This window comes from Spinacia oleracea, chromosome 2, assembly GCF_020520425.1.
Source record: "Spinacia oleracea cultivar Varoflay chromosome 2, BTI_SOV_V1, whole genome shotgun sequence".
NCBI lineage: Eukaryota > Viridiplantae > Streptophyta > Magnoliopsida > Caryophyllales > Amaranthaceae > Spinacia > Spinacia oleracea.
This window is the reverse complement of record NC_079488.1, coordinates 104,418,025-104,488,518: the sequence shown is the minus strand read 5'-3', so window position 1 is coordinate 104,488,518 and position 70,494 is coordinate 104,418,025. Positions and strand designations below refer to the sequence as shown.

Sequence of the window (70,494 nt, the reverse complement as noted above, 5' to 3'; positions counted from 1 at the left end):
TCCTTGCTTTTCTTCTTTCTCTCGGCTTTCTCCTTTTGTTTTGCATCTCTCTCCTTGTCGTACACACCCTGCCAGATGATCTCGCCTGTTTTAGGCCATAACCATCGCCTTTTCTTTTCTTCAGAGTCTGCTTCCTCTGCTAACTCCTCATCCATGCTTTTAAGTGTGCGGAAAGAAAAGAACTTGAGCCACATGTGACCTCTCCTATTCTGTAATCCATGCTGTACTTGCATCTTGCCATTTTCTGGGTTGATATATACTATGTGCCTCGCGCTGTGGTATGCCCAAACGTTTACGAGCAGCTCAAGAACCCGTGAGTAACAATTCTTGTCCTGCATTTCATTGTTTTTGTTGCATTTTAATAAAGATACTCATGAAGACACAACTACTTTCACATTAAAAGAACACTAGTTACATAATTTCGAAATGTGTAAACATACTTATAGAACATGAAACAAGGAAACGTGCAAGAGAAAGGAAAGAGACGAGATGGCAGCATCATTAAAAGTATAGTTTCAGGAATATTAGTTCAGATAAGGGCCAATGCTAAGGGAATAAAAGATCAGTTAAGTTTTTTTCAGGTGAAAGACCGAAAGTCTAAAGCCTTACTGTGGATAAGCTAAAATAACAGTGCCCACTTCGATGGTGTTCTTCATACATTTGAGCATCCAATGCATCAACAAACATTCTGCAACAATGAAAAGTGCAATGATGATTTACAACAGGAAAATAATGTAGGTAAGTAAATCAAATGAGAAAGACTAAAAATCCTGAACAATAGCATATTATGTCGAATACCTTGCAAACATGGTAAACTCTAGAAATGACCTAGTTGGTAGGGCCCAGCTGTGCATTACAGACCATGTATCTCCATCCATAGGCATGGGTGGAAGAGAATCCCAATCTTGCTTAATGCCGTACATCCTTTTAAAAGAATCCGAAAATGCAGACCTTCAAACACAATTTTAGTGTCATTAAAAAAAAGGCGTTGACTCAGCACTGGCACCATTTGGTCTGGGGAATTCAAGAGGTCTTACCTACAATTACCAGCATTTACAGCATCACAAAATGACCAAAAATCTAGGTTTCGGGGGTTTCTAGGATCCAAATCCATCCGAACCCAAAAGTAGAATGTGTCCCCGTGTTCTCGTGCTTCAATAGCTTCAACCAGTGCTTTCTCCGCAGTCTTAGACAATACTCCCTGTTAAGCTCACAATTAAATATCTACTGTGCATTTTGTCGTCTTCAATTGAAAATGAAGCAGAAAACTTTATATTATAAAGAAGTTAAAAAAATAAGCACCTTTCTAGCTGTTGCTCTCCAAGATTGGAACCCTATCCAGGCATTTTTGTGGACACGATCAACTCGATTAGCAATCGCAAAGAAGGCTCCAAATTCTCCAAGCAAATCTCGGTAATAAGGATTGCTGAGAACAGAAAGACGAGAGGATGCATCCACATCATCTGTTCCGTGTCTACGCCCTTTTGAAGCCTACAGTTATCATTCAATGAATTATACACATGTAACTAAAACAACCAAAATACAGACGATACATACAACCTCATAGACGGTAGAAAAACATACCAGACCGATTCCTCGATAAAGTGGTTTGTGATGCAAAAAAAGCCAGGTTCCCTCCCCAAAGTACGGTTCATATATACACAATGGTTGACCTGTCCTTTCAAGCTCTCCATCACCCCTTTCATGCAGATCATTCTTCAAGTGATCTGCCCTTCTGGAATTTCTATATACATCCTCCCACGTTCCCCGAGGCTGATCAGATCTATCCTTTAGCTATATAAAAATACCACAGAAACTTTTAGAGGAAATATAAGGGCAATTTCATTAAACTCCCAAAAAAACTTGAAAGAAAAACAACACTGATCTGCATAAAGGTTTCTCACCTCTGCATCTTCTCTTCTTTTTCTAGCATTAGCAATATCTAATTGTCTCTGTTCCTCCCAAATGCTATATAAAAAATCCTCATCCTTAGCAGAGGTGGAATCTGTAGGCTCTGTCTTATTACGACTCCACAGCTCTTCGATCTTGTCCAAGTAAACACTAACATTTCTGGTTCTATAGGTCGCATCAGGAATCATATTTAAGAGGTTCCACCGCCATTCATTTTTGTATTTGGAAGGGATTTCAGCAGCAGACTTTGGGGCAGCAACTTCCGATGGTAGTTTAAGGATATTTTCTAGTAGTGATGCATAACCTTCAACAGCTTCCATTGACTTGAGGTTTTTAGCAGTTCCTTTCCCAATTGAAGCGACATTGTGAGCTAGAGGTGTCAGTCTTCCCCTTGAAACAACTTTGGATATAATGGAAGTTAAGACTGTAACATCCTCCTTTGGGAAAACATAGCCATTCACCCTGTCATCAACCTAAATGTTATTGAAAATACAGTCAGACGTTTGTCTCCTGAAAAATTAACTTAGTGCAAACAAGCAACAAGAAAAATTAGGACGTGGAACTATATCATGCAATATGAAAAATTAGTATTCAGCAACTGAATCGTGGATATTTATTAATTATTTAATTCTACACGGTCCAGTACAGAATTATAGGCTGAAACATGAGCGTGCTCAAGTCAGTGAAGAAATAGAAAAACTAACAAGATACATATCAGAATAAAAACAGGAGTAGGGAACTCTGTTTTGATCTCATGTGTGCTAGAGTGAAGAAGAATACCCAGAAATACCAATTTTTTCTACAAAGAGAGAAAATTGGTTTTCCATAATTTCCAAAACAAATAATTAGCTACGAGTTGTAAATGGTGAATACAATTACATTTTTTTAAGTTATGCATACCTCCGGAACACTAATTATAGCATCTTAAGTGATCAACCATTACTACAATCTACATTTAGATAAACAAAGTTTGAAGAAAGGTCACGTACATATTTCTGTATCATGGACAGATTAGGGGCAATTATGAGCTTCTCATAGCACATGGCTTTAATTAAGACATCTGGAAATGACTGCTCTTCAAGGAATGATCCATAAATGACAAGGTCGGCAATCCTGAGAACATCATCTGCACTTGCATCACGGTCAGCAACCTTCACTATACCCTTTGGATAATTCAGACTCGCAGAAATGGCCTTCATATGAACATTCAATATTGATCAAATTATATATCGACAAAGGAGTATTAATCAAAACCCAAAGATGTAGTAGCCATGTATATACCTCTACGGCCTTGGTGTAGTTACCAGTTGAATCTCCACTTAAAACAAAGATTTTGAAACCAGAATTGGAACTGTTGTCAGTTGGAAATTCTGTTAGAAGTGGTTTTAAAGCCTGCAAAATAAGGGCCTGCTCCAGCCATAAACCTTTGTACATAAACTGACTTCCCACAATAACAGCAACAAAATCGTCAGCATCAACACCCATCTTGGCATGGAGCTGCTCTTGATTGAGGGCTGTTAAACTATCTGCCTGCCATGCTTCTGTCGGAGAACCCGGAATGACGAAGTAGTTTCCCGTATCAAATTTTGAATAAATCATCTAAAATTGGAATTCGACAACATTAGGCACAAAGTTAAAGATTGTTCTTTGATAGCATTAGGTACAGAAGGCCCCACAAAAAAGAGAGAAACATGCAAAATCCTCCACCACCTAGGCCTATAGCGAGGTAAGGAGTGAGATAAGAAAAAGGTTTTGTGCAATAAGGAGATACTGTTTAAACCTAAAGAAGAACATTATTATGTAAAACACATATAACTCACGGTCATGTTATCCTAGAGAACAGTGTACATTCTTTTGACCGAGATTACACCTAGAAGATAATTCAAATGGACACTCCACCCCTTTCAAAAGAGAAAGATAACACAGTGCTTTTAAATCACTATTTTCTAGATGGAAGCACAATACAAATTAAGATGACCAACAACTATAGACTAGATAACCACAGTGCCATGTACAACTGTACAAGTGTTAAATAAAAGATTTTCATACCGGAAGCGCATAATTTGGAAATACAACCACACTAGCACGGCTGAAGCTCTTCTTCCAATCCTTTAATATTTCAATTGTTCCATTCACGGTGTACTGGTTCAAACGAGTTGCAAGTAGGTCTTCATGGATTGTCCAAACAAGGGGTAATGACTTGAAAGGTTCCTGCATAAAACTGTAACAAGTATGATCATTCATTGCAAATGATATGCATAAGCTCAATGAAGTGACTGTTAACTAGTAAAAGGAAACAACACAATTGCAGCAAGTCCATTGTACTCCAGTTATTTATATTCATATTTAAGTGTATTCGTACTTTAGGTTTTAGGTATTCAGATCGATAGAATTTGAGTAAATATTTTTGGGAACGTTATTGTAGACATTATCGTAATGGAACCCTCGGTAATTAGATTTCCTATTGTACTACATACACAACTCCCTCTCCTTAGGAAGTTACATTATCTTACACAGATATCTTAATGAACCTCAAGAACAGAAAAAAATCGTATTCTTCAGAAATCCTAAACCTCTCTTAAATTTTGACAATTAATCCTCCTTGTTATCCAGTTTATGACATTCTTCCTTGTAGCCGTTATCAGATTTGAATTCTTTTTTCCTGTGTATAACTCAATCCCAGGTTTTTTTCAAAACAGTAAATAAGAAACTTACAGAAGGCATATTGGCAAAAGAAAAATGATGACTAAGAATCCAATCACTAAACAAAAGGCTGCAGATTTGAAGCATGATACAAAAATCATTAGATGGCCTCAAGAAGTCTGTCACTGTGTCACCTGATGCCATAACTTGACAACACTTGAAAACAGAAAGTACGAACCAGAATAATAGCCGAAATTGAAGAAATATAGTAACATACTACTTAAATTAAGAAGCATACCAAGAAAGGATTTCTTTCCCCTCGAGTGAATTAAGTAGTATACCATCATAGCTGCAAAAGCAACAATGCTAGTCAGAAAGCAGAATATGTGACATTATGCTTTGTTTTGACCACCCCAATCCCTCACCCCCTATTCACCCGAGAAACGCAAGGATCTACAATCAAACTTTCTGATAGAGAATGCTCTTACACCATCTACACCTACGGAATGAACAGTTAAAACTTGGCTTGTTTTCATGTTAACAGACTATGTCGTGTTCACACTTCATACTAAAAGATCTCCCCCACCCCCCTATATCCACGCATGAAACGCAAGGATATATATGCGGACTTTCTGAGGTCAAGATAACATACTTTAGCCAATCCACATTACTTCTACAGCGGTCTTTGGTTTCAATAGTGGTTACTGGAACTCCAATATGTTGCCACAAAGCGTGCGCAAGACCATCTTCACTTGTAAATACCTGAATAATTTCAAGGCACTCATCAGGAGTCATCATAACAAATTATGGGATGAAAGAATCTTTTTCATCACTAAAAACCAAATACAATATTATCACCATCAGTAGAGGAATAAACATCTATATATTACGGAATTCTAAGTAATGTGTCATATATGACAATTGATTTACCTCAGAGAACATAGAAGCATAACTTTTGTCTATAAAGCAAATTTAGATTTTAATGCTAGCAACATACTCATGTGTATAAGTAATTAAAACGTTGTTGTGCCAACTGCTTATAAGATAATTATCAAATGATCTCATAGTCTAGATGCGATTTCAGAACGAATTGAGGAATAAGATCACAAATGACTCGTGAATTATCATTAGTAATGTCAAGGTTCGTATCAAATCACTGTTACAGGAAAATGAAAGCTATCAGACCCTGTATAGTTCAACCACCTTATACTCAACAATTCAGCATGCATTGTGGTCTAGTTAAAATAGCTAACTGATGTTATAGCGGACTCATGCGCCTTCTTAACAATTCAAACCAATGACCAACCCACATAACCAATTTGTTAATAGTGAATAGTGTTGTAGGTCCATACAGTTGTAACGCCTGAAAGAGCATTTCCAGCAATTCCAAATCCATTTTGTGGAATATACAAGCCTTCCTTAGCATGACACGGCCTTGACAATGTACTGCCATTCAGGTGACTGATGATAGACACTCCAAATAGTCATACTCAAGATATACTATGAAATCAATGCCCAAAACAGCAATAACAAGTCTGCAGCATGAAAAACCCTACCCTCACTCTCAAACCCAAAGTAAAAGGGACAATATATCGTGACATAGCCTCGCATGCATTCCTTTGATCTTAATGCATGTAAAGAAAACCTTCTTTTTTCTTCAAAATTCTCCGCCAATTTTCTTCAATAAAATCTACGCTTGTATCAGATATCCTGAAGATTAATACTCCACTTTGCACAAGGCGAAACAGCTCTTAAAGACAACTCCCTCCCTCCTTTTAATTTTTTTTTTGGCCTCTAAACAGTGTTAAAATGAAATATTTGAGCTGGATATTTAGCAGATGATACAATAATCTAACTCGTTATTTATGCTTCAGCAGACAACAAAATATTCCTTTGTTTCTACCAATATGAAACACTACCTGACTAACATTGCTAAACTTTTTCTTTAGATACAGTACTCTTTGATAAACAAGTACCCATCTGTGAGTTAACCATCTCTTCTCTTAATTATTGCTTCCTCGAGCTTTGAGTTGTCAGCGGACAGGGTTAATTCCCAGACATTAAAACATCAATCTCGCTTCAACTAAAAGTTCATTATAACTTCTACAGCTCCTCTTAACAAACTCAACAGCATAATAACTTGCTCCTTTGCACACTTAGCATAAAATAATTTATGAAAAACTCAATATCTAACAAATTACATTCTGAAACTCTCTCCTCCAAGAAAATCTCATGATATTAATATTCTGTCCCTGAGGTGATATCTATTAATACTTCTATCATACAGTCATGTCAAATGGATGATGAGGAATTGTTCTGTAACACATAAATTAACACAATTATTCCCTTCGAGTACGAGGTTAAGCACTCCACTAATCAATCCAAAACTTGAGTCCCACTCAAATTCAGTACATTACCTCAATTGTGTAACCAATCTCTTGAAGTGCAGTCCCCACAGTCGTCATTAGTATCTGATATGGATCTACACCCAGATCCGCAAAAACCTTCAATAGCACACAAAAATTAAACACATTGATGTATGTATACTTCAGACAACAAACCAACATACTCATAAGCTGGATATGAGTACAGTACAACTATTTTGCTTAAATTCCACTCAAAATTCAGTAACAAACTAAATTGCACATGGTACAAAATATTTGAATCCAAAACATTTAAATTACTTAAAATCCACTTAAAATTGGGTTAAAAGCATTAGCACCATTAAAGTAGCAAGACCCAAAAAAGCAGCAATTAGAGTACTAACCAAAGCAAGCTTGGGCTTCCTATAACCAAATCTAATCCCTCTTTTAAACCCAGAAGACAAATTAAACTCGGCAGCTTCCTTCTGGAACTTAGCCGACAACCTTGTTGGCTCAAACTTAACATCTTCACCAAAATCAAGCTCCTTAATAATCCCTTTCAAGTACATCAAATCATCACCAAGTAAATCCAAATCTTTTCGTAAATTCCCAGGTCTCTCCACCACTGAACCAGGTAAGAAAGCTTGGAAGAAAACCAAGAAGATGGAGAAAACAACAATGGTGGAAATCCATTGCAAGTAGCCTAATCTTTTAGACAGCAAAAACCTTGAAAATCTCGATCTGGGTTTTTGCTGTTTTGAGAAAGAAGACACTCTCCCAATCCCAATCCCAATACTATGATGTTGATCTTTCTTCAACAAAACCCCATTTTCAAGAGAACCCATTTACAGCAGCACCATCCAAACAAAAACTTCAACAAATTGGTACTAACCCAGATTGAAATAACAGGTTTTCTGAATTTATCTCTTACATCTAAAGATGGGTACTAAGTAGAATTGGGGTTCTTACTATATCTGAAGTAGGAATCAATAAAAACCTTGAAAAAGGCTGAGAACTTTAACAAATTGGAATAAACCCAGATTGAAAAACCAAGTTTTCTGAAATATCTCAAAAATCTAAAATGGATGTTAAGTAATACTGAAGTTTTCCAATAAAGGAGAGCAAAGATTCCTGTCTGAAGCAGAAATTATTGGGTTTTTAAAAAGAAATTTGAGTGATGGGGGTTTTAGGTTGCTGCTGGTGAGTTTAAGTGGAAGAAACAGAGCTTTATTATTAACAGGACAAATTTAAGGAAAGAAGGTAATGAGATCGGGAGAATTATAGAAAAAATATTCAAAGAAAAATAGTGGAAAATAAGATTGGGTATACAGAAGAAACAGCTAAGCAGCAGTAAAAACTCAATAGTCGAGACTCGAGACTCGAGACTCGGAAGGAACAAAGAGAAGAAGATGATAAAAGTCAATAAAATATTACTGACGTGGCGTAATTAGTCATCCTTGAACCTTATAATGTCAAGGATTTTTCTTTCTTTTTTATTTTATTTTCTTGTAGATTCTCCATTAGACCATTATTTAAGGAATTAGGGCCCATTAACATGAACATCAACTCTCCCCCATGCGGATTATTTCTGTAAAAGATTTCTATACGAAGTTTTTTTTTTTTTTTTTTTTGGTTATGTTTGGATTTTTACACGTTTATTAATGTATAATAATTTTTTTTTTAAATGGTTTAGATTCCATCATTTATATTAAAAAAATAAACCCAAGTAAAACCTCAATCCACTAATCATTACAACAACCAATAAGATTGTTTTATTTATCAAAATAAACCAATAATATAAAAGCACACAAATTGCTAACTTAACATACTTGGGAAATTGTAAAGAAATTTAACAAGTTGAAAAAATTGGACCAATTAAAATTAAAAGTTGGCACAAAAAATGACATTATAATAAGTTTATAAAAGGAAAGATTCTACCACGTAACAAACATTATGAAACGCCATAAAAAGAATACGTAACAAATAAAAGAAACAGAGGGAGTATATTTTTTTTATACGGAGTATTCCGTATTCTATATAGTATAGTGAGTAGGGGAAAATATTTGTATAGTTACTCGACGTTCTCCATTCCAAAAAACGTCCTCGTATTTATGGTGAAATGATGATTTTACCTTTTTAAAGAAAATTACCCCCTCCCCCTTCACATTTTTAAACTTTTTTTGAATTGAAATTAATATATGAACAAATAATTTTTTCCTATAAATAAACATTTATACCGTATTTATAAAACAATTGCAAAAACATTATTGAAAATAAGTTCTGTATCAATTATCAAATAAATTAGGAGTACTGAGTATACTTCCTCCGTTCCACAATGATGTTCCAATTGAGGTTTTGACACTATTTACAATAGAAGAGATCTTCTATATTATTTACAATATATAAGAAAAAACATATTCATGTGGGATCTTGTTTGATTCGTCTCCATGAACACTTTAAGAATATCAAAAAAATTATAATTTGTAATATTGTGTAACTATATATAAATACGATACAAAACGTGCGTTGGCAAACGTGAAAAAAGAAATTGGAACATTATTGTAGAACGGAGGGAGTATATTGGTACACCTATGAGGCTATGATAATATGATATACTCATGTGAACGATAAGTTACAGGGACAAATTATCCCGCTCCCATTTGTAATTTATATTGCTCTTAGCTCATTTGCACCAAAAATAAGAATAATAATAATAATAATTGGGCTCCTTCCTTTAAAATGAAATTGAAAAGGCAAAATACCCAAATTCCGTATAAAAGAAATAAAATATTTTCCTATAATGTTTTTTTTAATTATAGGTGTGTTATTAATAGAAGTTATTTTTGCTAATTTAAATCCTTTTTCTTAATTTGTTCAAATCTTGTATTCTACAACTTTTACTCCGGTGTACAATATTTATTGTACACCACTTGTAAATAAGAATTTGCGTTGTAGTTTTTCTAATCTATGCACCTAGGGCATAGGTTAAGTACGTAATCATTGCATCAATATATTAAGCAATTAAATATATTATCCGTAGCTAATTAAGGTTATATTTTCAGCCTTCTTATTTTATTAACTAGATTTTAGTTGTGCGATGCACGTATTCTACTAAATTGTTATGTTTAAATAAAACTCCTATGCATATACCAATTTTATATACTTCATATTAGATTAGAATAGTTTTTGATTTTGCATTGAATTTCATTTTAGATTTATTTTTTTTTAATTATGAGAGTGTTTGTTTTTCGATGAAATTATATATGCGTAATATTAATAATTAATTAATAAAAATATCTACTGGACTTAATTATTTATCTATACTATGTGACACTCGACTTTTCCAATTCAAAATTAATTTTAAAATCTTATTTTTCATTGGCCCAAACCATTAGATTTCCTAGGTGGCGCTTTAATATTGGATTAATGTTTGATTTTAAATTGAATTTTATTTATTTTATTTTATATTAGTGTTTGATTTTGGATTAATTTTATTTTAGATTTATTTTTAAATGATTATAGTGTTTGATTTTAGATGCATGGAGTTGTATATATTAGTAATTAATTAATTAAAATATCTACGTGGCACCTAATTAATTATCTACGTGGCAATCGATTTTTTAATTCAAAAAATTAGAAATCTTATTTTTTATTGGCCGAAACCATTAGTAATCTTATGTGGCGCTCTAATAATTCAGCAAATATGCCTCCTTTATATACATACTAGATTTTAGCCCGTGCAATGCACGGATTCTATTAAATTGTTAAGTTTAAATAAATCTCCTATGTACGTATATATCAATTTTATATATACTTCGTATTAGATTAGTTTTTGATTTTGCATTGAATTATATTTTAGATTTATTTTTTTTAATTATGAGAGTGTTGGTTTGGATGAAATTGTATATGCGTAATATTAATAATTAATTAATAAAAATATCTACGTGGCACTTAATTATTTATCTACGTGGAACTCGACTTTTTTTAATTCAAAATTAATTTTGAAATTTTATTTTTCATTGGCCGAAACCATTAGATTTCCTACGTGGTGCTCTAATATTGGATTAATATTTGATTTTAAATTGATTTTTATTTTTTTTATTTCAGATTAGTGTTTGATTTTGGATGAATTTTATTTTAGATTTATTTTTTAATTATTAGAGTGTTTGATTTTAGATGGAGTTGTATATATTAGTAATTAATTTATTAAAATATATATGTGGCACCTAATTAATTATATATGTGGCAATCGATTTTTTTTAATTCAAAAATAAATTATAGGGATCTTATTTTTCATTGGCCGAAACCATTAGTAATCCTACGTGGCGCTCTAACAATTCAGCAAATATGCCTATTGGATTAATGTTTAATTTTAAATTGAATTTCATTTATTTTATTTTAGATTAGTGTTTGATTTTGGATAAATTTTATTTTAGATTTATTTGTTTAATTATTATAGTGTTTGATTTTTGATGGAGTTGTATATATTAGTAATTAATTAATTAAAATATCTACGTGGCACCTAATTAATTATCTACGTGGCAATCGATTTTTTTAATTCAAAAATAAATAAGAAATCTTATTTTTCATTGGCCGAAACCATTAGTAATCCTATGTGGCGCTCTAATAATTCAGAAAATATGCCTCCTTTATATATATATATAATATATATTAGATATTAGATTTGATCCCTAATTATATTACTCCTTTTTTTTCTTCCTTTTTTTTCTTTGCATACATTGTACTATTACGTGATTCTTTTACCCATTATAGTCCTTTCCTTAAAGGCCTTGTTTTGTTCGGCTTATTTTGACTTATTTTAGACAAAATAAGTTCAGATAAGTTAAGTTAAGTTTAGATAAGTTTAGATAAGTTCAGTTAAGTTCGGATATTATAAATTCAACAAAATAAGTTTTTTTCAGAGATTTTCACACACAAATAAGTTTATTTCAGACAAAGTAAGTTTTTTTCCAGATAAAATAAGTTCAGATAAGTCCAGTTAATTTCAGATAAGTTCAGATAGTATAAGTTCAGTTAAAATAAGTCCAATAAAACAGAGTCTAAATGCCCACCAAAATGTGCGCTGCTTTGTGAAAAACTTAATTATTTTTTTTTTGAAAAAATTGGTTTTATCTTTTCCCTCCAAACCCTTATTTTCTTTTTGTTTTCATTCCCACCAATAAATTACCATATAAGAATGAAACATCAAATCATTCAATTATTAGAGATCAATGGAATTTGTTTCAAATCAACGATTTTCACTAGGTGCGTAGTCACTAGGTGCGTAGGTGATGGAAATGAGTTAAGTCCGAACTTTTGACTTCACTTCAAAAGTTTCCTAATAGAAATTAGAGAATCATTTCCTAAAAAAAATAAGTAGAGAATCCATTAGAAGTAGATTAGAAAAGCAAGGGGTAGAAAAACTCATAAAATACGTTGAGGATGCAAAGCTCACCAACGGGATTAAGAAAATTAAGTATGTCTACTCAAATTTTTGTCATTCTTTTTCCTAATGAATTACGGAGCCCTAATGAAATCAAACTTCTAGCAATAAGTAAACAGTGGCATATAATATCAGATGCACATGTTATCGAACCTATGATGTCTTGGCCTAGTGGTTAAGACTTAGGTCATGTGTACAATAGGTCCCAGGTTCGAATTCCCCTGTCCCCATTTATAATTTATATTGTGCATTACACAAAATTGCTGAGAATTTCAAATTTCGTAAAAAAATCTATGGTCTACTAGATTGAGAGGAAAGAGAATGTGAGGTTGGTGATGCCCAATGTAAGGATATTTATTTAAGATGACCACTTATCCGTTAGAGTGTTCTACTGTTTGTTTTTCTGAGAGAAGGGTGTGCAATCATTTAACGTGCAGGAATCTAATTTATGTTATGTTTACTAAAACTTATGTGTTATTTTTTTACTTAGGTGGAATACTTATGGATTTTTGCTACGTTGCTAAGTATTGACACAAATATGCCCATTTGGTATGAGTCGTTGACAAGCGATTTTCGCGTCGTTATACGAATATCACCTAATCAAACAAAATTTATAGAAACACCTAACTAACCAACTATGTTGATTATAGCGGTAAGTTCGGGATCGTCCCAAGAGAACGGTGAGAGCGAGTTTAACAAAACCAAGCTAGCTTAGAAAAGGAGAGTAAATTGGATTATACTATCTAGCAATCCTACGCTAATTAACAAGTTGATCAATAGGGAAAGAGCTAGGGGAATTGGGGTTCTGCTTGGGTTCATTAGGGGAGGACAAAGATTCAATCACTAAGATGTTGCAAAGACATGATAATTAGGGGGAAAACTGGAAATGTTGCATTCACCACCTCTCGGATAGAAAGCATTGAGTTGCTTAATCCGAGGGAGAGCTTTCGAATGACCCTTAGACTAGGTGACTACCAATTAGAACTAGTTCATCCACATGCTCACACTAATTCACAATTTCTTGCCAAACTAACATGAAGCATTCCAATCAACCAACTAGAAATAGCATTCGCGACTACTAATCTAACTAGACATGGAAATCCTTATCATCAAATCACAATTTAATCGCAACATCAACATGAATTCTCTTCTAAAGTCCCCTAATTCATTCCCAAGCTTCCCCCCTAACCCTAGCAAGTAACTACTCACAAGCCATAAAAAGGGTCAACAAGCTAAATTTGAAATTCAAACTAAGAACCATCACAATTGAGCAAAATTCAAAGAAATTACCAAAATCAAACAAGCATGAAGTGGGAATTATGGGTATGAAAAAGAAAACATCAATAAAAATAACAAAGAGAAACAAGTTGAAGAACGAAATTCAAAGGACAAGAGTAAAGAGGAAAGAAATTACTTGAAGCTTCAAAGAATTCTACAAATTGAAGTTGGATACCAAAGCAATAAGATTATCTAAGTGTTTCTCTCTCTAAAAACCCTAAAAACTGAAAAACTAAGAGCAATCAATGAATTTTTCTAAAGGTGGGGAAGAGGGGGTATTTATACCCTTTCCCGAAAAAGAACAAAAGAAAAGTAAATACTTCGAATCCGGACAGGGGTGCGGGCGCGCCAAAAAGGTGCGGGCGCACAAACGAGGGTCTTCAAGGGCGCACCCTCATTGGGTGTGGACGCACCGATGAGTGAGAGAATTGGGCAAAAAACCAGATCTGACTTGGGTGCGGGCGCACCACATTTTGCGCGGGGGCGCGCCTCTGAGGCGTTTGAGGCGAAGGGAGGCTCAACATGAAGTTGGTTATGCAAATTTGGTGAAGGTGCGGGCGCAGCCCTTTCTGGTGCGGGCGCACCTTCACAGAAACGTCATTTCACACCTTAGGCAGAATGTCTTGAAAATCTGCTTAAATAGAGCTTCCCTTCAGGTGCGGGCGCGACTGTTTTTACGCGGGCGCACCACTCTGTGCGGGCGCGTCTTCATTTGGCGCGGGCGCACCTTTCTGCATTCGTGCTCAACTTGCTTTTTTCCATTCTCTAACTCCATCAAATCCTAGAAAAATCAAACAAAAACGAAATAAAACCAAAGAAAAGTGAACAAAACTAATATACACTACAAATTCAATTAAAACTAAAAAGTAAGCGAAATCATGAAAAAAAAGGGAAAATAAGAACGGAAATTATAAGAAAATAATAAGAAAATAAAGGTTTAGAGCGACATAAATGTCGCTCATCAGTCGTGTGCAACACTTCACAAGAGCTATAAGTGTTTGAAATGTCGATTCTCCTGTAGCACCATTGTGCCAAGGTACTTAATTATATAGGTTACTAAAAGTAAAAAATGTAAAAAATAACAAATTAACAACTTCTTAATGTTTCAGATTCAAAGTTCCTATGAAAATTGGTGAAAACACTACTACAATGTTTGTTACACTATTTGATATGATGTTGGGATAATCATTGGTTGTCAAGCTTCACGTATTAAAGAATTTGCAACACATGTAAAAATACACTTTGTTGAGCTAAATAATATAGATTTGAACACGTCTAACCATGATATTTAATTTTATTTGTAATCAGGAATTCAGAGACAATATTTTGAGGAAGTAGAACGTCTAATGAATTCGTTCACTTATATCTTACGAGCTCCGCAAAGAGAACAAGAAAAAATAAGGATCGTCTCGTAATTTTTCAAGTGAAATCGGAAGAGGAATTTCGTTATTTACAAGAGGATATCAACAAAATTAAAGTGTCCACATAGTCAATTTTGCTATTTCAAATGTTTTCAGACCATAATGGATTTAGAACTTAATTTTGGATTTTTTTTTTATTCTTACTTCGGATTTTATGTTTTTCTTAAGACACATACAATATTTAAATACATTTTGGTATTGCCACACAAATGCATTGAGGTTAACAACGTCGTTTAAGAGGTTTATACTTTTAATATGTACCCGTGCAATAGCACAAGCACATACTGGTTTTAAATTAATTGGTAATAATGCTTCACGGACGAACTTATTTTACAACTAATTTATATTACCTCTGTTATTTAAAGTTCTTTACGTTTACTATTTGTACGGACTCCCATATAATATTTAATCACTAATATATTCAATTTCGTGTATACAAAAATTATAAAAAGTTATATTCTAAAAATACTAACGGGACCCATCTAACAAAATCTTACATGTAATGTTTTGATGTACGTAATAATACAACAGTGAAAATTACAGTCAAACTTTTCATACTTTTGACACATATTCCAACGCGTAAAGGAATTTTAGGAACAAAGGTAATACATTTTTAAAATGTACGGAGTAATATTATACTACTTCCTCCCATTATTTTTAATTACAACACTTTGTTTTTCACGTTTGCCAATACATATCTTGAACAATTAATATATATAATTACTGATAAGTAAAAATTATAAAATGGTTTTTGCAAAATACACATTAACACTAATCTAACAAGATCCCTCATAAATATGTTTTTTCTAAAGTGTAGATCATCAAAAATAAACAAAATAAATTATGTAAATAGTGCAACAAACATAATGTCGCAACTATTTTAAAAGGGGAAAAGTATTATTGAGTACTCTCTAGTAGACTACAGTAGTACACAATATACTACGAGGTAGGTACTAGAGTCGTACTTTAGTGTAGTAGGGTGAAATTGTTCTTCAAAAAAATGGTAAAATAATTATCAGTTACACCAAATACACAAACGCATGCAGAGACAACAAGCAACATCCTAGTTAAAGATGATGTAATGGCTTCAACAGCCTTGTACTCATCAATGTCCAAAACTCCATTTGTTTAATTTTTACTCTTATATATAGAAACTGGTCCACCGACAAATTTTTGTGGACATAAATAACACTACTTCTTGTATTTTCTTTACTTTTCTATATTAAAATCAATTCATTAATTAAAAAATTATAATGATATTAGGCCATGCTCTTCTGTTTTTATTTTTGAATTAAAAAAGTCGAGTGTCGCGTAAATAAATAATTAGGTGCTACATTGATATTTATAAGCGTTTAAAATAGCTTTCAACAATGGAAGAGAGAAAATTAGTAAATAAGGGTACGTTCTGTTCACCTTAAAAAAATAAGTTTCAGTTCCAATAAGTTCAGATAAGTTCGGATAAGTTTCAATAAGTTCCAATAAGATTCAATAATAATAATAATAATAATAATAATAAAAAATAAATAAATAATATTAATATTAATAATAATAATAATATTATTAATAATAATAGTAATAATAAATAATAATAACAATAATAATAATAATAATAATAATAAATAATAATAATAATAATAATAATAAAAATAATAATTAATAATTAAATAATTATTCTTATATTATTATTCTCCTTCTTCTTAATATTATTCTTATTATTGTCATTATTATTATTATTATTATTTTATTTTATTTTATTTTTTATTTTTTTTATTTTTTTTATTGTTATTAATAATAATCATTATTATTATTTTTATTTTTTTTAATTTTTTTTTATTATTATAATAATAATAATTATTAATATTATTATAATATTTATTATTATTATTATTATTATTATTATTATTATTTATTAATTTTTATTTATTAATTTTTTATTATTATTATTATTATTATTATTATTATTATTATTACTACTACTATTAAAAGTTTCAATAAGTTCCAATAAGTTCAAATAAGTTCAGGTCAAATAAGTTGAACAGAACGCACCCTAAGCGTTTAAAAGAATTCTAAATTAATTCCCTTGAAGTATTTATATGCTCTTAAATTCTAAAATAAATAAATAAATAATAGAAGTCGCCAATGATTGGTCGATGGACGATGACATGGCGATGAAGTTCGAGCACGACCGGGCCATCCAAGAGATGCACATGGGCGTGTGTGGGAGGATCAACGAAGCGGAAAGCAAGATCCCTCGCTGCATCGAGGGATCGCTCGCTGGGAGAGTGCGCGACGAGGGGCTGTAGCATTCGTGCATAGGCGAGGCATCGAGTAGCAAGACATGGTGCATAGGCGAATGATCCCTCGCTGGTCCAAATGATCCCTCGCTGGGCGAGAGATCCCTCGCTGGCCCGAGAAGCATCCCTCGCTGGGATTTGTGCGCAACGAAGCATGGTGCGCGAGGCAGAGGCTTTGCGTGCAAGGGATGGCGAGAGATCTCTCGCTGGCTGTCGAGCCATCCCTCGCTGGATGTTTGAGCGTTTTGTTTATGTCATAACTCTCGTTCTACAATGTTCCTAGGGACGTGTGACCTATCGTTGGAAAGATCTTTAAGCCTACTTTCTAGCCCAATCAAAATCGTCTCATTCCGATATGTAGAACTTGAGATATCATCAAAAGAGTGAACGCTTGTCCGTTTTGATGCTTAGAAAAATAATGTTTAGCTTCGTTGTTGACTCAAAAGCTATCCCATGAGACATGTAATGATCCTTGAGTCAACATCTCATTCGTTCTTCATCCAAATCAACTTTGAACACTTCGAAAGCATCCAAATGACCGTAAAATCACCTGAAATATTAAAGAAAACACGAGCGGGGCATAATAGAGTATAATAACGACAACTTATGCAAATGCGACTCTAAATGCAACTAAAATGAGAAGAATGCCTAGAAATGCAACCTAAATGCGCCTAAAATACCCTATACAAATATGATGCATAAAGTTCCTGTGAGGAACTAAGGATAGCTGCTGGAGTTACTGAGTTGGAAGTTGCAATGCAAAGCTAGAGCATCCAAGCTAATACAAACCAGAGGAACAACTTATACAATCAGATGATTTCCATAATACGCAAAAGAAGGGTGAATTTGCTAGTTCTGATTTCCTCTATTCTAAATGAGGAACTCATCTATTCCGGAGTAGGAACAACTGAAGTTTCTGAGTTGCAAGTTCCAGTAAAGGGAAGACACGAAGACTACGTAGTTTACTGTACTTAGAAATTGTGTAAAATATCAATACTGCTAATGATATATTTAGGAACTAGAGGAACTTAGATTTATTAAAATATTTAATAAAATATCTGGTAGCAAATTTTATGGAAAATATTTACATAAATATTGTTTTTACGTATTAAATAAAAATTAGATTTTCCTAAAATCTTATTCTCCAAGTAAAAACTGTTTTAAAGTTTCCTAAAATTTCTCCTAAGAGTTTGATAAAATAACAAACTGTTTTAGGTAGTTGACTTGGTCCAAACCACTATCAGCATTATCACCTTGTTCCTCAAGACAAGGAACGTGAAGACCAAAGCTACTGGTAGTGGCAGTTGAGATTTGAGGGGAACAAACCCTAATGATAAATCTATATATAAGCGCTAATCGTTTTCTGGAAAAATTACACAAACACACACTGAGTATTTTATTTCCTAAAAGCGTTTAAAAGAGATTTCTTAAAACATTTTGTGTCCTAGTTAAATTCAAGTTCCTAATGTATCTAAGTGTTATTAATACTAAGTGTTTTCGTATAAGAAGAATTATATTTTGGGTTTCCAAGGGTAGAGTGATCCTTGTAAGGCTTAGAGGTTAATTCTGGGAGAAAGAAAGGAAGAGAAGCACAGTAATCGAAGGGGGATTGTTGTGAGGAACTCGAGTTTGAAAGGAACTCGAGTTATAGAGTTTAATGTAATCAATGTATTGCATTAATATAAGGAAAATTTGTAATTATTAATCCAACCTTTGCCCGATTTTCTTTAATTAAGCCTACCTATGCGATATTTCTAAATAATCCAACCTTTATGACCCAACTACTATTATTAAGCCTAACAAGTTACTAACCTGCTATAGGCGGTATTCACCCTTACGTGGCATATAACAATTATAATTTTTTATATTTTTTCCTCCTTATTTTCTTTAATTGCTATTTTAATTTTCGTTCCTCTCTCCTCTGCGATTTTCTGCTTCATCTCTGCACTCCTCTCCATTATTTTTCTTCTACCTCTTCTCCACCATTGTCGATCCCTCATACGGTCATACCTCTCCATTCGAAGTTCATCAAAAATAATCAGCAATTGCTATGGCTGGGGTAAAGCAATTGCCTGTTGGCCGGATCTGAATCTTCTTCAAATTCAAGGTTTTTTTTTCTTTCTAAATTTTCAACAAGACCACAATAACCAACATCCCATAACATAAAAAAAAACTATATTATTGCAACAGCTCGGGTTTTTACGAACTGACCATCAAGGAAGCCCAAAATTCAAAATTTACCAAAAAAGGAACAAAAACGCTAAGGTTCGTAAGTTCACCTTCAATTGTACGATTTTGGAGACGAAATTTGAATGCGCGTGGATGAAGTCACCTATTTCCACAAGACGCGTGGATGAAGTCACCTATTTCCACAAGAAAATTGCTGATGATGTCATGAACCAGTACAATTGTGGTTGAAGCAGCAGTAACGGAGGAGAGAGGAATTGAAACACGGTACAGAGAAGAGAAGGGTTAAGGATTTTTTGAAAAAAAAAATGAAATCCTTGTTTAGGTGGCAAGTGATGATGACGTGTCCAATATTTTAGGAGGGAAACCAACTTTAGGTTGTCAACGTTTTTAACGTTGACTTTGTAGCAGGTAACCGGTCATCTAGGCTTAATAATAGTAGTTGGGTCATAAAGGTTGGATTATTTAGAAATATCGCATAGGTAGGCTTAATTAAAGAAAATCAGGCAAAGATTGGATTAATAATTACAAATTTTCCTTGACTTTGTAGCAGGTAACCGGTCATCCAGGATTAATAATAGTAGTTGGGTCATAAAGGTTGAATTATTTAGAAATATCGCATAGCTAGGCTTAATTAAAGAAAACCGGGCAAAGGTTGGATTAATAATTACAAATTTTCCTTAATATAAAGTGTTTGAGGTTTTTCCTTCTTGGTTAGTGTCAAGAAGTTTCCTCAATTGTTTATCTTCCGTCTCTTCAAACTCACAATTCCCTTTCTATTTCTAATTTCTGCAAAAAACTTCACAAGTTCGAATTACAATTCACCCACTCTTGTACGTGTTCCTACTGGAATGTCAGTTGGTATCAGAGCCCAAGGTTCAGGAGCAAGATTCATTGTAGCGGGTTAACTTGCGGTGTGAGGAGAAGCCCCTTATGTGTGCCCTCGCGATTGAAGATCATGTGTCAAAATTCTTTCTAACAAATGTGGTGGTTAAGATGGTTTCATTTGAGGGGAGGCCACAGGTTAGTGGTCCTTGGTTCGAGGGAAGGATTGTTGGGATATTAACCCAAGTCCCACATCGGAAGAGGAGGCAAAAATTGTCTAGCATATAACTGTTCACCTTCTCCTATTAGTATGAGGCCTTTTGGGAAGGGGCCCAAAACCAAATCCGTGCGGGCTAGGCCCAAAGTGGACAATATCATACTAATGTGGAGTAATGGTGGTGTGTGGCCCGACAAGGTGGGTGATCGGAGCTCAACAAAAGGGATGTAAAAAAGTGATAGTATTTGTGAAACCGATCGACAGCCGAACCGAATATATCGGGGAAGTAAAAGCTTTTGAAACCGATCCGACATTGATCTGAAATCCGATTTGACCCATGAATCAAAGACCTGAACCCGATCCGTTAACAACCCGAGGACAACCGTAACCCAATTAGTATCCGACAAGTTTTAACCGAACCGAACCTGCATCCGACCCGATAGCAATCTGAAATCCGATTTTACTCGATAACAACTGCAATCAACCCAACCTGATACAACCGATATCTGGTTTAACCCGCATAGTTGTTGACCCGACCCGAATGAACCTGAAATCGACTTTCAATTGAATTATCACCAATATATCCGACCCATATCTATCCGGCATCCGAAAATAACCCATACTCGATTTAACCCGATACCCGTTCCAATTTATATTTTACACTTTCCGTGTTCGATCATCTGTCCCAAATTGATTTTTACACTTCTATTTTAGGAAAAATCTCACAATTATTTTAATAACTATCTCTTTCCTATGGCCGCACAAGTCACACCCTCTCACATTGAATTATAAAACACTCCATTATCTTCTATCAAATTTACTTTTCAATAAATAATACGGAGTATCCCACGATCTCATTTTACGTCTACTTTTCCAATAAATTAATATTTGATATAAAACATAAACTTATCTCCTACTACTTAAAATTTTGTGTCAATGTGTATTGATAAGTGTAAAGATTTGGACGGAGGGAGTAGAATTCTAAAAAACCATTATTTGGCATGAAATATTAGAATAATAAAGTGATTCGGATTTGATAGTGAACTCGAGAGTTACTCGAACCATAAAACGTAAGAATACAAGCCAACCCGATCTTAGCTCGAACCGCAAACTCAATCCGTACTTGACCCGGATCTGAGGTACTACTGATCCGAACTTGACTCGAACCCTAGACTCACACTCCAAACTTGACCCGAACCCGAGACTTATCTGATCCAGACATGACCACTTCCCGCAGTAAACCGGTTAAAATAGTTATTGAATCTGATATACACCCGATTCCGAGACTTATCCGATCTGAAAATGAGCCTTGTCCACAGTAAACCGGTCAAAATAGCAATCGTATCCGACATACACCCGAACAAAACTAAATTGTTTTAAAATCGGACTAGTTCAAACCGAAATTACCCGATTGGAGCCGGCTCGAACCCGAAAAGATATATCACCCGATTTTATCCAAATCGATCCAAATTGACCGGACATTATCCGATTTCGACAAAACCCAAACTGTTTAACGATTTGACACTCCCTATGTCACATGATTGTTCTCAAAAATGAGATTTCTATTTTCTTCATTTTCCGAATTCGCAACAATGTTAATACGGAAAAGATTATCATTTATTTTTATCTCGCTCATTCCGCATCAAAGCGTCTGTAGTCCAACGGTTAGGATAATTGCCTTCCAAGCAATAGACCCGGGTTCGACTCCCGGCAGACGCATTTTTATGTCTAATTCTTTTAAATCCAAATTACTCATTTTTATGTCTAATTCTTTTGAATCCAAATTACTCATTTTTATGTCTAATTCTTTTAAATCCAAATTACTCATTTTTATGTCTAATTCTTTTAAATCCAAATTACTCCATATTATACATAGTTAGTTTTTACTCCATATTATACATAGTTAGTTTTACTCCATATTATACATAGTTTTTGTATTACAAATTTCTGTTACATCAAATACGAATCCTGAGTAGTATCCAGAATGGAGAAAACGATACAATAATCAAATATTTTCACATTATAATAAATTAATAATAGATAAATATTTCGTACAATACAATTTTCTACTTCGTATATACTCCGTAGTTACAGTCCACTCTCATTCAGTATTCTTTGGTATAAAATTTGATTCCGTAATCACTGAAATCAATAACAAAATAATCAACCTAATCTGAAGACTACCTATGGCCTATGGGTGTACTACAATTCTACATCGGCACATACTTTAGTGGCTGTAGGCATTACAGCACAAGCAAGGGCAGCAGGAGCCAGAAAAACACCAGACCCTTGCCTGATATGATGAGCTTGCTTGACTGAGCGTATGCCATCATAGCTAGTAGCTGAAGTAAGCTGATTGCTTAAGCTCAGCCAAATCACAATTGCAAATGTGGTTCAAGACCCTTTGATATCTTCTATAGCTTGCCAAGTGGAGACTCTGAGGCATAATCATCCACTAGCCAAAGGCCATAATCACGGAAACGCTTAATCTTCTTCTCAAATCCTAAGATGTAATTGTTGTGGATTATAGCGTGTGAGCCTTTGGTTTCACGGACCCATGTCTTGTTCTTAAAGTACAAACCTCCGGTTGGGAATGCAGATTGGGGGAGCAAATACATATCCACCTGTTGTCATCTCATTACAAAATTGCACAATAAGTACCTTTTCAGAGTACCTTAGACGAATTTTAATCTGCTTAATTGCACAACAAACTAACCTGTTTTTCTATTTTCATCAACGCCCAGTTAAAGGCAGGCTGGTCATTAGCTTTCTTTGCTCTGGTCCACGGCTGTTCTTCAAGCTCATCAAGCCACTTTTTCATAGCCAACTTGGCACCACTCGTGGGCCGCAGATAAATCATGCAGCTACAAACATAAGGCCGTCCCTTTTTCCCTGGTGGTGGTAAGGCGTGGGAATGGTTCAAAGGCTTCACCTAGATGTAAGAAGCAGAAGCCAGGATTAAAATTTAAAATTACTAGAAGACAAAAAGTAGTATTCATGACTGTCACTAACATATGCATGTTGCTTTTAGTCAGTAAATCTGTAAAAACAATCCCATCCTAACAGTCGGGAAGGATCAATGAACAGAATCATGCAAACTTAAACATCAACAGAGCGCGTCCATGCATAAGTCTCTACATTTTTTTTCCCTGAGGGGTGTGCAGAAGTCGCGTCAAAAGAAAATAAGTGACATAATTCAATGTATGCTGCAAATTGTACAAAGAATTTAATGTTTGGAAATATCCTCAGTATTTAGCATTAGGACGTATGTGTATATAAATGGGAAAAAGTAAAAGAGCATGAAGTTTCACTCTACATACCGCAGCTACATCATCCATAAAGTAGATGTCATGATTTCCCTCTAAATAAGCAAATGGGTCTTTCAACCAAACCATATCAACGTCATTGTACATAACATTATACCCAAGCTCCAATATGTTCAGAAGGTGGCGAGGCCTCCTAGCTGTAAAATTGAAGAACCCCTGCACAAATGAATGAATAGAAATCTAAGTATTACTTAAACAATATAAACACCCAAAATTATTATTGGTGAGATCCAGATACTAAAAGGACAACTGTTTGATATCTGAGCAGGGGAAAAAGGAAAAAGTTCAAGCAGAGTGCTTATGTTCCGTGTATGAATTATAAGATGGAGACCTGGGTCCTAATAAGATTAATTACTAAAAATGCATGCCAATGATTTGACCAGTAGACCAATCAACTTAACAGTAGAATGATGTACACAACTGATTCAGAATCACAGTCATCACCAAAAATGATGTACGCGCATGTTCTCAATAGCTTAAAGCAGAAACAAAATCCCCTGTGATCCAGCTTATGCACAGTGATCTGTTTAACTCTACGCATCCCCCTAACCCCACCCACCCTAATGAATAGATAACAAATACTCGCCTTTCATGTCAAAGCTAAGCTAGCTTCAGAATTATCTCACTAGTAAAGGATAAAGAATCACAATCTTAGTCATCCAGACTTCCTACTATTCGAAGAGTAGTTGGGATAAAAGAATTTGTTTGTTGTTATAACTTATAAGACTAGTATAGTAATATAATATTCCTTAAAGAGCTTCATCAAGCTAAAAGTAAATATGGTAGACCTGGTAGGTCACAGACTGCTGAGATTTGTGTGTCTAACTCCACAAACAAATAAACTAAGGCCATGCTTGGATTAAGGGAAATCATTTAAGAGGCACCAGCGATTGTGGAAGTCACTATTGAAGGCAAACTATAATGTAAAATAGTCAGAAAGGGCAATAGATGACTGCCATGAGGGATTACCATCTCTCATTCTGGAGTAATAATATACTCCTAAACAGGGGATAACCAATAAAATCTTCCACCATTTTCAAATAATCATCACCACCTATCCACCATTCTCTTATGTTAGCCGTTAATTGAATCCTGTGACCCTCTAATCCATCCATAAAGTCCAATCATGGCCTAAAGAACCCCTCAAAAAGTCAATTCTATATGGAGAGAGAAACTGACTGGTGCCAATCTTTATATCACCTCATATGACTTCACAAACGAACATAACCAGAATTGCAATTACTCGGTGTTAAAAGCCTACAGGAAGCTCTGATATTTAAATATTGTGGGCAAGGTAATTGAAAATAAACCCTCGCGCATTCTCACATTTTCTCGTTAGCTCACAGTAGAAACCATGCACAGTGATCAGAATAACTCCAACCCCCCCCCCCCCCCTCTTTCTCCCCAACCCATCCACCCTAAATAAATAGATAAAGAATACTCTCGTTTCATGTCAAAGCCTAGCTAGCTGCAGAATTCTCCTTCACTAGGAAAAAGAGTCATAACCTTTGTATCACCTCACATGAACACACACATCATACATAAGCAGACTGCAGACTTCCTATTATTCAGCATTAGAAAAATAAGAAGCTTTCAGTTGCAAATATAGAAGCAATATATTGGAGTTGGAAAAGTATATGTAAAACTAAAGAAGAACTTAAAGTTGGTTTCCTACAACAAGGCTGGTGGACTGCAAGTAATTTTTCTATTTCAGCTGTGTATAAATGGATTAAGGGGAAGCAGGTCTGGAATAGGTATAATGTACCTAAACACTCTTTTGTGGCCTGGTTAGCTGCCATGGGTAAGCTGCGAACAAAACACAGCTTGGTAAGCATTGGTGTTAGTACTGATGGGAGTTGCGTTTTTTGTGGAACAAATGATGAAGTTATTAATCATTTGTTTTTCAACTGTACCTATATTACTAGATGCTATGAGGGGGTATGTGCTTGGCTTGGCATTAAAGCTGCTACAAATGATGTTTTGCATTGTTGCTGGAAGAAGTGGGGAAGAAAACACAAATCTAAAAACCACAGGAAAGTGGTCTTTGTTGCTTTGTCAGCTCGTGTATCACATTTGGCACTCCAGAAATCATACTTACTGGAATTAGGTGATCCTTATACCTGATCAGATTGTCAGGCTAGTGAAATTTGATGTTTGTTGGAGAATCTAGAGCATGATATCGGAGAAATGGATAGCTGCAGATATTGTTGGTTCAATGAGTTGAAGCAAGGTTGCCCTGTGTTACCGATGATTAACTAGGTTGAACATGCTGTTTATCTTTTCTTTTTTCTATCAGTTGGTCTTGTTTAGGCTGCTGTTTGTAGTTGTTGGTTTGTTGGGTGTTGTCCCATTTTCCTTGTACTGCTCTCTTTTTTGGTATTATTACAATGCTTACATTTTACCAAAAAAATAAATAAATAAAGAAGACAATAAAATGGAACAATATCCTCCACTCCTCGTCATCCTAGAGTTCTACCAATAGCATAAAGTACGAACCAGCTCCCATGTGATTAACTTAATTCCACCCATCCCCCCCAAATCCACCCACCCTAAATGAATAGATAACAAATACTCGCTTTTCATGCCAAAGCTTAGCTAGCTTCAGGATTCTCTTTCATTAGTAAAGGATAGAGAGTCATAATCCTTGCATCACCTCACATGAACACACACAACATACATAAGCAGACTTCCTGCTACTCAGTACTATTAGAAAAGCAAGAAGCTTTTATCTGCAAATATAGACAATAAAATGGAACAAAATCCTCGACTGCCCGTGCATTCTAGAATTCTACCAATAGCTTAAAGTAGGCGCCAACTCCCCTGTGATCAGCTTATACACAGTGATCAGTTTAACTCAGCGCATCTCTGTATCACCTCATATGAATACACAACTCATATGTAACATTGTAACCAGAATATCATAAAGCTTACAGGAAACTCCAAGGTTAAATAATAAAGACAAGGAAATTTCTCGCATTTTCTCGATAGAGTAAAGCAGAAACAAAGTCCCCTGTGATCTGTTTATACACAGTGATCAGTTGAACTCTGCGCATCCCCCCAACCCACCCACCCTAAATGAATAGATAATAAATACTTGCCTTTCATGTCAAGGTTAGCTAGTTTCAGATTCTCTCACTAGTAAAGGATAAAGAGTCAAAATCTTAGTCTACCTCACATGAACAAGAGACACATCATACACAACCAGACTCCTACTATTCAGTATTAGAAAGCCTACAAGAAGCTTTTAGTTGCAAATATAGAAGACAATGTAATGGAACATAATCCATGACTCCCGTGCATTCTAGAGTTCTATCAATAGCTTAAAGCATCAACCAGCTCCCCCGTGATCACCTTATATACAGTGATCAGATAAGCTTTGCGCATATCCCCTTTCCCCCATAAAAAAGTTGGAAAAAAACCCACCTACTATGTGTGAAGATAGCTAAAAGCAGACCCCCCCCCCCCCCCCCCCCCCCCCCCGTGATCCAACTTATGCACATTGGTCAATAAGTACCTTTCCTTGACCAAATAACTAAATCCAATATACATGAACAACTCTTAAAATTCAGTATATCAACATGTAACATCACAAATTATTCACTAATTTTTGCAAGCATATCAAAATCAAATTCACAGCAAGAAGATCAAAAATCTCAAACAGAAAAAACCCCAATAAAAAGCAATAAATAATTTGATTAAGTTTTATTGCAAATAAATGGAAAAATCATACCAAGGAACCAAACTTATGGGCAGAATTAGATTCAAGAACAGGGGGGATGAGCACAGCATGGCCAGGCCACCTCTGATTAACCCTATACAAAGTGTTATAATCCTCAGCAATCACCAAAACCTTGTCCTGATGCTTATGCCTGGTAACACTAATCAACCAATTGTTCAAAAAATCCAAGTAAGGCTCACTAACAATGCAAACAATCACAGTCCCATTACGCGCAACAAATGAAACTGCTTCTTCAAGAGAGTAATTTCGCCATTTAGACTGAAAAGCGAAGTGGGTATTTGAGAAAAGAGATTGAGAGATTCCCAGGTAAGGTAAGAAGAAACCCAAGATTATGAGGAGAGAGAAAATGAGGAGGAGGTTCGTGCGAGTAAGCAGGGAAGAAGGACGTTTGTGTGAAGATCTTTGATAAAGGGAAGCCGCTGCCATTGTTGATGGAGATTAAACGAATTTGAAAGAAGAAGATGAAATCTCAAATCTGGGATTTTCCTTTACATAAACCCAGATTTCAGTCGACAGTAAAAAAAACAAACAAACAAACAAACAAACAAAAAAAAAAAAGTTACTCCGTACTCAGTGGGTAAAAGGGAGGGAGAGGGGGGAAAATTGAGGAAATTTTGTGTTTTTCGCCTAACAAAATTTAAATTTGTGTTTTACAACTTAAAAATCTCAAATCTTTATTTTATCACCTAAAAGATCATTTTGTAAAGTGTTAAAACGAACTTTTTAAATTTGTGTTCGGATTTTTTTGAGGTGGTATGGTAAAACAAAAAACTTCCTTTTTTTTTACCAATGACGTTTCGGGTTAGTGTTTACTAGGGTCTGTGTACAGTAGGTTCACTGTTACAATCACAACAATTACTATTCTGCATCCTAAAGCACAACTCGTACTCTGCCGTTTCTAGATTGACGCAAGTAGTGAATTTCGATATTTCCGCATCTTTTCATGTAGAGCTATTCTGCGCACGAATGATTCTGATCAACGAGTTGATTATAAACCCTAAACCCATATGAATCCACATCACCTTTCAAATTATTGAAACCGTAAAAATCAAATTCTCATCCATGAGAATCAATAATCTAGAAAAATCTAGGAACAACTTGGTTTTTGTATTCCGATTATGCGTGATGAATCGATGATGATTTCATGTACCGGGGATTACGTGCTTGAATGCTTCTCTAAATCAGTGGAGTAGTACCTCAGCAGATTACATTATCATCATTTACATAGCAAATTCATACAGTAGTTTAAACTTCTAAACCATCTGAATCTGAACGTTGCTGATTGTTGGATTAAGAACAACGATATTAACGAGTCTAACATAAACCTCAAAAATATGGAGTACATGATTATACAAATGGGATACTATCAAATTATTAGATTTACAAGCATCCAATGGTAGGTTACAGACTTACAGGAGTGCAGTAGGATTTTATTTTATTTTTACAAAGAAATTCACTGTTGACAATATCTTTCATCTATAAAACTACTAATAAAAGGATATAAACCACCTACGTAGTAATTGGCAAGCAAAATGAGAAAGGTAAGTAAAATGGAAGCCTCAATCAGGTTCCAGTCAATGAATTCAAGGTTTCTGTACTTCTGAAGTTCTGATATCAGACGTGGCAACTCTTAGAAACTCCTCTCAAGCCACTTTACCGGTCCTGAGCTTCGGTGTTTTCTGTTTGACAAAGAAAGCTGAAAGCATACTTTTGTGGCGAACAGGAGGGGCCTTAACGATCGCTTGCCGGGAGTTGTCAAAAGACCTGAATGGTGCCACGGCCTTGGAGACTGTCACCGAATCCTGCAATATCAAATATATTAGAAACTCCGATAATCTACAGTTTTTATTTATTTGACAACTCACGTGCAAAAAGTAATTTGTAAACGAGCTCATCAAAATATAGCTAGAGTAGCTTTCTCATATTACTTTTTCCTCTGTGTGCGCTCAACCAGGTATGCTGAATGCAAATAAGGCTCCGTTTGGTTTGGTGTAAAACATTTTCAGTGCAAATTGATTTTCCATGGAAAACATTTTTCAAGGAAAAACACAATTCCAAACTAGTTTTCATTTGTTTGGTTCCTTAAAAGAAAATGGGAGAAGATTGTGAAGATTGAGGGGAAGAAAGGAGAGGGAGGTAAGGAGCGAAGGAGGAAAACCGGTCTCCCTCCCTTTCAAATAGAAAAGTTTTTCCTTACCTTTGATGGAGTTATGGAAAATTGTTTTCCATCCTTTGCCAAACCAAACAACGTAAAATGATTGAAAAGCGGAAAATCTTTTCCATGAAAACGTTTTACGCCTTACCAAACGGAGCCTAATTGAAAACCAGCTTTTATTTCAGGAGAAAACTAAACAGCAGCAAGACATATGATCAAACTGACTATACTTTAACTTAATAGTTCACACTTGTGTCAGCATTGCTGCAAATCCTAAAGCATGAGGTATGGAAGATAGCCAGCTAAGAAATAATATGGAGAACATTAAAGGCTTTAAAGCCATCTCCAAAAGCTTATGGAAAGCAGCAGAAGGAATCAAAATATACAGACGGAATAATATGGACTCGGGAAAGCTATATGCTAAGAAGTAATTTGGACTCGAGAAACCTACAGAAGGAATCAAAATCTTGTATATCATGAAATTAACATGCTTATGGAAAAGGAAGATAAACTTATTTGTCATCACCTTAGGCATAACACCATATGGTTTCAAAGAAGCCCCAGCTGAATCTCCACTGGGAAGCTGTGCATGGAACCCCGATGACTTAGCCCGAATACCATCCTCATTATCTGTACAAAGGACAGGAAATGAATATCGACTGTTAGCTTGCTACACAATAATGTCATTGCATGAAGGTTGAATAGGCTGAGTAACATACCTAGGAGCTGGAATACTGCAGGAGATCTAGGAGAAGCCTTTTGGACTTCAGAGCCGCTGCAAAGAAACAGGGGGGTAAATATTCACAAGAGCTAGATCAAAATAATTAATTAATCAGCAGTTCAGCACCACATATTATTATATCTTTATCTGGTTAAAAACTTAAAACACCAAGGAATGTCGGACAAACCTGAAAACAGTCTTATGATTCCCTTTCAAGGGAGACTTTGTTTCGGAGCCAAGATGCCAAGAAAGAGTCTTTCCAGGTGAACCTGAATTGTTTGACAATGAATACCAACTAAGCACATCAAAGAGGAAATATCCTAGAATTTAAATCTCAGGTGTCTTGAATGGGAAAATTAAGCACCTGAAGGATGAACACGAGGCCTCGCCTGGACATGCATTTGCCTAGGATCAGTCTGTGCAGCAGGACTAAAGTGCACCTTCTTGTTGACAGGGTCTATAGCATCATTAAACAAGAGGGAGGTGTTGAAATGTAAGCTTTGTTATTTACAATACAACAGAGAAATCTTCTCTTTTTTTTTGAACGGGCAAAATTTTGTTGTGGGAAATTGAAAATGTTCCTTACTTGGTAATATATAGCGTTTGTGATGTCGTGGAATAATTGCCAAAAGTTGCTGCTGTCTAAGGCCTTCCATCTCCATATACGTGTGGCAAGTGAGAAGTTTCTGAAGACAAAAAAAATCAGCTCCAAAAACAAATGTCCTGTCTCAGGAGAAGTGGGAAATAATAGCACAATAACCCACAGGGTGCACCAGTGCATGGACTATACCTGGTTTAGACATGTTACTTTCAACTCTGTGGTTGACAAGTCTGAAGTTTGTTGCTCAAGAAGGTCGGTCAATTTGTATGCAACAGTGCCTAGGTGATCAACAGCATTGACAAGGGCTCGTACAGCATAATCTTTTAGGTTGTCCAGTACCCTGTTGCATTATTAACACAAAAATCATGAGAGAAGAGAACAAAGAAAAATTCACAAGAAAACAAAGGGACTAAAATGGGGAAGAAAAGAGAATATTAAAGCAGAATAGGAAGCACCTCAATGTCAACAAATTTCATGCTTAATTCAAAAGAAGAGAAAAAAAAACTACGCTTAGTTGATAAGTACTACAACCATCTGTTAGAAACAATTACATACAAATACAAACAAACAAACAAAAAAATCTGAGGCAGAAGAGTAGTCCGTTCTTTTAGGCTTAACAGTGCAGTTTGTGCTGTCTCATGTTCGTTTCTTTCCCACAGTTCATATTAATCTTATTGTATAAGTTTACCAATTTATTTCCGTATAAAAACCGTTAACTTTGGTCTAAATGCAAATTTAGGATCAACAAGTTCCTACTCTCTCAGGATAAGGGTAGACAAGTGTTGGCAGGAGATATACTGAAACCATGACAGCATCACGGGCACCTTATTAATGGAAAATAAAAAACTAAAAGATTACATGTCTGACCGATACCGCAAGTATACTCAGAATAATTAAACTGTAACATTACATTTGTTTCTGCTCACTATGAAGATAAGACTTCTCGCAGTATTCAGCAGCAGAGTAAAGCTGGGGTCTTAGATTCTTGAGTTCCTGTAGAACAATAGCACAAAAATTATCATAATTTAATAAACAAGACAATTTCCAGAAATAAATCCAAAAACAGAGTTTACAAAGCAATGATGAACTGGCACAATAACCGACTTGTTAGACAATAGACATGGAGGTTTATTGAGCAATACATACTATGGACTATGGAGGGTAATCGAGCACTACATACTATGGAGGTTTAGTGAGCAGTCTAAGCACTATATATTTTAGTAATCTTACTACCATAGTTTTTCTTCCACCAATAAAGCCAACGAGTTACCTGTAAATCTGTAATAGCATCTTTATTGGGGAAATTCTAATATTAGGAGTTTTCCAGAAAAATACTCAAATAGCAGCAGTAGGAATGATCACAAACTCATAACATACAATAGCACCATTTATAAGAACCTCACTAAGATCTATAGCTACAGCCCACATCAGATGAAACTAAACACGCGGTATCTATTATGCCAAATGTAATATCTTCCCATGTACAACTAGTAGGTAATGAGACGGACAGAACTGCAATTACTTTCCACCACAGCAAATAAAGAGGAATCCAAATTGATCAAGCTGATTATGCATATGCAGATTCCCTCCAGCAGGATATGGCTAATTCAGTAAACAGTACATTCTTTGATTTCATTCACATAAAAGAACTAATATAATGTTCGATGTGCATCCCCCCCTATGTTGCACGGTCAGCTCAACGCCTTTATTTAGCTATTATATGCAGGAGTGATAGACCTTTGTAAGAAAATCATATTTCCCCCCTTCTCAGGGAAATACCCCTACTGACATAAAACTGAAGATTCTCAACAGCCGAGCAATCATCCATCATCCATCACCCATCACTCAGTCAGGATTTCTTTTGTGGAAGAAAAAGAGAAGGCGGGTAAGTAAGTCTGGAACATAGATATGCCAAAGAAAAATTGAATTGTCGACATTATATCATCATACAAGAAGTGCATCCATCCCTAGCTTACTAAGATTTAAACTTAACATACACACTGGATATCCTGGGAGGCCCCGAGGCAGTGAGGCACTATCTACCAGACTACCATCAACTCCATCAATAACAACACTGATTGGTAACTTTAGAAGGGATATTTTTCATCTTTGTGACGCTCATTCTAATAAAATTGATCACACTCAATGTAGCTCCCCGGATGCAACAGTCGTTAAAATATTTACCTCTTGCCTGAACGCAAAGGCCATATAAGTTCATCAAGATAGTTTCTTCACCTTTTTCTACTTATGTACTCCTGCTTAGGGGTGGACACGAGCCGAACTCTAATAGGCTCGGGTTGGTTTGGTTAATTTTTCCCGAGTTCGAACTCGAGCTCGAACTTACCTCGAGCTTAAAAATCCTTATGGAGCCAGGCTTCATAAGAATTCTTCAAGTTTGAACCGAGTTCGAGCTTGTTCGAGCCTTGATTGGATAAACTGATGAATCATATTCTACCAACAGTTACAATAATATTTACTAATAATTTTCTTAACCTAACATTATAATAGTATTTTTTTTTTTGAACAAGTTATGTAAAATATTATCCCTTATTTGTCATTTAATTGATAGTTTGGACAATGGTATTAAACGATATACAAAAATCTCATAAATATGCATTATTGTTCTTAAATTAACGAGCTAGCGAGCTTTCGAGCCACCATTGAGTTTGAGTTTGAGTTTGTTTCGTTTAGTTATCGAACCATAAATTTAAGCTCAAGTTTGGTTCATTTATAAACGAATCGAGCTCGAGCCGAACTTTTGTCGAACCGATTCCGAGTTGTTCACGAACAATTCTGTTCGTGTCCACCCCAGAGTCCTGCTTATCTTGCAAACATAACTCAAGAAAACCCAAGTGAACCTTCCATTCACAAGAACATCTCGATGCAAACCGAGGTATCAACAGGAAACCAAACCACAATTAGTTTATTTCAACCAATTCCTTAGGGCCATTCAGCTATTCTATTTGTTCATAATCTGTACAAGACTACCAGTCCGAACTCTAAGATAAAATATGAATATGAAAAAATCAAGATATACAGACACGGGATTATCTAATTGAGGAATTACTGTATATTGTATAATTAGCAGAAAACCAAGTTCCTGGATAATAAAGGAAATAATTGGAAATTATAAAAAGATTTTAAAATGTCCAACTATAGCCACTAAATTATCGCAGTATCCATCCAGACAGCGCTTTTTAATAATTGCATCATCAAATAGTTGCTTACAACGAAAATCATAATCATAAAAAGAATTACAAAAATAGAAATTAGATCAAATAGTAGAACTAGAACATCAAAACGAAGCAAAGGCATTGAAAACCAGATCCAGCATCATAAAAAATAAAAGGAAGAGAGAGAAAAAGAACCTGTAAAGCCTTGACGAAACTCTTGCTACGCTCCATAGAAGCTTCATCAAAGGTCATAGGACTAGGTAGAGCTTTAGGTTGCTCCGCCATATCCATGACAAAATAGAACAAATCAAAATCAGCTAATCAACCGTCAAAACCCTAGGAATCAAGAAAGGAAAGAGAGAGAAAGGGAGGTGTAGCATCAAATTGAAAGAGAGAAGAGCAAAAATGTGATACAAATTGATAAAAGTAGGAGCTAGAGAATGTTTTGCATTAAAAAGTTAGGTTTGGATGCTTAGTTTAGAAAGAGGGAGTGAAAGAGAAGCAATCCCCGGGAAAATGAGGGGGGAAGGTGGGCGTATTTATTATTAATGGAAATGGATGTGTGTTTATGAAGAGAGAGAAAGAGTGTTCGACGGTGGAGGTCAGTTAGAGTGACAGTGGAGGTGGTTGACTTCACGATCCTCTTCCCAAACTTTTTTCTTTCACTATTGCCAGTATTTACCGCAATGCGGGAAATGGGAATGCTCTTATGAGTTATGACTCCTTTGGATTAAATTTACGGAGATTGTAGTTAGTTTTAATATTTTTTTTTATTTTTTTCTAATGCAAGCTAGGAACGATTAAATTAAAAATTACCGAAAAACATACAAGCTACGAGTTTAAGGAGGCTTATCGGTCCATTAGTATATCCGACTTTACGCAAATTTGAACTTATATACTCCGTAAAACTTATGAAATGTACTTATGATTTTAGGTTCAAGAGAAATTATATAGTTCATCTGCAACAATATTTTTATTTATGCTTAATTTCTTTTGACGAAAAACGTATTTAATGGAAAATGATTTACTGTCAAAAGTAACAACACCTTAGAGAGTTAGAGCAACAATAGTGGGGTCATGTACTCATGCAGGGCTATTAGGTGACTCTTACTAGGAGGGAAAATTAAGAGCTATTACGTACTACATACTTCCTCCGTCCCTAAAAGATTGTCACATTTGACTTTTAAGTCTTCAACACACGATTTAAAACGTAAATAGCTCTAATTCTACATGCGTAAAATTTATAAAAAGTTGATATTCCAAAAGTATATATTGGAACGAATCTAAAAAGTCCCTCCATAACTATATTTTTTCTTACTCCGTATTCATGGTCAAGAATTCATGGTCAAGAATTCATGGTCAAAGTTTTCAAAATTTGAACCAAAAATTACAATGGGACTACTTTTTAGGGAAGGGGGGAGTAGCTCTTAGATGAGCATTGGTAGTCTCTTACTTAGGGTTTGTAAGGGAAATTTCTAAAACACTCTGTAAAATCTAGCTCCAACAAATAAAAGTCAGTGTCACATCAGCCTCATTTGCATGAAAATGAAATATTTTAGAAAAAAAAGGGTAAGAAAGAGTAAGAGCTACTCTTAGTACCTAAGAGACAATGCATTTTGACACCTTTTGAGAGAAGACTCTTATATTGAGTACGAAGTATGAGCTTAGATAGTTAGATGGTGCATGACAGCACGAGAGACGGAGAGACTAAAAACCCTCAATACAAGAGTCTTCCCTTATTGATCAATGCTCTTTAGAGTTACAAACAATTTTATAAAAAAAATTGATTTTGACACGCCTCTATGTGAGTAAAGCACGAATATTTTTGCTCTAAGTGTACTAAAATAATTTCCCATCGTATCTGTATGTATATGTACCGCAAGCATTACTCTGTAAATTATTAATTCCAAATGATTCCAGTTAGTGGTGACTTGGTGCCCATCACCTGCTTATCCTTCCAAATGTGAGTTGAGTTGTGAATTATTCTCGCAGGCACGCATGTATGAGACCAGAAAAATCCAAGCACAAACATTAGTATCATCCAAGATTCCAAGTTAACGATTTGCTTTTGGAATCTAGTACACAGTATGCATACTCCTCTTCAATATGCCCTTTCTCAATGGCACACCACACTAGCTGTCAAAACCAGTCAATAGTTAGAAGAAGAAAAATTCAAATCTTTAAAGTTTAAACCATTATCCCTCTGTTTGTTGAAGAGTTCTACATGGAGGAACGTTGGTGTGTGATATCAATCCCGACCTGTACTCGGAAAGAAGATGATGAGAAACAATCCGATGATCGCCGGAGATCTTGATGCTTAAACGTTATCCTTAATACTGTAATAAGTATCTTAATCCAAAAGAATAAATAAGATGTACAAAAAAAATGTACTACGTACGTGCTATCCTTTTTTAATTGAATCATGAGGATGTAATGGTCGAAAAGCAACACATCGCGTAATGACTTCGGCAATCGTAAAATTTATAATCTAATATGGACTAATTAATTAGTGCATTGGGACCCGTAATCACTCCTGTCTGATTTAAATGTTAATTAATCACTTAATCAGTAGTAAAATGATGGAACACGATCACTTTTCCCAGATCTTTGTGGCCCCTTTGGCCTTTTGCCATGTGAAGCTCCACAAATTAATCCTTCATTTTCAGATCTTCGTCAAATTGATTTGGTTACACAAAACGCATGATAATTCAACTCACAACTTGAATTAAGATATGCAGCTTCTGTTGGCTAGTATTGTTTCAGCTCCAAAAGTCTACAGCTCTACTATAGAACGTTACCGTATAAGCATATGCCACAACGTCAACTGTGTTGTAAAGATGGCTGTGGGCCTGCCCGGCCCAAAGCCTGTCCTGGGCCGAGCACGAAAAATCACGGCCCGGCACAAAAGTCTGTGGGCTTTGAACTTTTCAGGTCGGGCCAAAACAATATGGGCCTGTCGTGGGATCAGCCCAACCCGGCCCCGGTCCACGGCCATCTTTACTGTGGTTGTATTTTAAAGGCATGAATGAAATTGGAATAAACTGGAAACAAAATGCAGCAAGAAGAAACTGATATCTCAACTTTATGTTTAGATATATACAAAATCTACAATGTTCACAAGACTATTATATCATGCTTAATTACATATGAGCAGGTGGTGAGGTTTTGTTCATACTACACTTAATCAAGCTCCAGCATTCTGAAATGACTATTAGTATAATAACATACAGGTGTATTACTTTATCGTTCGAGAAGCATAAAGGAAACTATATAGCTCTCCAACGCTAAGGATGACCAAGCTCTAGGCATTCAAAAACTAGCAAAACTTATCACCATAAGGCTATCATTATTTCTGACAAGTTTCTGCCTCGTGTATATGTGAAAAATCCAGGACATAATTCAAGTAATGACTTAAAAATTCCGTTTCTCCGGCAAATGGGTGGAGTTTTGTGGAAGAAGTGAGCTCAAAGCAGGTAGGCTTTGGAGTTGTAGGGTAACCGAGTGACAAGATTAACTCCTGGACAGAGAGTACCTGGAACTTGCGAGGAGAATTGAGAGCAATGTTGTCGACTTTATGCTGATAAATCTTCCCATTTCTATCAAGTTTGTACTCTGAAAGGCCGTCAAAACGACCACGGCTCTCCCATGGGACTCGTGGGATTCCATGGACAGTCCAACGAACCAAGATGACATTCTCTGAAGGTTGCCACACACTTAGAATTTCAACCCATAAAGCTTTGAAAAATATCCTTCCATGGAATCGCAATGCCCAGAATAACGATTTGTAGTTCTCAATGCCAGCAAAGGTATTTAAGGGATCTTTGAACACAATATCATCCCTAAAACAGAATCCCAATAAGAATAAATTAGTTATAATTTGATCAATGGTGTCACATGATAGAAAACGGCACTGGGTTGAAAGACTTAAACTTCATCCCTTTTCTTTCTAATCTAATTGACATCCAATAATGAAGATAATTTGAAAACACGCGAGATGTTTGCAACTTCACATTTGTACACACAACAAAATCTAATTCTTATTTTCTTGAATAACTAGGTAAAATTGTCAAAAAGTACCTTTTTTTCAAACACTTTGTGAACTAGTACCTTATGTGTTCAATTTTGTCAAATAACACCTTAAAGTAAAGTTTTATTAAAAATGGCACCTTAGGGCAACTATCCAGCCAGTTTGTCAACTTTCCGGCCATTGACTCATGCTTTCCTCCAAAACATTGTGCGTGTAAAACAAAAAAAAACACGCGTCTCTCTAACACTTTTATAAGAACAAAACCTAAAATCTTAGATCCAACTCAAAGTTTTTTGGTGGAAAATATTCTGGTATTTTTGGTGGGAAATCTTCAAGATCAGAATGTATGATTATTGAGAGCGTGTTCACACGTGTATATTTCCTACTCAAATTGTGCCAACAAACGGAGACAATGGCCGGAGAGTTGACAAATTGGCCGGATAACTGTCCTAAGGTTCCATTTTTGATATAACTTTTTAAATTTAAGGTGCTATTTTACAAAATTGAACAAGGTTCACAAAATGAGTGAAAAAGAAGGTACTTTTTGACAATTTTCCGAATAACTAAAGTAATTCAAACTTCTCTCTTTCTCTCAGCTGTTTGCTCGGCTAATTACTGCATAGACAATCATTCACACCAGAAATTGAGATCAAGGAAAACACAATGTCTCACTTGGATTTTCCTTACCTTATTACTCTATGTTAATTTGTGCAATTAATGCATACTGTTGCTCAGTTTTAGCATTGCTTAATATGAATGGTTATATTAATCGAGACAATCTAAAATCGATCGAAGCGAGTGGAATTTTGAGAATTTATAAAGCTGATGTTGCATCATATTTCTAGATATTGCACCATCTAAAACTAGCTACAAATCTACAATGAACTCACAGCTTCATGTGTATAAATGTATTTTTAGATCAAGCCAAGAAATTTAGTAAGTTGCATAATTTATCGGTTATATTCTTATCGATCCCTTAATGTTTCGATTCCTTTCGTTTAGCCAAACACGGCAAAATATAGTTCTTTTCTTTCTCTTCTTCCTCTCCGGCTCTCCCTTCCCCTTCACTTATCAAAACACTAAACAAGATTTGACAGGTTTCGCCGTGTCTGATGTTTTCTAAGGCATTAACATGGTACCAAATCAAGGATTCCCATCAAAATTGATCATAGTATCTCATGGGCTCAGCCAATCAATCAATTAGACAATTACACCAATATCGGTGAAGCAGCATAAGCTATCGTATCATTACACACACAAATTTCACATCTTTAAATAAAATCATAATTAGCAGGAGAAAGACAACTAATTCAAAACAGATAATGAACAATAAATATTACGGATCTAAGTTCCAGCAAAATACTGTACAATATACCATATCTAACCAAACCAATTCAGGGGGGGAATTAAGAATAAAAACCTGTAAATATCGAAATTGGGCTCTCTGGAAAACAATTCAGGAAATTCCTCACGCAAGCAGCGAATAGCGTAACCCATATTGATATAATAATCTTGTTTCTGTTCATCCTCTTTCTTCTTCTTCGGGGAAGAAGACGACGTCGTTGAGCTACTACTACTACCACTAGGCTTCACTGGAGCAGAGAATTGACCGTACACTTTAGCATTTGGTTCAGGAGTTGTAACTTTCGCACAAACCCTAAGTTTGAACCTGCAGTTTCCATTTAAATTTGAGATATTGGGGGAATTCAGGATTTTAGGGTTAGGGTTTGAGAAAGTATTCGTTAATCCGGATATCGACATTGGGGATGAGTTTAGGGAGTGCTTGGTTGGTCAGAGAATTTTGATCCTCTTTTTCGGTGAAGGGGGAAATGGAAATTGCAAGAAGAAAGAGGGAGAAGTGAAGGTGTGTCAGTCTGTGCGCGTGGGAAGATTGTGTGGATAAGATGATAAGTTTATGGGGATAATTTTGGAATTGTATGAATTGTGACTATTATTATGAGATAACAAACTTGATTTGATTTGATTAACTTTCAAAGATAAGTATCACCAATTCAATTTTCATTATTTATTTTGAATTTTTCATGTAGGCATTGTCTATTCTATACTAGATGGATTATTTTATCATGAAATATCATCGGTATATGAACTTCCACTCTAAGATATCATGAAACATTCTCGATATATGAATTACCACTCTAAGATATTATTCGGTAGGCGGTTCAGAGTAATAAATGGTGAAATTATGAATATATTGTTTGTAACTTTGTGAGAAAGTCGTATATTGTTACCATTGGTAATGCTAAATTACCTCAGTTGTGGCATCGTTTTTATCCGATGATTTACTTAAACCCTATGTACTCGCTATCAACAAGTTTTATTTATTCAATAAACTACGAAATAAGTTAGTTAGTATGCCATTAATTATACTGTACGCTAAATCACATGTTCAACCACAACATTTAGTATCTTACATGATACAGTAAATAGTAATTAAAGGGTCCACTTTAAAATTTGTATTAACCACTTAAGGACATAAGACAATTTTGCTCTTATTCTATGACATGGGTAGTTTTAAGACACATATCTTTCCAAAATCAATTATTGAAGTTCATATGCCAAATGCTCTTGTACTATGCCATCCGATGATGGGAAATTAATGCGGATACTAGTTAGAATATGCTATAGCAAATCGTGGGGGGAAATAATGGGGAAAAAATGGACAGAATATGCCATTTAATTGATGCTTGATAATATTTCAATTCTTCACTACAAACATAAGGAATAATAAATGAAAATAAAGACAATTATTAAGATTGGCATTTGGCAATAAGTCATGGAAGACAGTTTAAGCAAACTAGCTTTTGAGTCCGTTTAAAGAACGGGCAATCATATAGTGTTGTTTAACCGTATTTTAAAGTGCTACTTTTATTGAGGGCTTGTGCTTTTAGTGGGGGTGTTAAGAGGAGATGGAGTGGAACTGTGGAGGGAGTGTTGAAGCGGTACAATACTTTGTATGACAAACAACAACAACAAAAATTGAAAAAAAAAACTAAAAAAAAAATACAATAAATGTATGGATGAAAGATGAGGGTGACATGTGTTATCCAATCGTCTATGGTTTTCCTAGTTATAGACTAGGTATAGATAAGTGGCGGATCATTTCGAGACTTGCTAAGTATTACTTCCTCTGTTCATAAATACTCGCAACGTTTGATATTTTTACACTATTCACATATTCCACTTTGACTATTGTTGGTGATTTATATGTCAAATAAAACATAGTCATGTGGGATCTTGTTAGATTCGTCTCAATACGTATTTTCAAAATATCAATTTTTTTATAATTTTTGCTTGAAGAGAATTTAAGATATTGACGATCTAAATTGTGCATTGGCATGCGTAAAAGTGACAAATGTTGCGAATATTTATGAACGGAAGAAGGATAAAGTATATGGAAAACAAATAAAACTTGAAAGCTACCCCACCCTGCACAATATTATTTACGGAGTAGAAAAAAAGAGAAGCTCCATGGTAAAATTCTAGGTTTGATTACTCATGTTTATATTCATCTCTTAGATTGTGAGTTGAAATCATATAGACCTTTATTGTAAAGTGTAATTAATTTGTTAATCTCAATCATAGAGAGACAAATAGTAGAGACACGTTTGTTGTTTGAGACTGAGAGAGTTAAGGGTTTAATCTCTAGTAATCGCAATTTTTGTCATTCTTACCAAAATCACAACACAACCTTTTTTCACTTTCTCTAATAGGGGAAATTAGGAGGAACCCATTGCAATTAGGGAATCAAATAAAATTACCGATATAAAGGTCAATAGCTCAATACACTGGTGTAAAATGCTTATTGGTCATACTAGCTTACCTTCCCCACACCCCCATCGTCCTTACGTAATGTCCTTCGTGCTCCCAAACTCATTAAGAATTTAATTTTCGTGCGTAAGTTGTCACTGACAATTCTGTGACTGTGAAATTTGATCCCTATGGGTTTTTTTGTGAAGGATTTCTAGACGGGGATGACTCTAATGAGGTGTGATAACCTAATGTGAATGTGATTCGTTCTACATGGATTTTTACTCATAAAGAAAAATCTAATGGTGATTTTGAGAGGCATAAACCCCGTCTTGTAGGTGATGGGAAAACCCAACAGGTTGGCATTGATTGCGGAGAGACTTTCAGTCTGGTGGTCAAACCGGTAACCATACGCACAGTTCTCCGTCTCTCTTTGTCAAATCATTGGCCCATACATCAACTAGATGTGAAGAATGCTTTCTTGCACGGCGAGCTTAAGGTAACGATGTAAATGCATCAACCTATGGGTTTCAGGAATCCGGCTAATCCAGATTATGTATGCTTGCTCCGCAAGTCCTTGTATGGACTCAAGCAGGCCCCCAGGGGATGGTATAAACAGTTTGCAGATTATGTCACTTCCATTGGTTTTACTAACAACATATTAGATAACTCTTTGTTCATTTACCGAAAGGGGTCCACTATGGCATACATTGTGCTTTATGTTGATGATATAATTCTCACTGCATCTTCATATTCCCTCGGGTGCTCTATTATGTCTCTCCTTGCCTCAGAATTTGCTATGAAGGATTTTGGTCCTTTGAATTATTTCCTTGGTATTGTTGTCACCCGTCACAAGGGTGGTATGTTTATTTCGCAACGTAAGTATGCAGAGAAGATTATTGATCGTGTTGGTATGTCTTCATGTAAGCCTTCCTCCACACCTGTGGATACAAAGCCAAAAGTAAGTGGAAACACAGGTGCTCCATCTGATGATCTGAATAACTACAACAGCCTTGCAGGGGAGCTTCAGTACCTTACTTTCACACGGTCAGATATTTCTTATGCGGTTCAACAGGTTTGCTTACATATGCATGCACCGTTGGACGACCATATGCTTGCCCTTAAGCGTATTGTCAGGTATGTTCAGGGCACACTTGGTTATGGATTGCACATATATCCCTCCTCCGTAACTGATTTGGTGTCCTATACTGATGCGGATTGGGGGCTAGCCCTGACACACGCCGTTTGACGTTTGGCTATTGTGTTTTTCTTGGGGATAACTTGTTCTCTTGGTCTTCTAAACGGCAACCTAATCTCTCTCGTCCGAGTGCTGAGGCGGAGTATAAGGGGGTTGCTAATGTTGTCTCTGAGTCATGCTGGATTCAGAATCTGTTGTTAGTACTATATTGTCCTGTTCGTAAGGCCACACTGTTTTATTGCGACAATGTAAGTGCTATATATCTTTCAGGCAATCTAGTGTAACATAAGTGCACTAAGGATATAGAAATGGATACCCACTTTGTTCGTGAGAAGGTAGCACGAGGCCAAGTTCGGGTCCTAGATGTTCCCTCCCATTATCAGATTGTCGATATTTTTACTAAGGGTCTACCTCAAATATTATTTGAAGATTTTCGAGACAGTAAGCCTTCCATATCGACTGCTGGGGAGTGTTAAAATATATGTAAATATATTTCTTAGGTGTAAAATAACGTAAATAATTTTGTTAGCATAATTAGTGAGAATATTGTTAGCCATAATAGCGCCTAGAATTAGGAAAATATTTTCATAGAAGGAGATAATTTGCTAATTATTCAAAATTTGCAGCAACGTGCAACTTGTCCGTGGAAGATTAAGTTACTTATGGACGACATCAAGCACCTACTTACACATTTTGACAGTTATACTTCGCGCCATGTATACCGGAAAGCTAATCGTGCAGCAGACTATGTTGCAGACATTGGTCACCACATTCTGACCCTCTCATCGACATCAAATTTTCTTATTTTATTTCTTTAGATAAGTTAGGTTATAGTCTTGAGAGAAGACTATCCTAATTTATGTGCATTTTTCTTCATTAAAAAAAAATTGAACCTAATGAAAGAATTACGGAGTATAATTCCATAAATCTTTCAAAAAGGTAGCGAGGAGAGGAGGGCGGCGTGCCCCATATCAGATATATATGTTTTTACAAAAACACATCACCCCTAATAAACGACAAAATAGGGATAAGACAAACATTAAAACAAGTGTCATTTTTTTTAATAATAAGAATAAAGCTTAAACTTTTGGTTGAGTTGGTCCTTTGACATGGTATCAGAGTCAACGTGACGCAAAGGTCACTGGTTCGAATCTCATCCACCCCTCCTTTCAAAGTGGAATATTTCACGCTAGGTATGAGGAGGCCTATGCTGCATCCACACTTCAAGCCCAAAGGGCTTTCATGTGAGGGGGGGCGTGATAGAGTATAAAACTAATGTTAGGGCTTCAACCATCCGCTTAAGCTTTTGGTTGAGTTGGTGCTTTGACAATAACGCACCCTAATTCAGCAACAAACTCAAGCCTGCAGCCCTTCTCCTTCCTTGATACTCCCTCCGTCCCGGAATACTCGACCCGGTTTGACCGGCACAGAGTTTAAGAGACTTGAATTGACTTATTTAATTTAATAGGTAGTAGTTGATAGTGGGGTATTATTTTAATGTTGTTAGTGGGAAATGTGTAAAGGGGTGGGGTTGAGGAGAGTAGGGGTTGAATTTTTAATTATTTTTTGCATGGAGTAGGGGGTAGGTGGGTTAATAGGGGTGGAGTGAGAAATAATATAATATTGTTAGAATATTTCCATTTTTAGAAACAGGTCAAGTATTAAGGGACGACCCGATAAGGAAAACCGGTCAAGTATTCCGGGACGGAGGGAGTATCACACTATGGGACGGTGGTCTTTGTAGCCATGAGTCAACCCATATCTTAACTAATTTCCCATCACCCACAAATCCACAATCCACTTACACCCTTTTTCCAGCACCCATTTACTCCCCAAAATACTCCTCCATACCAAACTTCGTATGTGACCCACACCCGCATCAAGAAAAATCGAGGAAAGGAATTGTAGTCACGCAACTTGTGCTCCTCCAAAGCTCCATTCTTGATGCTCCTTGTTTCTTTTGAAGGTATGTCCTATCTCCTACCTTGTTCACATAATTTTTTCAATTTGCTTTTTCGTCATAGTTTTCCTTAATTTCGTGTATGAAAAAAGAGTTAATATAGTGTTAATTTGGGTTAATTAAGACAGTCAGATTTGACTGCCGGATCCTACCACCGGCCGTCAGCTTCGACCACCGGATTCTACCACCGGAAATCTACTACAACCGGCGTCTGGTTGTTCCGGTACCAACCTAGAGAATCAATATTGGTTCATTGAGTTGTATTTGAGTATTAAAAGCATTGCCCACCAAATGTTTGTTGAAATGACACTATATTTCATAGTGTATTTTTTTACTTATATCATTGTTTATTAGTTTCACAATTAAATCTTAGCTATGACAATAATACGTTTACTGTAACACTAGTGTGGAATCTATCATCTAACCTCTGTTTAAGGCATTTGCAATTGAGCAGTTGATATGTACCTGTTGGTTAAATAACATGATTAATTAGCTTATTACCTCAGGATTTAGGATTCAGAACAAGTTTTGGGACTTCTAATGAACTATGATCAGTTCTGGAAAGTATGAAAAGTTTTCAATTTACTATTCTGTGAAAAGTTTGTGCATAGTTGTGGGTAACTTTTCAAAAGACACTTCCAATAAAGATTTGGGTGCTTCCAAATTTTGTAAAATTGTAATACTTAACAATGGGGTGCCTTTTTTCCATTTTTACTACTAATATATTTGGTAGAGTTGATCAATAAACAGTGCAGTATTGATTGACTCTCTTTTGGGTTGATCTAGGGTTCCGGATTTGCCAACCATCGATATCTACATATTTGTCCTATAATACAAGCTAGTCACTGGAGGAAAATTACCCCTTACGATTCCAACTTTCAAAAGTTCTGCAAGTCTCATGGCATTTTTATGGGTATTAATCGATTCCTGTGTCGCTTTCAAACTTTTAATTCATTTCTTTTATTGTTCTTACTAATTTTAATTGGGTCTAATCAGTTTTGCGAACTAAAAGAAATTCTTGACCAATGAAGTTGTAAACCTAAGCATTTCTGGAAGATTTCCATTTTTTCGTGGCATTAGTCATAAATTCATGTTAGAATTTGTGTAATTTTAGAATTCTATGGAGTAGACTTTTTTTTGTTTTTTTTGAAGGTAAACTATGGAGTAGACTTTACTTCCTCAAGCTGAATAGAAAACCCTCTCAATTTGAGGTAACATTGTTAAGTCGACTATGAATGTTGTATCAGTGGAAGATTTCCTAATTCATAACCTCAATGCTATGATATTCTTTGTTGGGAACCAACCTAATTCACAGAGATTGAAACCATGTACTGCTGCATTACGCAATGTGTGAAATACTGATAGATAGGCTGACTAGTTAACCAATGAATTGTAAATTCGGATCCTTTCTTTGCTTCTTACCCGATGAATTAGAGAATCAATTGAATCGTTCTACTGACATTTATTCAGTTATCCTGCTTTAACTTCGTTCATTCTTGACATTAACTAAGTTCCACTTTATTTGTTTTTATCTGATTTATTATTTGAATGATAACATCAGCAAGGTATCCTTGTCAATAATTAACGGCTGATCCTTATATGTATTCAATTGGTTCAGATAAATTCATCAACTTGTTTGTGTTCGTTTCCCTGATTTCTCAAATGTGTTGAAGGTTTCGAATTTGGAGGCTGATTTTCAGTTCAGGTTAGTGATATGATATCTACTTGAAGATCTTTTTGGTTTCCAATTTTCCATTGCCTTATATTTACAATTCATTAGTTTGTGCTCCATTGGGCAGAAAACATGGATGTTGCTTTGCCATTGGATAAACTGAATGCGACCTCAAGCATTTTAGATGTTTCCTCGACCAGTTCAACCAAGTAAAATGCTAACTTTAGTAATTTTACTATGTTTTACTCCTTTGTACTTGCTTCATTTAGTATATGCGGAGTACTAATCTTTTATTAAGGTTATTGGTTTGATGACGAATTGACAATGGAAGATAAACCATCCTGTTTACGTCGTCTAACATTTTTCTCCCAAAATTACACAAATCTTAAGGTTGACATATGGCAACTGTACTAATTTCGTTTTTAATTTTTTTTTTATCGCAATAGGGAGAAGAAATATGTGGTTTTAGTTGCAACTGGAAGTTTTAATCCTCCCACTTATATGCACTTGCGAATGCTTGGTAATGCTGTCAATGATCTTGTTTCCTTAATGCACTCTCTGATTATTCTAACGTGTACCATTTTCCTCCTTAAAGTGACTAAGAATTTGGAGTTGTGAATTAGTACTCTATTGTTTTTAATGTTTACATTTGCTTTTTTCCGTGACTATTAATGGTTTCTGTAATTTGTTTTAGAGTTGGCTAGAGATGCATTGAATTCAGAAGGTTACCATGTTATTGGAGGCTATCTATCCCCTGTGAATGATGCATATAAGAAGAAGGTATGCATCATTTTCTCTATGTGTGTTGATTATGCCTACAACAGTGGGATTTATCTAGATTGTTATTGTATGACTTATTGGCTAACTCAATGCATAACAATGATACGACTTTACATGCTTTATTAGACATATAATGGCTGCTTGTTTGTCCAATAAAGTGCCAATTTTATGTTGTATGTGCATATGGATCCTGTCGAGTATGAAAGTAAATATTGCAAGTATCACAGGTTACCAATATTAGAAAAATTTAGAGGCAATTTGAACATGAAAGATAAGAAATATGCAATTCATTGTAACCTGAAGCAATTTGAACATGAATTGTAAGAAGTATGCAACCCGAGTTTGCAACAAGTAGAGTCCAATCCAGTAACATAAAGGAGAAACAAAAACAAAAGCATTCTCTACTCTGGTATTAAGAGGCGCATCTCTTTAAAAAATCTTTGGGAAGAAATGTGGGAAGTAAACGAGTGTGCATTTACTAAGATAGACTAGTCATGAGTCATGACTCATGAAGCAGCTAAGAGTTTCTTAGCTCTGCCTAGTCAATTCTGATCAGAAGCTGGGTTGATAGGTACCTGATGCATTCTAAAGCAACAAAGGCAAAGGCAGTAGCTTAGCTCAATTTTGATCACAACAATATAATCAATGCACATGAGCTATAATGTTTTTTAATCCAAATAACGTATGAACTACACATGCATAAACTGCAAAGTATTCTTAAATAACTTACTGAACTTATATCTGTTTACGTGGTTTTGGTATATCCTAACATGTACCGATTAAGATGGGTTGTTATATCATCTAAGCAGATAAATGTTTAAGGCTGTAGACGTCAAAGTTGCTATAAGAAATTTGGACCTGACTGTTAAGGTCCTTATTCCTTAATAATTTTTGACAAATTGAATCATGCTAAAGGTTTTTAAAAGCAAATTCAGAGCAAGAACTAATAGCAGAATCAAAAACTAATAAAATGGTAGCATTTCGTTTTGGAACTCCATCTGTAAGTCTACTGAAAATGGCAATCCTCCTCGTCTTCGATAAGTATAAGTAGTCACCACCTAGAACTGTTGCTTTTGATCGCCTTATTAGTGGCTGCTATGCCTTGTTTTTCTCTTCTCAGCTCTGGAGTCCCAACAGAATAGGAAGATCCATGAGTAGTTTATATCGAGGGAAAAGATATTGAAAGTTTGAAACCAACATGTCATTTGGGTTAATTTTGGAAGAAAAGGTAAATAAAATTTCATGTTTAAAACTTAGAAAATAGTATCCTTCAGAGGCAGCAGCCACAGTAATGAGTTTTTACAGTTTAGCAACCAGTATTTTGCGGAAGACATAATTTTATTTCTTGAGTATCCTTTAGAGGCAACTAATATGTTTTGACTCTGTTTATGTCAAATATGCATATTCAGAGGCAACTATAGATTAATTGATGCAAATTAGCATTCAAGTTTTCGAGAGAGTTGAATGTTAAAGATATTGTTATTTTCTAATTTATTACTATTGCAGTTGAAGAAATTTATTAGACCAAATACCTACCTATCTATCCTTACAAAATGAAGTGATATAGTGCTGCTTCTTTATCTGTAGGGCCTTGTATCTGCTGAACATCGTATACAAATGTGTCAATTAGCCTGCAAAAGTTCGGACTTCGTAATGGTAGATGCGTGGGAGGTAAATATGCTGCGCGTTTTTTTTTTGGAAATACCATAATATCCTCTGAGCATTTATATTTTCATTCACCCTCTGATGGAAGTGAAGTATGAGATCCTAAGAAATCTTTTTGCTTGTTCGAATAGTTAGGACTTTGGAAGTACAATATCTCAATTGAGTCAGTAGATATAAAACAAATATGAGCTAGCAATTGATAATAATGTTCGTCTTTGTTCCATTGCAATTACAACTTATCCTAGGAGGTTTAAATCACATGGGACACCTATCATTTGGTGATGAAAGTTCGATAAACTTCAGTTTCCTTTTGTAACTACTTACGGCGTCATAGTCCATATGCACAGTAGGTGGCCAGTCCAACTTCTGTTATTACATGCCTTCCAAAATTCCTTTTATCTACTCAACCATGAATATCACTATATTAAATCATATATATCTCCCCTATTCTTCTTATCTTCATCTCTTGGCAAAAATACCCCCACGCTGTTGTCCCTTGTATTGTTTTTGTCAGGAAATGTTAAACAAAATGAGAAGAAAGGGAATTGTTTCCTTTTGATTTGAGACTGAGTCACGTTTACATTACTGCCCTTTTTGGCTCCCTGTGACCCCCACCCCTCTAAAATTAAATTACAATGTAAGTTGTGGTTATTAAACACTAGAATCCCCTTGGGGCTTTTTTTCCTCCTGTAACGCTCTGAAGGAACAAAGGACAATTATACTTAGATTAATTGTTTACTTTTGTGACCGGAAGTAACTTGAAACGATATTTGCCAATTACCCCTATAGTTTTGGCTATAGACATTAAAATAGAGGGAGAGGGAAGATCCTCAATTCCAGTGGGCAACTGATTGATTTGGAATGTTATACCCTGGTATAGGCAAAACAAACTTCCTATCAGCGGACATTGACTGTTTTATCAAGAGTCAAGAGTTTTTTATGCGAGAATGGTCTTGTTTCACCAGGTAAAAATTCACTTCACTTGCTTTGTTGCATTATACATTTGGCAGTTGGCGTTGTTTTTCCTGTGATATAGATGACTGTTTCTTGTTTGAATCTTTGACCACCCACATTTCCTGTAACACTAAATGTTTCTTTTTCTGCTCAGGATCCCTTCGGATTATGCTTGTCTGCGGTTCTGATTTATTGGAGTCGTTTGGAATTCCCGGTGTTTGGATACCAGAGCAGGTATCTTTCAATGCTAACTACTGTTAACTAAAATAGAGTGCAATTCCTACATTCTTGAATTTGATGTATTAATATCATACAAGTTCCATTCAGACGTCAGCCATTGTGAGCTTATGACAATGGTTAATGGCAGTGTATAAGAGGATTTGGCTCTGCTAACAAGATCCTTAATTTCCAGGTCCAGGCCCTGTGTAGAGACTTTGGCGTGGCTTGTATTCGTAGAGAAGGTCAAGATGTTGAAAATATTATTTCAAGTAATGGCATATTGAATGACAACAAGGTACGTAGAATTGAGTTCAATGCACTTTTATGGTTCTATGGACTTGTAGGATGAGCGACCAAATTTTGTTGACACTTGTTTTTTTAATCTTTTCGAAAAGGTAAATTGATGAGAAAGCTAAGTCTTCCTTGTTTTTTTTCCTTTTTGGAAAGGTAAATTCATGAGAAAACTAGGCACGTCTTCTCCCAAGACTGTGACCAAGCTTATCTTAAGAGTAGAAAGTAAAAATTTGCTATCTAAAAAGGGTTTGATATCTTGATGAGCAGGCATATAGGATTTTAGGATATGAATCTTAGTACTCATTTTTTATTTTTGAAACATTACCTACCTTTTTTTTTATCTTAATACTATAGCCATTACCTTAGTCTAGTTATCTTATTGGACAAAATATGTATTTATGAGTAGTACTCAGTAGATGTGATATTTTCTCCTTTTCTAAACCTTTTTCCTACAGAACAATATAAAGATTGTGGATGAAATCATCTCAAACCAAATTAGTTCAACACGAATAAGGTGAGATAGTCATTTTTTTCACTGATTCATGGAATCCGTTCATAACTGAGATTTGAGATGTTATGTTTATCAAACCGCTTTCAGGGACTGCATCTCAAGAGGGTTGTCTGTGAAGTATCTAACAGCTGATGAAGTGATAGATTATATACAAAAAAATGACCTTTATTTGCACCAACAATCAGACATCTGAATTTAAATTCTGCAATTATAGTTCAAGCCATACTTTCAGAACTATGGAACTGTATTACTGTAACTAAATAAATTACGACATGTAATGACCATATGGGTTATAAAAATACTGTCCAGCATGAGGTCACTTGGATGCTTCACTATCATTTGAGTCACCACCTATACCGAGAGCCAAACGTGGGCCGCTACTGTTTGTTCTACCATCACAAACAGTAGCAGTTTACAAGCCTTGATTCTCTGAGGAAGTCTTGAACATGGCAAACTTAGGATGAACCTGTCATTTTTATTGCTAGATTATTACTGCCAATACATGTATCAAAACAAAATAAATACCGAATTGTGATTATTTTTCGCTTTAATTTAAATGTTTAATATGTGATCCAGATGACGATTTTTTGATAACTTTTTTTTAGCAAATTATCCTTGTCACCTTGTGTGTTACATAACGCTAATGTGTGAATCGCATGATCACTTTTCTCCCTAAAACGAGTAGAAACGTAGCTATTGTTGTTGTTCTATGGAAGGTCAGGTGTACGTAAAAGGTAGGTACACTTGATTGAACAATGCACAAAAATCTGATACAGCTTCCCAGAAGTAGCAGTTCCGAGTTCTGCAGCTTATTATGGAAAAGAGTAGCAATTAAGCCATCAACATTTTTGCTGTTGTTTTCTTTCCTGTACAAATGTCTGATGCATAAGGAATGTGGGGCCAAATTCCTTAATTATCATCTTTCTTTTTTGTGGTTCTAAGTCTGGTGGGTGAAGAGGACAAAAGCCAAAAAAGCAAAAAGTGTCCAAAGTGTAAAAAAAATCTAAAGCAATCAACGGTTTCTAACTACCCAAGTACCCATTTCTTCTTCCTCCTCTATAGCTCTACTCTTCACTGTACACCCCACCTTTGAACTCCATTTCTCTCTGCCCTAAATCTTTCTCCTTTTTTCCCTTCCAATTTTTAATAATCCCTAAAATGTCAAATTCATCATCCAAAACAATAAACCCTCCTTCAAAACCACCCTTTTCTTCCAAATTCACCCCCAAAATCTCCCCCAAATTATCCCCTTTACCTCTTCCCTTAAAACCCATTTACAAATTCCATCTGAAAATCCAATCCTCACTCTCCCCAGATCCCCAAAACCCCAGAAGACCCCTAAATTTAATCTCAATTTTGACAGCTTTACCTGATTGGGCTGATGCAGTTCAGGAAAAGGGTATGAGAAAAAAGAGGGTTTTGTATAATCATGAAAGTTGGGCAGAACATAGAAGCTCACTTAGGCATGTAAGACATCTGTTGTCTTCACTTTCTTCAAGGGTCATTGTCTCCCTCCTCCCTCCTGTACTTTTCTTCACTTCTGTAGCTGTTATTGTTTCTGGGTATAATACTGCTGTGACCTTGGATTTGTTGCCCGAGTTTTTCCCTGTGTTGAGGGCATCTTCCTTGCCTTATCAGCTTACGGCGCCTGCCTTGGCCCTTCTTCTTGTGTTTCGGACCGAGGCCTCGTACTCGAGGTACGAGGAAGGGAGGCAGGCTTGGACTAAGATCATTGGTGGGGCTAGTGAGCTTGCTAGGGAGGTAATTGCTTATGTGGATGATTTCAATGATGGGATTATGAAGAGGAGTCTTTTGCAGTACATTATGGCTTTCCCTATTGCCCTTAAGGTTCATCATCTATTGCCTTTTTTGAGTTTTCAGTCAAATTTGGAATTCTAAGTTACAACTGTTTGTGATGTTTTTTGCCTTCAATTGGTCAGAAAATGAGTTTTTGTTGGTTGATTGAGAATTTGTGTGATGAATTGATGATTTTTTGGTAAGGAGAATAACTTGTTCCTGCTTTATAACAATGCAAGTCAATGTCTAGGTGAGATTTTGTTCATGTTACTAACAAGCTTTATTAAAAATTCTTGCTGTTTCCTTTTAGTTTGCTGTCTACTGCACATTGTTTTCAAACACTCCTTATCGCAGGTGTTCATGACTTCATGGTTCTTTTTGGAGGCAACAGTGGATAGGTTTAGTTTTCACTCCCGCTGACTTATTCCAGCCCCAAATTTAGCAGGCTGAATGTCCTTTACCTTATTGCCAACCCTGTAAGAACATTCTAGCTCGACCTCGTTGTTTGGATGGGGGGGAGTATTGTTAATTTAGTAAAAACTATCAAGCTCCGAGCTACTACGATTCCCATTATCCTTGATATTAGATGCATTTCAATTCCTTAAGTAGTCAATGGAAAATGTTCGTTAATAAGAGATTAGGTACGAGAATTGACAAATGTGTGGTTTGTTCCTGTTTAGGTTGATATTTGATGATGAGTTGTTAGGTTTAACTCTGTTCATGTCATACTTTTGGACGGTTTATATTACTATTGCTCTTCATTTAGTGTATGCATATGATACTTAAACTTTATTTAGTCATTTGTCATTCATAATTCTTGAAAGTATGGCTGTATCATCTGCCGCAGTTCTTTACAAAAAGTGCTTACAAATGTTTTTTTTAACAAAGTGGAATATAGTTAATAACCTTATGGCCTTATCTTATGCCTAAACCAAAATTAAAGGAAAGAATATGTGTGCGCAAAACTTTTAAGGTATTTAACAAACAAAAAGTTCAACCCTTCATGTTATGTTCTTGCTGCTTTGCTGTGCAAACTGCTCCAGGTATGCTTTGTAGTTTGTACTTGCCAAAACTTGGAAAATATTAAAAAGTCCATGCTCCTTATAATTGATTAGACCTGAATCCAACAGATTTTACTATGGTAGATGCAGCTAATGTTGGGTTATGTTATGCTTACTTGATCACTTTAGAAAGATTTTTTTGGTGATACTCTATGTTGTATGATTTCTTTGGCATAATAAAAAAACATCCGGGGTTCTGCAGTGCCATTTGCTTTCTGACTCCGATGTTAGGCGAGACCTCCAAAGCGTACTTGAAGCAGATGATTTAGCAGTAGTTCTCAGCTCAAAGCACCGGCCGCAGTGTATAATACAGTTCATATCTCAGAGCCTTCAGATGTTAAGTCTAGAAAACCAAAAGAGAATCGCACTGGTAAATTTCTCCCTGAATCATGCATCTATTTTCTTGAACTGTGATGAAATAAATTAAGTGGTCTAAACAAAGTAACAGGTTTGTTATATGCTTTGGATGTTGTGGTGGGTGTTCTGATCCACACAACTTAGGTTCTGTTTGATTCAACTGAATTTGACTGAAACTAACTTATCTGAACTTATTATTTTTGCTGAAAAGAACTTAATTTTGTGTTAAATTGTCTGAAAAGTTTGGCTGAACTTTTTTTTGCTGAAATAAGTTAAATTAAGTTGAAACAAACAGACCCTTAATTAGTGAAGGTATTTCAAGTCCTTAAAAAAGCATTTGCATAACGCAGGATTCAAAGTTATCCCGTTTCCATGATGGGATTAGTGTTTGTGAACAAATAGTGGGTACACCCATTCCTTTGTCATACACTCGGCTAACCTCAAGGTTCCTTGTACTCTGGCATCTCACATTACCTGTCATACTATGGGATGATTGCCACTGGATTGTGGTTCCTGCCACTTTTATCAGCGCAGCATCTTTGTTCTGCATAGAAGAGGTATTCCTTATCCCACCGTTTTGAATCACACTGTCAAAGTTTCCTTAATTATCATCTTGTGTATGCTTTATCATGATATTTGGCATCTGTTTCGAAACTTTTGTAGGTGGGTGTACTTATAGAAGAGCCCTTCCCTATGCTTGCACTAGATGCACTGTGCAAAGTGCTTTGTACCAACATTCAGGAAGCTATTACAGTCCAGAAAGCAGTTAAAATACGGGTCAATGCTAAAAAGAAGACCTACCAGTATAACGAGCACTCAACGAATGGTTGGCCAGCATCAAGTGTTGATAAGACTTGATGAAACTTGGCAACATTCTCAACTCGCGCATGTTATTAATATCATACAAGTACCTTGTATATGTAAACCATTCAGACGTAAGCCATTGTGAGCTTATGACAATGGTTAATGGCAGTGTATATATAAAAGGATTTGGCTCTGCTGACAATATCCTTAATATCCAGGTCCAGGCCCTGTGTAGAGACTTTGGCGTGGCTTGTATTCGTAGAGAAGATCAAGATGTTGAAAATATTATTTCAAGTAATGGCATATTGAATGACAATAAGGTACGTAGAATTTTTGAGTTCAAGGCACTTTTATGGTTCTATGGACTTGTAGCTACGTCTTCTCTCAAGACAGTGACCTATCTAAGAGTAGAAAGTAAAAATTTGCTACCTAAAAAGGGTTTGATATCTTGATGAGCAGGCATAGAGTATTTTAGGATATGAATCTTAGTACTCATTTTTTTTTTTTTTTTGAAACATTACCTACCTTTTTTTTTATCTTAATACTCATCTCTATAGCATTACCTTAGTCTAGTTATCTTATTGGACAAAATATGTATTTATGAGTAGTAGTGATCTTTTCTCCTTTTCTAAACCTTTTTCCTACAGAACAATATAAAGATTGTGGACGAACTCATCTCAAACCAAATTAGTTCAACACGAATAAGGTAAGATAGTCATTGTCTTTGCTGATCCATGGAATTCGTTCATAACTGAGATTTGAGATCTTATGTTTATTAAACCGCTTGCAGGGACTGCATCTCAAGAGGGTTGTCTGTGAAGTATCTAACAGCTGATGAAGTGATAGATTATATACGAAAAAATGACCTTTATCTGCACCAACAATCAGATATCTGAATTTAATTCTGCAATTATAGTTCAAGCCACACTTTCAGAACTATGGAACTGTATTACTGTAACTAAACAAGTTAAGACCTGTAATAGCCATATGGGTTATAAAAATACTGTCCAGCATGAGGTGATTCAGATGGATCCGTTGCTTCACTATCATTTGACTCACCACCTATACCGAGACCCAAACGTGGGCCACTACCATCACAAACAGTTGCTGTGTACAAGCCTTGATTCTCTGACGAAGTTTTGAACATGGAAAACTGAGGATGAACCACAGCAAAAGGAGGCAAAACATTACCAGACTCGAGGCCCATGTTCCCAACTCCGTGCCTAGGAATTGGTGGAAGCATCTCGCTCTCTCGGTACTTTTGCAGATAAATTGTGAGTGGCTCAACATAGTGATCAAACCCGAGCCTGGACATTGCCCTTATAACATCTTCAGCTGTTATGGTCTTACGGTGTTCCAGTTGACAAGTTTCATTAGCTTCACTGGTGATGAAGCTGATGAACTCAGAAACACATTCTTGCACCATCTCTTTGGCTTCATCAGCCACTTTCGCGTTTGGGGGTAGTCCCTGCCTTATGATCCGGACCACATTTGCTATTGGCATGTATAGTTCTTGTTCACGAAATGCAGCTTTTGGGGCCTTAGAGCCGAGTTTTGGGGTCTTATGATTGGTGTGTAGATCATGATTCTTGTTGTTGCTAATGTTAATCTGGGTTTGATCATGCTTGGATTCAAAGTGGTTCTGCATTGAGCTTTGGATGTTGTTGGCCATCCTATTATCAAGTCCATCAGCATTACCCACCAATGGCATTGAACCTGAAAATTAACACTGATATGATTAAAAACAAGGGCATTCAACTATGTAGTACTCTGTATCTTATTTTTCAAAGAAGAGGATGTTTAATTTGTTGTAATTTTCGATATTACAATTACTATTTCTTGAGTGTATAGTCAAGTTTCAAACATAATTTCCCTTGTAAAAAAAAGATGTTACTGAAGAAGTTGATACAAATTAGTGCTTTTCACAGAGTAACGTCCCTAATTCTCTATATCTAAGGACCATAGTCCATATGCCTATGTCATCAAAAATAAATAAAAAAATCTAAGGATCATATAGTCAAATAAAGAAAGAAAGATGTTTGAAAAACGTGATTGCTAAACGGCTAAACGTAACCCCCCCCCTCTACCAGAAAAGAGGGGAAAAGTGATGGTGCATGAGATTGGTGAGGACAATTAATCATGTTTTGAATTGAAATGTTGCCCTTGTTCGAAACTAGTCGTTGTATTGTCTCAACTTAATTTATTGTAGAAATTTGATGTTTAATTATATTTGAACAAAATAATAATCACTTTGGGTCTCTGATATATAAGAGTTGGGTTCGTTGGTTGCCACTTTAGGTTATCACATCCAAACCTGATCAAGATATTTATTCATACATGATAACAAATTTCCCTGCGAAATATTTATATCTTTAGATAAGTTAGAGTACAATCTTTAAGAAAAACTTGTACTAACTTTTATTGCATCTTTCCAAAGAAGAGAAAAAAAGAGCACAAATTCTTATTTACAATGGGTGTACAATAAATATTGTACACCGTAGTAAAAGTTAACTCAAAATGCTTAAAAGTTAAGCTTATATATGTAAAAGTTATCTATTTTTCAGTGATAAATTTTTTCATTTTAGTTAAACTTATTTATTCAAAATCACTAATAATGTATAAAATTAATTATTTAACCCTTTAAAATATTTATCTATCAAATTTTTTTTACTAATATAAAAGTTAATCAAAACTAGGTTAAAGTTACATAAAAAAGGGTTAAAGGTATCTTGGTGTACAATAAATTTATTGTACACCTTGTGCGCACAAGACCTTTTGAAAAAAGAGTGGGATTCGTTCTATCTGTTACCATGACTTTTAAGTGTGGACTTGTTACTTTGTTAGGAAATCTAAGAGTAAACCAGTAGTAGCTCAAAAAAATTTGCAGGCTATTTTACATGTTTCTATGTGAGCAAATGCAATTGAAAGTATGCATATTACCGTTAACATGTTGCAATTTAGGATGTTTGACCTTAGTGAATATCACTAAAATTTCATTGAATTAAAGTGACAAGTGAAAAAAGATGCATGAAAAAAAGTATTCTTATCTCATTCTAATATTGCAAGAAAATGAAATTCAAAAGTACGTTTGAATTACCAAGTGGTGCTGCAAAACCATAACTTTGCTCAATTTGTTGTTTGTAGCTCAAAATTTCTTCATTATTTGCTCGCATTTGTTGGTCATTATTGGAAATTCCATCTTGCATCTCTCTGGATTTCATTCTCTCTTTCGAACTTTCTACAGTGTTTCTAATGTCTCTTTCTTTACACAAAACGTACCTCTATGATATTTTATATTGCGATATACTAAAGTTACCGACAACTAGGGATTTTTAACAATGAACGCAATGTTGCTATACACGAATTAAGTAAGGGGTATTATATAGAGAGAGTATACCGTTATGTAAATTAAACTTGGCGGTTAAAACTTAAAATTAGTCTCGGATGCTTCTTTTATGGAAGCAAATAAGGTCATTTTTGTGGTTACATAAAGTATTTTCTTAGTTGCTAATTGGTAAACCTAGTTGTTAAAAAGCACTTTGTTACAGAATAGTTGCTAAAAAGTACTTATTTCATGGAAGCAAATAGGGTCATTCATGACTATTGAAGTATTGATTGAACACTCACATAGTCACATGTTTAATGTTTTCTATGTGTCCTGTGCGATTGTGCTAATGCATGGAGGAGTGTAACTGTATCATGATAATACAAACTGCGAACAGAATTATCCGTTGTAAAATTTTACGTAACAAATGGCCAAATGGGCTCATCCTTGGGCCAACCCAATAAGTATAATTACAAGGATGTACAAAGAATAGATTTAATCACAATATGATATCGGATACATAGCGATATTTCATGGCGCACCCTTGTATTTTGAAAGAATGCGCAGTTAAATCATGTATACTAAAATCGTCACTCAAGAAATTGTACCATTAATGACGAAAATTCGATCGTTAAAGGCCAATAATCGTTGATTAATGACGGGATTTCCTGTCACGAACTCGTCATAAAAGGGGCCGTCGCTAATGGAAAATTCCATCGTTAACCCGTCGTAAAAGACATTTGCGACGGTTGTTCCCGTCTTTGTTTGGTTGTCATCTCTGTCGCAAAAGGCTTTTAAGATGAGATTTTTAACCCGTCGTTCTTAGATTGTCATTAAATACACAAATTCTTGTAACGTGTGTAACCCAAAAAATGACAAATAGTGTTACCTAAGTACGGAGTAATACGCTTTTGTATATGACATGAGTATGAGAACACATTTTGTTACCAAGCTTTAATAAACTAGTCTAAAGCAAGCATAGTAGTACTTCCTATAATTTATGCAATTTAGATCATGGTTCTCGGAGATTAGTGATTTCGGAGGAACGGGGTGTTGAAGTTGTAGATGAGCGAGAAGTATATTAAAAACGCTTAATTAGATTGTTAAAACGAAGCTAATTAACATTCGTTAAGGGTATTTGGCATTGTTATTAGTATTGCAAACCACGCGTCTCTATCAAGAGGAGCATAAAGACTAATCCGATTCATGCTTCTAGAGAAAGTCAAGTAACATCTCCTACACGTCTAAAGCCATGTGAAATTTGAAAAGTATTGCAAGACTTTAAAGGAAATCCAAAATATCTTGATTAAACTTGCTTTGTTAATTGTTATATCCAACTCTTCACTTATTTTAGTTTATTTTGTAGATTTATGGACACATCCTGATTCATGAATTGTCCTTCAAATTCAGTGCCTGTCATTTTTAATTGCTAGATTATTACTGCCAGTACAGTGTAAAAAGAAAAGAAGAAAAAAATACCGAATTGTGATCATTTTTCGCTTTAATTTGAATGTTAAATATGTGATCCAGAAGATGATTTTTTTGTTAAATTTTCTTTAGCACATTATCCTTGTGTTACATAACGCTAATGTGTGATTCGCATGATCACTTTTCTTCCTAAAACGAGTAGTAACATAGCTGTTGTTGTTGTTCCATGGACGGTCAGGTGTACGTAAAAGGTGGGTTCCTTGATTGAACGTTAACCGGTCCAACTATGCTGGTATTCACTTGAGTCACTCCCAAGTATTTCACAGTTGATAGGGCTCGACCCTATGACCTGGTGAGTTCCCCACCAACTCCACCAACTTATGTTGGTTCAGTGACCGTGTTGATTAACTACGAAATGTCATGCATAATAATAATCTAATACAGCTTCCCAGAAGTAGCAGTTCCGAGTTCTGCAGCTTATTATGGAAAAGAGTAGCAATTAAGACAGCAGCATTTTCGCTGTTGTTTTCTTTCCTGTACAAGTGGTTGCTCTGATGCATAAGGAATTCCCTTTCACAGTGGGGCCAAATTCCTTAATTATCATCTTTAACATAATGGAAATTGCTGTCAATTTGCTATCAACATCTTTTTTGTGGTTCTAACTGTATGAAGCAAAAAGCCCTAATCAACGCCTCATGAATATCAACCACACTTGACAAAGTCCTCTTCTTTATTGTTGAAACTTTTTTGTTTCTTTGAAAATGAAGAATAACTTTTCTGAATCTAAAGAACAGTTTCTGGTTTTCAATTTTTAGCTTTCAAATCAAGGACTAGTATAATCAATTTATGATTAATCATGATTTCCCAAAAAAAAATTATGATTAATCATGAACTAGGAATTGACTGATACCAAACCAGTATAGTCAATTGACCCATATCAGATTTTTCAGGCAATCTATACTTTCTTGCTGTAGCAACAAATCTCAAGTTCATGAAATTGAATTCAGGAAGAAGAACAAAAAAAGTATGCTTCGGATATGCACAAAGCATAAACCAGACTCAGAAACAATCAAGACTAACATCAGTGAAACAAGATGGCATATAGATTTAAGTAATACGAAATAGTAACTAATAATGATGTGTTCATTCATGTAAAACAAAATAGATAATAGATACATGAATTCGAAGTGAAATTCCTAAAAGAAGTGAATCGTCTAGGTGCTGATGCAAAAGCAGATAGATGAAGAAAACCTCCATGTGAAATGTCGACAACAAAAACCTCGCATTATCCTTGAAGGAAAATTAAAAACAAAACTTGACTGGAAAATAAGAGACATTAACATTAACCATGAGTATTGACAGCCTCCCATAGCAAGTTCTTAGGCATCGGATTGGAAAGATCTCGAGCTTGAAGAGCTGCATCCCTAAGTGTCTTCAAAGTCGAAACATTAGCCTCCCAGAAAGTCAGACTCCTGTAAGGCAAATTATGCTTCTTGCAAAGATCCTTCACAACTGGTGCAACCTTCCTTAGATTACAACGAGGCAACCTAGGAAACAAATGATGTTCGAGCTGAAACTGTAACCCACCAAACAACCAATCCATCCAAGACGAGGTGTTAATGTCGATTGATCCAAAGGTTTGTTTCTCGAACCAATCATTCCCAAGAGGTTGACCAACATACACATTTGCAGAGAAATGGTTCAATGTAAACTGGATGTGTTGGAAAGCAGTAACCACAAAGCTTGAGAGCACAAACATGATCCTTTCCTCCCAACTAGGAAGACAAGAAACAAGGAGAGGGTACCAAGTCCAAAACACCATTATCCCCATTATGTTCAAACCTCTATTGATAACCTTCCTGTTAGGGTTAAACAACAGCAAAAAGGTCTGCACATATAGATTAATCCTAGCAACAACCATAACAGGGTAATATGTCATATGCTGATAACTCACAAGAAATCTGGCAACTGGGTCAAAATCCATCTTCCTCCCATAGAAAACAGACTGCATATTGTTGAAGAACTTGGTGGAAACAGCGAAAACTGGTATGTGTTGCAGATCTGGGTCATGGTCTAAACTATTACAGGCAATGTGGTGTGCATTGTGAGTCCATTTCCACCAAGCCATACTAATCCCAGTTAGACAATTCCCAGTCAATATCTGGGCTACTTTATTATAACCAGGACTTGACATAATCTGATAATGCCCAGAATCATGACCTAAATAAGCACTCTGAATCCAAGCCATACCCATCAATGCACCACAACCCAGATGCACAAGCACATTATCAGACCAAATCACACCATAAACACATAAACTTAACATGATAAATATCGAAATAAATATGTAAATTACACTATGACCTTTCTTATCAAACAAACCCATCTTCGAAAATTCATTGTGAAGCTTCCTGTAATCCTTTGACATATCTGTAACCTCAAAATCCTTCAGATAATACCCATTAAAGAATTTATCAAGAATTTTCCATGTAGTACCTGGGTGATACGCAATGAATGCATCTGTTACATCGTTTCCTGCTAATTGCAGCAATGGAATGTCTCCTCCTGGATGATCTTTCACCCAATTTGTAACATCGTAAACTTTTCCTTGAATTGAAATCCATAGATCTCCTGCTTTGTTGTGACTCTTCAGTTCTTCAGTTGTGATATATTTCTTTGTTTCCGCCATTGTTAATAACAAAAACACAATGCAAGATCAAATCTTTCTCAACTTTTCACCCTACCCAGAAAAAATTATAGATTTATTTGAGTTTTGTCGTGAAAAGACGCGAATTTGAAGAGATGAGTGTTGCGAAAAATAATCAAATTAACCAAAACAAAGCAAACCCATTGAATGGGTTGATTTAGTTTTGATTAAATTTTGAATATTTTAAGATATTTGGGGTAAAATCAGGGTTTATAATTAGGGGAAAATAAAAGATGAGCGGAGCAGCGAGGCAAGAGGAGGAAGGAGAAGTGTTTGCCAGACAGCAGGACTGCAGGAGTATATACTTTCTTTATAAAAAGAATTTATCTATTTTTATTTATGGGGGAGAAGAAAAGGGAAAAAGATGTGCTGTAAATATTTTTATCATTAAAATTATAAATAAAGTAATCCGTGTGAATGTAGGAGACTGAGAGGTATCTCTATTCAACGAGTAAAGTAATTTTTGAAAGATTTTAGTGTGCAGCTAAAATATAGAAGTATATTATGCTTTTACTCCTCCGAATTTTATTAGGAGTCATATTGACGAACACGTATATTAAGAAAAAATAGTTGAATCTAACAAAACTAATAGCAAAATGACAATAGAAAAAAAAAATTAATCAAAGTAGGGGAAAAGTTTATTATAGTGATGGTCCCTAAATATATTAAATAATTAAACGATAAGGTAGAAAGGTTACTACTCCCTCCGTCCCGGAATACTTGACATGTTTTCCTTATCGGGTCGTCCCTTAATACTTGACCTGTTTCTAAAAATGGAAATATTCTAACAATATTATATTATTTCTCACTCCACCCCCTATTATCCCACCCACCTCCTACTCCATACAAAAACTAATTAAAAATTCAACCCCTACTCTCCCCCAACCCCACCCCTTTACACATTTCCCACTAACTACATTAAAATAATACCCCACTATCAACTACTACCTATTAAATTAAATAAGTCAATTCAAGTCTCTTAAACTCTGTGCCGGTCAAACCGGGTCGAGTATTCCGGGACGGAGGGAGTAACATTTAAAAGTATTTTTCCTACAAAAATACAGTCGGATATGATAGATGTGACTCCTCAAAAATACTGATAGATTATTATTCCGTATTATAGTTCAACTTGAAGTATTATTTAAATGAAAATTACAGTTTAAGAAATTATAACTCTAATTAGCTTCTAGTACGGGGTAGAAAACTTACTTGTTAAGGAAAATGACAAAAAAAAGTGATTTTAATATTTTGAACACTAAAATTATAAATAAACGATGAATGTGAAAGGAGTATTTGTCAAAACTAGAGATGATGAGTCACGAAGTAACCAGAGAAAAATGACAGGAATAAATAAATAGCGCAAAATGGACGGTTTCTATGGATTTTGAAAAGATGTGGACTCGGTATAACGTTTTCGGTTGATATTTTCTTGGCCAACTCCAGATTTTTTTACTTTATAAGGAAATGGGTGAGGTACTGACTACTGAGGTGGATTATTCTCATGTTATGTGATGTGAAGAACCTGCCTAAACATGTCGGTATGTCACTGTATTTTTGTTATTTCAAAAAATAAATAAGTAAAAATTCATAACAATTATGTATTGTTAAATACTCCGTACATAACATCTAAGGTATCAAAATTGAAAATAATGATATAAAAATAAGAACAATATATGGTATTAAAAAAATAGTATAGGAAAAAAAAATTAACAATTGTATATAAAATAAGAACAGTGATATAAAAATTAAAAACAATAACGTGTTGATGTGATGCGAAATTATCAGGGTTCCCTTGTGATGTGTTTATAAAAACATCATTGTCCTCTCCATTTTCAACCCGGGTTCGGATTTTCGGATTTGATGAAAAACTTTGCTTGTTTAACTGCATCTATCAATCAAATACTTCCTCAACCCATCACCACCTTAACCTATTACCTGCATCTATCAATCAAATACTTCCTCAACCCATCAGTCCATCACCACCTTAACCTATTACCTGCATCATTCATTCATCTATCCCTTAATATCTAATAAAGTCTTATTCCGTACTAGTTAAGGATTGACAATATAAGATAAGATAATAAAAGTATATTTTTTCACCTGATTTTACATAACTAAATTTATCTAAACTTATTAGAACGTCTTATTAAAACATTTATCTATGGTAAATAAATAAGTTAAAACCAATCACTTGGTGGAAAATAAGTTAAATAAGTTAAACATTTATCTATGGTATACTTATTAAAACCTATCACTTATTTATAAGTTAAATAAAATAAATTCTAACTTTAAAACTATTACAGTAATACTATGTACTCCGTAAAAGATAAGATAAGGCCATGTGATATTACTTTGCCATAAGTTCAGATAAATAAGGTAAAATTAAATTGAAATTAGATAAAATAAGATAAATTCATGAAATTCATACATAAAATAATTTTATTTTTTTTGATAAATCATACATAAAATAAAATAAAATAAAATAATTTAGAACCAAAAAGATGTCGCTAAAACTTACTCCAGTATACAAACACTCACTTTGTCCCTAAATGATTGCCTCGAATTCTTTTTAAGTTGTATCGATTTGTTTGTCCCATACTATCTATGGTATATGATTTTCACATGTCTCAGCTCATAACTATTATTTAATTTTGTAAAGATAAAAGTGAATGAAAGACAGAGGTTAAACTGCATCTTATAAGGCGATAAATACAAAAACCTGAAAATCAAAATGTTGGGAACAGTTTATTGGATGAAAGACGGAGGTTAAACCTGAAACAGATTCTTATACTCAAAAATCGTGATCAACAATCGCTACAGGAAAGCTAATCAAGCGGCGGCTTTTATAACGACAAAAGAAAATTTCTTGAAATTCTACGTCGTTATGATTTTCGTCTTTAACCATTCTCTCCCCCTTCACCATTGACAAGGATATCATAGGTAATACGTTGGCTCTCTCAAAGAGTTAAACTTGATTTTCTTCCCTTCTTAAAAAAAAAAAAAAAAAATCGATTATTTTTGGCAAAATAAAATCATGATCCTCATCTTTGAATGGAACATATCCAGATAACCTAGCGTTAGCCAAGTGTACGTTGTGGAAGAGATTATTTGAGGATTGAGAAATGACATCAAGAACGAGAAAGCATACAAAAAGCAAACAAGGACAAAAACGAGAACGTGAGTGTCGTGCATGAGAGTAATATTCCACTCCTCGTTTCAAAATTCAAAATTCAAAATTAAATTTGGTTAAAAAAAACTATCCAATCGCTACATCAATCGTTAATAGTTATTTAAAGTGTTACTTTGTCAAATCGTCTACTCTCTGTCTCCCTCCCTTTCTAAATAAGTATCCATTATTTTATTTCACGCGTTTTCTAATAAGCGTTTCGTTTTCATTTTTAAATATACATTTTTTTCCATTCTTTTATAAGTCATGATTGCTTTTTCTTACGCATTCTACAATTTTCCCACTTTTCCATTCCCACATTCGCTTTTATTTGTAAAATAAATTCCGCCAACAATTATTTTTTCTAAAAAATCTCTATCTTTTATCTTTTTTATTTAACTGGTTATGTATGGGAACAAAAATTATAGATTATGGAAGTAATATGTGACACGTAATAATAATTATTAATAATAATTGCTAAAAATGACTTAGTCAAATCCTTATATTCCGTATTAATAATGGAAAATATATTTACTCAATATTTTGGTCAAATCAGCATATTAGTAATTGAATATTTTGATTAAATTAGCGTATCAAACATATAAAATATGTAATATTCCGTACATAGTAGGACATGCATACTCCGTATGATGATAAATTGAGTACGTTTAAGATTTGTTAATTTTAGTTATGCAGTAACTTTAGAGAGATAAATATTTCTGACAAATATATTACAGTGTATAAAAAATTGATCAAATAATTTTAGAATATCCGTGCATGCATGCACGGGACATAATCTAATACTTCTAAATTTTACAATTAGCGTCTTGATTAAGACTTTGTTTTTCTGAGTTTTTTTTGGCTGAACTGAACTAAATTGAACTTAATGAAGCTGAACTAAGCTAAACTGAATTGAATGGAGCTTAATTGAACTGAATGAATAGTAAATAATAAATAAGAAATAATAAGTACGTAGTAATAAGTACTCCTAAATAATAAATAATACTAACAATAATACTAATAATAATACTAATAAATAATTATAATTATATAAAATAGTAATAGTAATAGTAATAATAATACTAATCAATAAATATAGATGAACATTATAATATAATTAATACTCCCTCCGTTCTTAAATATTAGTTATGTTTTGATTTTTCAACTCGTTTCAACTCAATATTTAAACATAAATATCTCAAAATATGTATGTTAAAAAAATATAAAAATTTGATATTGTTAAACTACACATTAATTAAGACGAATAAAATAAGATCTCACATGATTTTTTTTGAAGTACATATATACGTATTAGAAAGAAATTAGAAGATTCTCTTCAATTGTGAATAGTGTCAAGATTCCAAAAGGAACTAATATTCGATAACAAAGGGAGTAGTTATATTTAACATTATAATAATAAACAAAATAATAAAATACTCCCTCCGTCCCGGAATACTCGACCCGGTTTGACCGGCACAGAGTTTAAGGGGCTTGAATTGACTTATTTAATTTAATAGGTAGTAGTTGATAGTGGGGTATTATTTTAATGTAGTTAGTGGGAGGTTGATTAAGAGGTGGGGTTGGGGGAGAGTAGGGGTTGAATTTTTAATTATTTTTTGTATGGTGTAGGGGGTAGATGGGTTAATAGGGATGGAGTGAGAAATAATATAATATTGTTAGAATATTTCCATTTTTAGAAACATGTCAAGTATTAAGGGACGACCCGCTAAGAAAAACAGGTCAAGTAATCCGGGACGGAGGGAGTAAGATAATTAAAGACGAATATGAACACAATGCCGTTCTTTTGAAATGAACAGAACTAAATTGAATGAAAATGAAATTAAGTCCAAAAGAACAGGGCCTACGTCAAAAAGCTACTAACTCCTTTTCAAAATGATCTTTACACTTTTCATTTTAGTCTGTTTCATAATGTTCTTTACACTCTGCTTTATTCTATTTCTAAACATGAAAATTTATTGTCTTATCTTTCTTAAAATACGGAGGGAGTAGAACTTAATTATTAGGTCTTAATAGATCTTATTAGAACTTATTAAACTGCGTATTGAACTTATAAAAATATAATGAAATGTATATGGCCTTATTGGAACTTTTCTGAACTTATTAGACCCAAAATTGGTCTGGAATTTTTTTTTAAAAAAAAAGAATTTCTACAATTGCAAATTTTATTTTGCATATATACCAACCTACACAAATTTCACCAACCAACAAAAACGGAATCATGTATCTTACATAGTTATAATTTACAATTGTAAGCTAAAACGTTTACCAAAATAAGTCTCCTTACAATTGTTTTAAAGTACGAAAATAGGTTCAAAAGTTGTCCAAAATTATACAAAATAAGAAGAAAAAAACCTCTACTTTTTTTGCCCACGTTGTTTCTTGTGATGCGGTGGCGATGGTGATTCAAGATTCAACTCATCCACCTCCAAAATGGGTAAAGTAGTGATAGTGGATCGTCGATCATATGTGAACATGAGTCGTGGAGGAGATATTACACTAGGTATAGATCCTATATCTGAAGTAGGGGAGGAGGTGACTGCAAGTGGAGAAGTTTGAGGAGTATGGGAGAGAAAGGGTGAACTAGTGACTGCAAGCGGAGAAGTTTGAGTATGGGAGAGAAAGGATGAAGTGGTAGTCAGAGGAGTAGAAGGAGTAGATGAAATTGAGGATGAAGTAGTAATAACAACATCCGGGGTAGAATGAGCATGATCGGAGCGCGGTGGACGAAGAGATCCACGACCAAGTGGAGGTCAGGGTGCATGAGAGATGTGTGTTCCAAAAGAGGTTGTGTGAGATAGAAATAGAAGGTGTGGAATGAGACATAATAATACCATTATCATGAAGGAATCACCAGAAACTACTTTATCCTCACGTTTGCGCCATTCTTCTATATACTTATGATGCATGTCTTCATAGTTCTTGTTGCGACTACGTCGATCAATATTGTGCAACTTATCACTTGTGTCAACCATGACAGGTATGGTTTGTTCAAAACCAAACTGACGCATGACTCGAGCAGGATAATGGTACTCAACTATGTCAAAACAAATCAATAGAGCAAAAATTTGGTAAATAAGTTTCATTCCAATGCAGAATGGTAAATAAGTGATAGAGATAGAAATCTGTTAGGATATTTGATGTATATTAGACTTCTAGTCATATTAGTGTTCCTAATTCTATTATGACTCATATTGTAATCCCTAATTCTATTACATGTTCTTTCGCGGTACCAGTTTGCAGACATTTTCACTAAGGGCCTTCCTCAACAATTGTTTTTGGATTTTAGATCTAGTCTTAGCGTACGACATCCTCCCGCTACGACTGTGGGGGTGTGACAGAGACAGAAATATGTTAGGATTTAATCTCTTAGGATATTTGATGTATATTAGACTTCTAGTCATATTAGTGTTCCTAATTCTATTATGACTTATATTATAATCCCTATATATTTGATCAATGAAATATATTCAAATTCAAGGAGTTTCTGTTAGAAATAAATATACGGGATAAAGAATTAGGGCAGTGATTATCACTGTCCTTAAAGTAATATTAGCCCCCACTATTTCTGCTATGGGTTACCGGCTAAGATACTTCCAAGATTTTCCTAAACTGAGATTAATTGTAGCAAAGCAATAATCTCCATATGAACGTAAAAGTAGTTTTTGTGATAGAGAGGAAGATAAAGAATAATGAGAACAATTAGGAATATAAATAGCCAGAGAAACTGACTTGAAACAACGTAACTGTTCAAAATAAAAGATAAGATTAAGAGGAAGTTAATTAACCTCTAATTAACTAATACTCTTTATTAAATCTAAGTGCCAATCTTGATTATTAATATATACCCACCACAAGCACTCCCAAACCCAAAGCACACACAAGCCCAACTAGTACTCTTGCAGGCCCACTTCTATTCAAACATAAAAGGTAGGTCTACTAATTTAAACAACTTTTTCCATCTCTATTCAAACATTCTATCAATGTGGGATAATTTCCAACAACAAAAAACTCACCATATAAAAGACTACTCTAACAATTTCACATAATCTAGCAATAAGTTTTAGTAAAGCCATACTTTGGTAAATCTTTCTTTTAAAGTTTTACTACCGTTTATAAACGATGATAAAAGGTTTTGTTTCTCGTAGCAATATACTAGTAGGTTGACAAAACTTATTCTGAAATGTTCATTGATATTTGTGGGTGCAATATTTGGAATTTTCTTGGTATCCTAGGACTTTACATGCTTTTGATAGCTTGGCATTTTGTTGGTTTTAACTTAGAATCTTGAGATGAACTTGGAATTTTTGTCACATTCAAATTTCAAAATGAAATCAAAGTTTTGATCTAAATATTGTTCTCATCAATATCAAGCCACGTATTAGCAGAGATAAATTAGGGGGTTGGCGGAGCTATAACCTTTCCCATACTATGTTTAAAAATTACGGATCAGAGTATTCTACTTTTCGGTTAGTGGATTATTCAT

The 70,494-nt window shown here is 34.9% G+C and overlaps 8 protein-coding genes and 1 non-coding gene across 9 annotated transcripts in view; 3 read left to right on the top strand and 6 right to left on the bottom strand.

Moving 5' to 3' along the window:
• LOC110790203 (uncharacterized) overlaps positions 1-8,301 on the bottom strand; it is an 8,696-nt gene extending 395 nt beyond the window's left edge. Inside the window, exons 1-14 of the mRNA XM_021994982.2 lie at positions 7,322-8,301; positions 6,972-7,058; positions 5,207-5,316; positions 4,853-4,903; positions 3,961-4,132; positions 3,193-3,510; positions 2,901-3,104; positions 1,905-2,384; positions 1,585-1,794; positions 1,303-1,491; positions 1,038-1,201; positions 799-951; positions 610-688; positions 1-332 (exon numbers count right to left, since the gene is read on the bottom strand). The exon at positions 1-332 is cut by the window's left edge and continues 395 nt beyond it. Coding sequence (XP_021850674.1) covers positions 1-332; positions 610-688; positions 799-951; positions 1,038-1,201; positions 1,303-1,491; positions 1,585-1,794; positions 1,905-2,384; positions 2,901-3,104; positions 3,193-3,510; positions 3,961-4,132; positions 4,853-4,903; positions 5,207-5,316; positions 6,972-7,058; positions 7,322-7,762 — 2,990 coding nt within the window. The 5' untranslated portion in view covers positions 7,763-8,301. The remainder of the gene's footprint in view (positions 333-609; positions 689-798; positions 952-1,037; positions 1,202-1,302; positions 1,492-1,584; positions 1,795-1,904; positions 2,385-2,900; positions 3,105-3,192; positions 3,511-3,960; positions 4,133-4,852; positions 4,904-5,206; positions 5,317-6,971; positions 7,059-7,321) is intronic.
• A 13,928-nt stretch (positions 8,302-22,229) lies between these two features.
• On the top strand, positions 22,230-22,301 carry TRNAG-UCC (transfer RNA glycine (anticodon UCC)). The gene has a single exon. It is a non-coding gene; the product is annotated as a tRNA-Gly (tRNA).
• A 278-nt stretch (positions 22,302-22,579) lies between these two features.
• On the bottom strand, positions 22,580-28,156 carry LOC110790194 (UDP-D-xylose:L-fucose alpha-1,3-D-xylosyltransferase MGP4). Its single transcript, XM_021994975.2, has 4 exons — positions 27,639-28,156; positions 23,903-24,064; positions 23,299-23,514; positions 22,580-23,206 (listed from the first exon to the last, which is right to left on the bottom strand). Exons 1-4 carry the CDS (start codon positions 28,071-28,073, stop codon positions 22,997-22,999), a joined length of 1,023 nt encoding a protein of 340 aa, XP_021850667.1. The 5' UTR covers positions 28,074-28,156; the 3' UTR covers positions 22,580-22,996.
• An 838-nt stretch (positions 28,157-28,994) lies between these two features.
• Positions 28,995-34,948, bottom strand: LOC110790183 (protein ABIL1). The gene is made up of 9 exons (XM_021994962.2): positions 34,493-34,948; positions 32,035-32,117; positions 31,314-31,464; positions 31,110-31,209; positions 30,888-30,980; positions 30,711-30,792; positions 30,522-30,577; positions 30,329-30,432; positions 28,995-29,449 (listed from the first exon to the last, which is right to left on the bottom strand). Exons 1-9 carry the CDS (start codon positions 34,586-34,588, stop codon positions 29,291-29,293), a joined length of 924 nt encoding a protein of 307 aa, XP_021850654.1. The 5' UTR covers positions 34,589-34,948; the 3' UTR covers positions 28,995-29,290.
• A 2,402-nt stretch (positions 34,949-37,350) lies between these two features.
• LOC110790177 (uncharacterized) lies at positions 37,351-40,242 on the bottom strand. The gene is made up of 2 exons (XM_021994957.2): positions 39,745-40,242; positions 37,351-38,136 (listed from the first exon to the last, which is right to left on the bottom strand). Exons 1-2 carry the CDS (start codon positions 40,083-40,085, stop codon positions 37,644-37,646), a joined length of 834 nt encoding a protein of 277 aa, XP_021850649.1. The 5' UTR covers positions 40,086-40,242; the 3' UTR covers positions 37,351-37,643.
• Positions 40,243-45,078: 4,836 nt separating this feature from the next.
• Positions 45,079-51,920, top strand: LOC110790129 (nicotinamide/nicotinic acid mononucleotide adenylyltransferase). Its single transcript, XM_021994892.2, has 12 exons — positions 45,079-45,256; positions 46,037-46,163; positions 46,869-46,955; positions 47,050-47,131; positions 47,369-47,442; positions 47,617-47,702; positions 49,290-49,373; positions 50,248-50,332; positions 50,476-50,555; positions 50,734-50,835; positions 51,290-51,348; positions 51,433-51,920. The coding sequence occupies exons 4-12, from the start codon at positions 47,055-47,057 to the stop codon at positions 51,536-51,538; spliced, it is 753 nt and encodes a 250-aa protein (XP_021850584.1). The 5' UTR covers positions 45,079-45,256; positions 46,037-46,163; positions 46,869-46,955; positions 47,050-47,054; the 3' UTR covers positions 51,539-51,920.
• A 142-nt stretch (positions 51,921-52,062) lies between these two features.
• On the top strand, positions 52,063-57,291 carry LOC130468067 (voltage-dependent chloride channel 1, chloroplastic). Its single transcript, XM_056837609.1, has 7 exons — positions 52,063-53,193; positions 54,406-54,573; positions 54,911-55,117; positions 55,224-55,495; positions 55,583-55,684; positions 56,012-56,070; positions 56,155-57,291. Exons 1-4 carry the CDS (start codon positions 52,504-52,506, stop codon positions 55,416-55,418), a joined length of 1,260 nt encoding a protein of 419 aa, XP_056693587.1. The 5' UTR covers positions 52,063-52,503; the 3' UTR covers positions 55,419-55,495; positions 55,583-55,684; positions 56,012-56,070; positions 56,155-57,291.
• Positions 56,332-57,075, bottom strand: LOC110790168 (nuclear transcription factor Y subunit B-5-like). The gene has a single exon (XM_021994948.2). It carries the CDS (start codon positions 57,073-57,075, stop codon positions 56,332-56,334), a length of 744 nt encoding a protein of 247 aa, XP_021850640.2.
• A 3,948-nt stretch (positions 57,292-61,239) lies between the features above and the next one.
• On the bottom strand, positions 61,240-63,144 carry LOC110790122 (delta(8)-fatty-acid desaturase). Its single transcript, XM_021994886.2, has one exon. The coding sequence runs from the start codon at positions 62,804-62,806 to the stop codon at positions 61,460-61,462; it is 1,347 nt and encodes a 448-aa protein (XP_021850578.1). The 5' UTR covers positions 62,807-63,144; the 3' UTR covers positions 61,240-61,459.
• Between the last annotated feature and the right edge of the window lie 7,350 nt (positions 63,145-70,494).

Coding starts and splice junctions, on each gene's coding strand:
- LOC110790194 (XM_021994975.2), bottom strand. CDS start 28,073: ATGGCAGCGGCTTCCCTTTATCAAAGATCTTCACACAAACGTCCTTCT. Junction 24,065..27,638: donor CCCATAAGTTTGGTTCCTTG/GTATGATTTTTC, acceptor TCATTTGTGCAG/GGGTTCTTCAATTTTACAGC. Junction 23,207..23,298: donor TGATGAAAATAGAAAAACAG/GTTAGTTTGTTG, acceptor AGATGACAACAG/GTGGATATGTATTTGCTCCC.
- LOC110790183 (XM_021994962.2), bottom strand. CDS start 34,588: ATGGATATGGCGGAGCAACCTAAAGCTCTACCTAGTCCTATGACCTTT. Junction 30,578..30,710: donor AATCATAAGACTGTTTTCAG/GTTTGTCCGACA, acceptor GTTTCTTTGCAG/CGGCTCTGAAGTCCAAAAGG. Junction 29,450..30,328: donor CATATGGTGTTATGCCTAAG/GTGATGACAAAT, acceptor TTGATATTGCAG/GATTCGGTGACAGTCTCCAA.
- LOC110790177 (XM_021994957.2), bottom strand. CDS start 40,085: ATGTCGATATCCGGATTAACGAATACTTTCTCAAACCCTAACCCTAAA. Junction 38,137..39,744: donor CCCAATTTCGATATTTACAG/GTTTTTATTCTT, acceptor ATTCTGTTTTAG/GGATGATATTGTGTTCAAAG.
- LOC110790129 (XM_021994892.2), top strand. CDS start 47,055: ATGGATGTTGCTTTGCCATTGGATAAACTGAATGCGACCTCAAGCATT. Junction 47,132..47,368: donor TCCTCGACCAGTTCAACCAA/GTAAAATGCTAA, acceptor TTATCGCAATAG/GGAGAAGAAATATGTGGTTT. Junction 47,443..47,616: donor TATGCACTTGCGAATGCTTG/GTAATGCTGTCA, acceptor AATTTGTTTTAG/AGTTGGCTAGAGATGCATTG.
- LOC130468067 (XM_056837609.1), top strand. CDS start 52,504: ATGTCAAATTCATCATCCAAAACAATAAACCCTCCTTCAAAACCACCC. Junction 53,194..54,405: donor CTTTCCCTATTGCCCTTAAG/GTTCATCATCTA, acceptor GGGGTTCTGCAG/TGCCATTTGCTTTCTGACTC. Junction 54,574..54,910: donor ACCAAAAGAGAATCGCACTG/GTAAATTTCTCC, acceptor TGCATAACGCAG/GATTCAAAGTTATCCCGTTT.
- LOC110790168 (XM_021994948.2), bottom strand. CDS start 57,075: ATGCCATTGGTGGGTAATGCTGATGGACTTGATAATAGGATGGCCAAC.
- LOC110790122 (XM_021994886.2), bottom strand. CDS start 62,806: ATGGCGGAAACAAAGAAATATATCACAACTGAAGAACTGAAGAGTCAC.